The sequence below is a fragment of the Hyperoodon ampullatus genome (genome assembly GCF_949752795.1).
Source record: "Hyperoodon ampullatus genome assembly, chromosome: 5".
In the NCBI taxonomy this organism is placed as follows: domain Eukaryota; kingdom Metazoa; phylum Chordata; class Mammalia; order Artiodactyla; family Ziphiidae; genus Hyperoodon; species Hyperoodon ampullatus.
The window spans coordinates 4273851-4334798 of NC_136918.1; the positions used below are offsets into that span (position 1 = coordinate 4273851).

General features: G+C 37.8%; 1 protein-coding gene across 2 annotated transcripts; it reads left to right on the plus strand.

The window, feature by feature from the left end:
* Window positions 1-26725: 26725 nt before the first annotated feature.
* On the plus strand, window positions 26726-59667 carry NCK1 (NCK adaptor protein 1; the record flags this gene model as incomplete). Of its 2 annotated transcripts, XM_079704920.1 has the most annotated exons (4): window positions 26726-27359; window positions 38317-38560; window positions 56259-56971; window positions 58997-59667. In XM_079704920.1, the coding sequence occupies 3 exons, from the start codon at window positions 38335-38337 to the stop codon at window positions 59189-59191; spliced, it is 1134 nt and encodes a 377-aa protein (XP_079561046.1). In that variant the 3' UTR covers window positions 59192-59667. The 2 variants fall into 2 exon arrangements, with proteins under 2 accessions (XP_079561046.1, XP_079561047.1); XM_079704921.1 differs by lacking the exons at window positions 26726-27359; window positions 38317-38560 and adding an exon at window positions 40741-40774.
* Between the last annotated feature and the right edge of the window lie 1281 nt (window positions 59668-60948).

A 60948-nucleotide genomic window follows, 5' to 3' on the forward strand; every position in this document is an offset into this window, starting at 1 on the left:
CAGCATTACAGGTAAAATAATACTAACAAGGAATAGAACTTTTCCCACTAACCTGTAAGCTCTTCCCAGGACAGCTTTAGCTTTGTAAGCTGGTTCACTCACACTGTGCCTGGAACATAGAAGGACCTCAAAAAAAACCTGGTAAATGTTTACAAGGGAGAGCTTGGTAAAATCAGTGATTTGGTTGTTTATAAGACCCACATAGTGTTCAGTGTTAGCTTTCATTAAACCCTTTCCAAAGTGTACATGTACACGCACACACACACACACACACACACACACACACACACACACACACAGTTATTAAATTTGTAAGTATCTGTACTTGCTGGTATTAGAGTTTCCTTAATCCCTATCTAGCTTTTTATATTGTTGTTTTTGTTCATTTTTCTTCCATCTGAAGTCTTCTTTCTTAGACTGTTCCTTTCTCCTTTAAATTTCATACTCTTTTTTTTTCAGTTTGGTTCCCTGTTATCGTCGTACACACATGTTGGCCCTATTAGTTTATTTTTAACAGAAAGGTAATTTTTTGCTATCTCTGAAATGAAAAATTCAGAGTTAGGTTCTAGATTGAGGAATGATTAGGTTTAGGGGCTCAAAAAATGAAATCTAATCGTTATTTGCCTCTCAGCTTCATTGCCAGGTTCTACATGGTGTACATGTTCTCAGGTTTAAGTCTGTTGGGAAAAGGGTGTCATCCCAGTAACCCCCATAGATATCCCAGGAGTCTTTCTGAATGAACAACTTGAGTTTTAGGCCCATTCTCCAACTAGTCACAAGAATTAAGGGAATTAAAAAAAAAAGAAGGGAATTTAATATTCTGATTTGGCTGCAAGAATTGCAGATACTATATCACAGTTGATGGAACTCCACCTAAAAAATGGTGAAATAGAATTGGGGGTTGGGGGTGGGGATGGAGAGGTTAGGTTCTCAGAAAGAAGTTGAGATACTATCACAAAAAGAAGAGAGACTGGATGCTGGTACAGCTTAAAAGTTAGCTATTCAATATTTTGATTGACTTAATTTTTGATTTTTAAGGGATCATGAGGCTTTCAAAAATTTTTAATCATCAAAGTAGTATATGAGGGCTTCCTTGGTGGCACAGTGGTTAAGAATCTGCCTGCCAGTGCAGGGGACACGGGTTCAAGCCCTGGTCTGGGAAGATCCCGCATTCCACGGAGCAGCTAAGCCCGTGCGCCACAACTACTGAGCCTGCGCTCTAGAGTCTGCGAGCCACAACTACTGAGCCCACGTGCCACAACTACTGATTCCTGTGTGCTTAGAGCCCGTGCTCAGCGACAAGAGAAGCCACCACAATGAGAAGCCCACGCACTGCAATGAAGAGTAGCCCCCGCTCGTCGCAACTAGAGGAAGCCCGTGCACAGCAACAAAGACCCAATGCAGCCAAAAATAAATTTAAAAAAAAAGTATATGAACATAGTTTAAAATGTCAAATAGTGCTAAGAGGCCTGTAACAAAAATAGCAGTCCTTTGCTCTCCCTTTACTTTTCCCACCTCTTTTACTCAAGAAGTAATCACTTTCAACTTTCGGAGCTGTTTCTAATGATAGCAGATGAAGCAAGAAGAAACAGCTAAACAAGTTGAAAGTGATTACCTCTTGAGGCAAAAGGGGGAGGAAAACGGAGCGGGAGAGCAAACAACTGTTACTGTTGTTACAGGTGTCTCAGCACCATATAGCGTTTGAAACCATGTTCATACAGTACTGTGATAAGTAAAAACCAAATAATGCCTGTATCATCTCTTATTCATTAAATTTAGACATCTACTGATTTTCTGTTAAGATAAATGAGGATATTCATTTTCTTAACCTATCTTTCTTGGCCCCATTGTCTTGATAAAATATAATCAGATTCAGTGTTTTCATTATCGTGACCGCATAAACCATGTATGTATTGCTTACAGCTGACCCACCTCCTATGTTTAAATTTCTTTTCTTGTGTAACTTCATATTTTTTTCTTGAAATTTGTAAGATTCTCATTTAAAATTTTCTTTGTTTTCTTTTAATTTGTAGCTAAACCTTCCCACACCCTACAATAGTTCTGTAAAATTCATACTTGGTTAATTTTTCACATAGTCCTGTCAGATAATCTATCAGTTTTTTTTTCTCTTTTTCCAGTAATCCTACTCCAATTTGGACTATTTATTCTAGACCTGTTTCAGAGCTTAATTTGCTTTTGTTGGCATTCTGGAAGTCTCTTTGCCTTTCTCCATTGGTCCCCCTGTTTCCTAGGTCCAGTGTCGTCTTTTATCTTGCTTTATTCCTTTGTTTTGCTGTAGCATGTTTTCCAGTTGTTTCCTGAATAAGGGTACATTGGAATTAAATATTTTGAGAATGCATGTCTGAAAATTATGTTATTCTTCTCTCATACTTAATTGGTAGTTTGGCTGTATATAGGAGAGTCATCATTTAATGGGTATAGAGTTTCAGTTTTGCAAGATGAAAGTTGTTCTGGAGATGGATGGTGGTAATGATTGCATAACACTGTGAATACTTAATGCCATGGAACTGTAGACTTAAAAAAATGGTTCAGATGATAAATTTTATGTGTATTGTATTAGTTTGCGAGGGCTGCCAATACAAAGTATCACAAACTGGGTGACTTAAACAACAGAAATTTATTGTCTCAAAATTCCGGAGGTAGAGTCTGATCTGAGATCAGTTGTCAGCAGGGTTGGTTTCTGGCTTGGTTGATGGTTGTCTTCTCCCACTGTCTTCATATAGTTTTCCCACTGAGTGTGTTTGTTTACTTATCAGCTCTTAAAATGACACTAATCATACTGGATTAGAGCCCACCCTAATGACCTCATTTTACCTTAATTACTTTGTTAAAGACCCTATCTCCAAATGTAGTTACATTCTGAGGTACTAGAGGTTAGGACTTCAGCATCTGAATTTGGAGGAGGGGTGAGAGTACAACCCAAAACATGTATTTTACCACAACTTTAAAAATACATATAAAAATATGATTACAGTCAGTTTTTTACCCATTTATGTTTAGTTGTGAAGCACAATAAGGATTAGATCAGTTAATGTGTTTACATTTGTTGTATTAATTATGACATTAAATTCTTCGTTATGTTACACTTTTGTTATAGATGGTGGATTATACCATAATTGCTCATAATTTAGCAATCTTAGCAAGATTATCATATTGCTTTTACTTTAGCAGTAACATGTAATGACTTCTTTGATTTATATAAAATGCAGTATTCTTCAGATTATAAAACGGCAATTCTTATTGTGATCTTGGTACAGCTTATTGTAATTCAGAGAGTAATAAGTAAAATTTTGTGATACCTGACAAAATAATCATATAGGGAATAATGCCTTGTATATAAAAGTCATTAACTAAACAAGTTGTTGAAGAGATAGAGTTATAGTCTATTTTTTGAGAGCAGGATTTTTGCTTGATACACCTTTCTTTACTCTCAGGCTTTAGCTCAGTGTCCTCCTACTCTGTAATAACTACTCTATAAACGTTTGTTGAGTGAATAAGTGAATAAATTTTGATATGCACAGGACTTTAGCTCTTGTCATTATCTTGTGCTTTCTCATATTGAGGATGTTTTCAAAGTGATATTTTCAAAAGTGGATAGGATAAGATGGCAATTTATTTGACCTGTCCTTTTAAAGAAAACAGGTAAGTAGTCTTTATTTCAGACTAGCCTGTAATTTTTTGTTTTCCTCATGGTGGGATTCTTATCCATGTTGTTTTATTAGTAAGAGTGTCTAGCAGTTAAAATTACTTGATGAGATAGTAGGTTTTAAAACACTGAATAGAATAAAATAATCTTATGAATTGCCTTGTCTTTTTGCATTACAGCATATTGAAGTTAACTATTGGGGGATTTTCACCCCTTCATTGTTTACTGAGAGATCTGTAGCCCAGCCAAACTTCCGGAGCTCCTCACTTGGGTATTGTCACTCTGCTGATTTTTATCAGAAACAGGAAGTTGTCAGGTTATGTGTTGAAGTACAGCAGATTCTAAAATTGCATTTGTATTAGTATGGGAGATTTCCCTTTAGATTTATTTTCTATCACTAGCTGTTTCTTAATTTTTCCTTGGAATATAATAATTGGCTTCCCCAAAATGGTCATATTTATCATGATCTATATATTTATCTAGTAAACAGTGCCCTTCATCATTGTTTACACATCATACACAGTATGGTAAAATGATTTGATAAGATGATTGATAAAGTGACTTAGTGTCATTAATATATGGATACACCAAATGAATTTGTAAATGTAGGTTGGGAAGAACATGTTTTTAGCTGTTTGGCCTAATGTTATTCCCATATTTAGATTAGTAGTTCTCTGAAGATTCCTAAAGTGGGCCTTTTAGGGAGTTTATAAGACCCAAACTGTTTTCATTAGACTGGGATGTCCAGTTTTCATTTCTACTCTGGTGTTTCCAGATACTGCATAAAACACAATGATATAAAGACGTCAACATACGGAAGATATGCAAAAACTCAGTGACTGTATATTGGGTGATGATACAAAGCCATATATGAGTAAAAATAGTTCCATTTAAGGCCGAACAATGAATGTTTTCTGCTATATATTTATTTTAGTTTACATACAACAGGATTCACACTTTTTGGAGTATGAATGGGATTTGACACATTCTTGGAGTTATGTAATCACTACCACAATACAAGTACAGAACAGTTCCTTCACCTTGCTCTCAAAAAAAATATTTCCTCTTGCTTTGTAGTCAGACTCTCTTCCCACCATTAACCTGTGAAAACCACTGATCTATTCTCGTTCCGTATAATTTTTCCTTTTCCAGAATGTCATATGTAGCCTTTTGAATCTGGCTCAGTGAGATTGCTGGGTCGCATGGTAAGTTATTTTTTTTTTATTTTTTTATTTTTATTAGTTTCTGCTTTATAACAAAGTGAATCAGTCATACATATACATCTGTTCCCACATCCCCTCCCTCATGCATCTCCCTCCCTCCCACCCTCCCCATCCCACCCCTCCAGGCGGTCACAAAGCACCGAGCTGATCTCCCTGTGCTCTGCGGCTGCTTCCCACTATCTATCTACCTTACGTTTGGTAGTGTATATATGTCCATGCCTCTCTTTCCCTTTGTCACAGCTTACCCTTCCCCTTCCCCATATCCTCAAGTCCATTCTCAAATAGGTCTGTGTCTTTATTCCCGTTTTACCCCTAGGTTCTTCATGACATTTTTTTTTTTTTTTAAATTCCATATATATGTGTTAGCATACGGTATTTGTCTTTCTCTTTCTGACTTACTTCACTCTGTATGACAGACTCTAGGTCTATCCACCTCATTACAAATAGCTCAGTTTCGTTTCTTTTTATGGCTGAGTAATATTCCATTGTATATATGTGCCACATCTTCTTTATCCATTCATCTGATGATGGACACTTAGGTTGTTTCCAGCTCCGGGCTATTGTGAATAGAGCTGCAATGAACATTTTGGTACATGTCTCTTTGAATTATGGTTTTCTCAGGGTATATGCCTAGTAGTGGGATTGCTGGGTCATATGGTAGTTCTATTTTTAGTTTTTTAAGGAACCTCCATACTGTTCTCCATAGTGGCTGTACCAATTCACATTCCCACCAACAGTGCAAGAGGGTTCCCTTTTCTTCACACCCTCTCCAGCATTTATTGTTTCTAGATTTCTTGATGATGGCCATTCTGACTGGTGTGAGATGATATCTCATTGTGGTTTTGATTTGCATTTCTCTAATGATTAATGATGTTGAGCATTCTTTCATGTGTTTGTTGGCAGTCTGTATATCTTCTTTGGAGAAATGCCTATTTAAGTCTTCTGCCCATTTTTGGATTGGGTTGTTTGTTTTTTTGCTATTGAGCTGCATGAGCTGTTTATAAATTTTGGAGATTAATCCTTTGTCAGTTGCTTCATTTGCAAATATTTTCTCCCATTCTGAGGGTTGTCTTTTGGTCTTGTTTATGGTTTCCTTTGCTGTGCAAAAGCTTTGAAGTTCCATTAGGTCCCATTTGTTTATCTTTGTTTTTATTTCCATTTCTCTAGGAGGTGGGTCCAAAAGGATCTTGCTGTGATTTATGTCATAGAGTGTTCTACCTATGTTTTCCTCTAAGAGTTTGATAGTTTCTGGCCTTACATTTAGGTCTTTAATCCATTTTGAGCTTATTTTTGTGTATGGTGTTAGGGAATGATCTAATCTCATACTTTTACATGTCCCTGTCCAGTTTTCCCAGCACCACTTATTGAAGAGGCTGTCCTTTCTCCACTGTACATTCCTGCCTCCTTTATCAAAGATAAGTTGGCCATATGTGCGTGGGTTTATCTCTGGGCTTTCTATCCTGATCCACTGATCTATCTTTCTGTTTTTATGCCAGTACCACACTGTCTTAATTACTGTAGCTTTGTAGTATAGTCTGAAGTCAGGGAGCCTGATTCCTCCAGCTCCGTTTTTCGTTCTCAAGATTGCTTTGGCTATTCGGGGTCTTTTGTTTTTCCAAACAAATTTTGAAATTTTTTGTTCTACTTCTGTGAAAAATGCCAGTGGTAGTTTGATAGGGATTGCATTGAATCTGTAGATTGCTTTGGGTAGTAGAGTCATTTTCACAATATTGATTCTTCCAATCCAGGAGCATGGTATATCTCTCCATCTATTTGTATCATCTTTAATTTCTTTCATCAGTGTCTTATAATTTTCTGCATACAGGTCTTTTGTCTCCTTAGGTAGGTTTATTCCTAGATATTTTATTCATTTTGTTGCAATGGTAAATGGGAGTGTTTTCTTGATTTCATTTTCAGATTTTTCATCATTAGTGTACAGGAATGCCAGAGATTTCTGTGCATTAATTTTGTATCCTGCTACTTTACCAAATTCATTGATTAGCTCTAGTAGTTTTTCGGTAGCATCTTTAGGATTCTCTATGTATAGTATCATGTCATCTGCAAACAGTGACAGCTTTACTTCTTCTTTTCCAATTTGGATTCCTTTTATTTCCTTTTCTTCTCTGATTGCTGTGGCTAAAACTTCCAAAACTATGTTGAATAAGAGTGGTGAGAGTGGGCAGCCTTGTCTTGTTCCTGATCTTAGTGGAAATGGTTTCAGTTTTTCACCATTGAGGACGATGTTGGCTATGGGTTTGTCATATATGGCCTTTATTATGTTGAGGAAAGTTCCCTCTATGCCTACTTTCTGCAGGGTTTTTATCATAAATGGGTGTTGAATTTTGTCGAAAGCTTTCTCTGCATCTATTGAGATGATCATATGGTTTTTCTCCTTCAACTTGTTAATATGGTGTATCACATTGATTGATTTGCGTATATTGAAGAATCCTTGCATTCCTGGAATAAACCCCACTTGATCATGGTGTATGATCCTTTTAATGTGCTCTTGGATTCTGTTTGCTAGTATTTTGTTGAGGATTTTTGCATCTATGTTCATCAGTGATATTGGCCTGTAGTTTTTTTTCTTTGTGACATCCTTGCCTGGTTTTGGTATCAAGGTGATGGTGGCCTCGTAGAATGAGTTTGGGAGTGTTCCTCCGTCTGCTATATTTTGGAAGAGATTGAGAAGGATAGGTGTTAGCTCTTCTCTAAATGTTTGATAGAATTCGCCTGTGAAGCCATCTGGTCCTGGGCTTTTGTTTGATGGAAGATTTTTAATCACAGTTTCAATTTCAGTGCTTGTGATTGGTCTATTCATATTTTCTATTTCTTCCTGAGTCAGTCTTGGTAGGTTGTGCATTTCTAAGAATTTGTCCATTTCTTCCAGGTTGTCCATTTTATTGGCATAGAGTTGCTTATAGTAATCTCTCATGATCTTTTGTATTTCTGCAGTGTCAGTTGTTACTTCTCCTTTTTCATTTCTAATTCTACTGATTTGAGTCTTCTCCCTTCTTTTCTTGATGAGTCTGGCTAATGGTTTGTCAATTTTGTTTATCTTCTCAAAGAACCAGCTTTTAGTTTGGTTGATCTTTGCTATCGTTTCCTTCATTTCTTTTTCATTTATTTCTGATCTGATCTTTATGATTTCTTTCCTTCTGCTAACTTTGGGGGTTTTTTGTTCTTCTTTCTCTAATTGCTTTAGGTGCAGGGTCAGGTTGTTTACTCGAAATGTTTCCTGTTTCTTAAGGTGGGATTGTATTGCTATAAACTTCCCCCTTAGAACTGCTTTTGCTGCGTCCCATAGGTTTTGGGTCGTCGTGTCTCCATTGTCATTTGTTTCTAAGTATTTCTTAATTTCCTCTTTGATTTCTTCAGTGATCACTTCATTATTGAGTAGTGTATTGTTTAGCCTCCGTGTGTTTGTATTTTTTACAGATCTTTTCCTGTAATTGATGTCTAGTCTCATAGCATTGTGGTCGGAAAAGATACTTGATACAATTTCAATTTTCTTAAATTTACCAAGGCTTGATTTGTGACCCAAGATATGATCTATCCTGGAGAATGTTCCATGAGCACTTGAGAAAAATGTGTATTCTGTTGTTTTTGGGTGGAATGTCCTATAAATATCAATTAAGTCCATCTTGTTTAATGTATCATTTAAAGCTTGTGTTTCCTTATTTATTTTCATTTTGGATGATCTGTCCGTTGGTGAAAGTGGGGTGTTAAAGTCCCCTACTATGATTGTGTTACTGTCGATTTCCCCTTTTATGGCTGTTAGTATTTGCCTTATGTATTGAGGTGCTCCTATGTTGGGTGCATAAATATTTACAATTGTTATATCTTCTTCTTGGATCGATCCCTTTATCGTTATGTAGTGTCCTTCTTTGTCTCTTCTAATAGTCTTTATTTTAAAGTCTATTTTGTCTGATATAAGAATTGCTACTCTAGCTTTCTTTTGATTTCCATTTGCATGGAATATCTTTTTCCATCCCCTTACTTTCAATCTGTATGTGTCTCTAGGTCTGAAGTGGGTCTCTTGTAGACAGCATATATATGGGTCTTGTTTTTGTATCCATTCAGCCACTCTGTGTCTTTTGGTGGGAGCATTTAGTCCATTTACATTCAAGGTAATTATTGATATGTATGTTCCTATTCCCATTTCCTTAATTGCTTTGGGTTCATTATTGTAGGTCTTTTCCTTCTGTTGTGTTTCTTGCCTAGAGAAGTTCCTTTAGCATTTGTTGTAAAGCTGGTTTGGTGGTGCTGAACTCTCTCAGCTTTTGCTTGTCTGTAAACGTTTTAATTTCTCCATCAAATCTGAATGAGATCCTTGCTGGGTAGAGTAATCTTGGTTGCAGGTTTCTCTCCTTCATCACTTTAATTATGTCCTGCCACTCCCTTCTGGCTTGTAGAGTTTCTACTGAGAGATCAGCTGTTAACCTGATGGGGATTCCCTTGTGTGTTATTTGTTGTTTTTCCCTTGCTGCTTTTAATATGATTTCTTTGTGTTTAATTTTTGACAGTTTGATTAATATGTGTCTTGGCGTATTTCTCCTTGGATTTATTCTGTATGGGACTCTCTGTGCCTCCTGGACTTGATTAACTATTTCCTTTCCCATATTAGGGAAGTTTTCAACTATAATCTCTTCAAATATTTTCTCAGTCCCTTTCTTTTTCTCTTCTTCTTCTGGAACCCCTATAATTCGAATGTTGGTGCATTTAATGTTGTCCCAGAGGTCTCTGAGACTGTCCTCTGTTCTTTTCATTCTTTTTTCTTTATTTTTCTCTGCATCAGTTATTTCCACTATTTTATCTTCCACCTCACTTATCCGTTCTTCTGCCTCAGTTATTCTGCTATTGATCCCATCTAGAGTATTTTTCATTTCATTTATTGTGTTTTTAATCGATGCTTGATTCATCTTTAGTTCTTCTAGGTCCTTGTTAACTGTTTCTTGCATATTGTCTATTCTATTTCCAAGATTTTGGATCTGGGAAATAGAATCTTGGATCAGCTTTACTATCATTCTGAATTCTTTTTCAGGTAGACTGCCTATTACCTCTTCATTTGTTAGGTCTGGTAGGTTTTTATCTTGCTCCTTCACCTGCTGTGTGTTTTTCTGCTTTCTCATTTTGCTTATGTTACTGTGTTTGGGGTCTCCTTTTTGCAGGCTGCAGATTCGTAGTTCCCGTCGTTTTTGGTATCTGTCCCCCGTGGCTAAGGTTGTTTCAGTAGGTTGTGTAGGCTTCCTGGTGGGGGGGACTAATGCCTGTGTTCTGGTGGTTGAAGCTCGATCTTGTCTTTCTGGTGGACAGGTCCACGTCTGGTGGTGTGTTTTGGGGTGCCTGTGGCCTTATTATGTTTTTAGGTATCCTCTCTGCTAATGGGTGGGGTTGTGTTCCTGCCTTGCTAGTTGCTTGGCATAGGGTGACCAGCACTGTAGCTTGCTGGTCGTTGACTGAAGCTGGGTGCTGGTGTTGAGATGGAGATCCCTGGGAGATTTTCGCTGCTTGATATTATGTGGAGCTGGGAGGTCTCTTGTGGACCCGTGTCCTGAAGTTGGCTCTCCCACTTCAGAGGCACAGCACTAACTCCTGGCTGCAGCACCAAGAGCCTTTCATCCACCCGGCTCAGAATAACAGTGAGAAAAAGTAGAAAGAAATAATTAGTAGAAGAAAGAAAGAGAGATTGAAAGAAAGGAAGAAGGGAAGTAAGGAAGGAAGGAGGGAAGAAAGAAAGAAAGGAGGGAGGGAGGAAGGATGGAAAGAAAGGAAAGAAAGGAGGGAGGGAGGGAGGAATGAAAGCAAAAGGAAGAGTGAATGGAAGAAGAGAGGGAGGGAGGAAGGAAAGAAAGAAAGAAAGACAGGAGGGAGGGAGGGAGGAAAGAAAAAGAAAGTGGAAAGAAGAAGGGTGGGAGGGAGGGAGGGAGGAAAGAAAAAGAAAGAAGGAAAGGAGGAGCGGAGGGAGGGAGGGAGGAAGGGAAGGGAGGAAAAAAAGAAAGAGCAGGTAAAGTAAAATAGAATAAAGTATGAAATATAGTAGCGTTATTAAAATTAAAAAGTAATTATTGAAAAAAAACACGGACCGAAAGAACCCTGGGACATATGGTGGAAGCAAAGCTATACAGAGAGAATCTTACACAGAAGATTACACATACACATTCACAAAAAGAGAGCAGGGGGAAAAATCAAAAATCTTGCTCTCCAAGTCCACCTCCTCGATTTGGGATAATTCGTTGTAAAAAGAGGAAAAGGGTGAAAAGTCTGAAATCTTGCTAAGTCCACCTCCTTAATTTGGGATAATTCGTTGTAAAAAGAGGAAAAAAAAGGGGGGGAAAGTCTTAAATCTTGTCCTCAAGGTCCACTTCCTCAATTTGGGATGATTCGCTGTCCATTCATGCACTCCACAGACGCAGGGCACATCAAATGGACCGTGGAGCTTTAATCCACTGCCTCCGAGGCTGCACAGAGAGATTTCCCTGTCTCTGCTCTCACAGCTCCCGGGTCTCAGCCTTGGACCTGGCCCCGCCTCTGCGCGTAGGTCGCCGGAGGGCGTCCGTTCTTCGCTCAGACAGGACGGGTTTAAAGGAGCCGCTGATTCGGGGGCTCTGGCTCACTCAGGCAGAGGGGAGGGAGGGGAATGCCCTCTCCTCGCGCAGCAGGCAACAAAAGGGAAAAAAGTCTCTTGCCTCTCCGGTAGCTCCAGACCCTTTCCCCGGACTCCCTCCGGGCTAGCACTAACCCCTTCAGGGTCTCTTCCTGCCGCCAGCCCCAGACCTCTCCCTGCGCTCCGACTGAAAGCCGATACCCGAGCCTCAGCTCCCAGCCCCGCCCGCCCTGGTGGCCGAGCAGACAAGTCTCTCGGGCTGGTGTGTGCCTGAGGGCACCGATCCTCTGTGCCAAAATCTCTCTGCTTTGCCCTCCGCACCCCTGTTGCTGTGCTCTCCTCCGCTACTCCGAAGCTTTCCCCCTCCGCCACCTGCAGTCTCCGCCCTCGAAGGGGCTTGTAGTGTGTAGAAACCTTCCCTCCTTCACGGCTCCCTCCCACTGGTGCAGGTCCCGTCCATATCCTATTGTCTCTGTTTATTCTTTTTTTCTTTTGACCTACCCAGGTATGTGGGGAGTTTCTTGCCTTTTGGGGGGTCTGAGGTCTTCTGTCAGCGTTCAGTAGGTGTTCTGTTGGAGTTGTTCCACGTGTAGATGAATTTCTGATGTATCTGTGGGGAGGAAGGTGATCTCCGCGTCTTACTCTTCCGCCATCTTCCTCCGGCCCCCGTAAGTTATTTTTATAAGAAGCTGCCAGACTGTTTTCCATAGTGGCTGTACTGTTTTGCATTCCAACAAGTAGTGTATGGATTCCAGCTGCTCTGCAGCCTCATTCACACCTAATATTGTCAGTTTGTGTGTTTCCTTCTTTCTCTCTTCCTATTTCACGCACTCGCTTGTTGCTTTCTTCACCCCCTCCCTCCCCTTTCTTTCTTCATCTCCCTTCTCTTTTTAATCCATTTAATAGCTGTGTAGTGATAACATTTTGTGGTTTTAATTTGCATTTCTGTAATGACTAAGGATATTGAAGATCTTTTCATATGCTTATATGCCATCCATATCTTCTTTGGTGAAGTATCTGTTCCACTATTTTGTCCACTTAAAAATATTAAATATTTTAATATTTAATTAAATTATTTATTAATAATAAATTATTATTATTTATTAAATAGCAATTTAGTGTGTGGAATCTCACATAGTAGTGGCTCTACTGGCCTGACCCCCATGGCTTTGGAATGGGAGTCTTGTTTGGCCTGTTGAAACCCAGGTGATAGCCTCCTCCTTGGACACTGGGGAGGCAGCCTTCATGATTTCAGAATAGCCTTTGGGGTCCTTCTTCTTTTGTCATGAAGAATATCCCTAGTTCCCAACTGAATAGCTTTGTGGTCCCATCCTGTAAAACCTAAGAAGGCTGACAATTTTCCTTCATTCTGTCCTATCTCCTTCCAGTTCTGATTGGCTGTTTCCTGCTGGGGTGGCTGATAAAGTCTGATGTTCACACCCATACTAATCTCTTTATCAAGGGGTCCTTGGCCACAACCTTACTATTCTGTTCTGAACATAGTGCTTTCTCATTTTTTTTTAACATCTTTATTGGAGTATAATTGCTTTACAGTGGTGTGTTAGTTTCTGCTTTATAACAAAGTGAATCAGCTATACGTATACATATGTCCCCATATCATTTCCCTCTTGCATCTTCCTCCCTCCCACCCTCCCTATCCCACCCTCCCTATCCCACCCCTCTAAGTGGTCACAAAGCACCGAGCTGACCTCCCTGTGCTATGCGGCTGCTTCCCACTAGCTATCTGTTTTACGTTTGGTACTGTATATATGTCCATGCCACTGTCTCACTTTGTCCCAGCTTACCCTTCCCCCTCCCTGTATCCTCAAGTCCATTCTCTAGTAGGTCTGCATCTTTGTTCCCGTCTTGCCCCTAGATTCTTCTGATCATTTTTTTTTCTTCCTATTTTTTTTTTACATTCCATATATATGTGTTAGCACACGGTATTTGTTTTTCTTTTTCTGACTTCACTCTGTATGACAGTCTCTAGGTCCATCCACCTCACTACAAATAACTCAGTTTCGTTCCTTTTTATGGCTGAGTAATATTCCATTGTATATGTGTGCCACATCTTCTTTATCCATTTATCTGTTTTTTTTTTTACAACTTTATTGGAGTATAATTGCTTTACAATGGTGTATTAGTTTCTGCTTTATAACAAAGTGAATCAGTTATACATATACATCTGTTCCCATATCCCTTCCCTCTTGCATCTCCCTCCCTCCCACCCTCCCTATCACAAAGCACCGAGCTGATCTCCCTGTGCTCTGTGGCTGCTTCCCACTAGCTATCTACCTTACATTTGGTAGTGTATATATGTCCATGCCTCTCTCTTGCTTAGTCACAGCTTACCCTTCCCCCTCCCCATATCCTCAAGTCCATTCTCAAGTAGGTCTGTGTCTTTATTCCTGTTTTACTCCTAGGTTCTTCATGACTTTTTTTTTTTTCTTAAATTCCATATATATGTGTTAGCATACGGTATTTGTCTTTCTCTTTCTGACTTGCTTCACTCTGTATGACAGACACTTGGTCTATCCACCTCATTACAAATAGCTCAATTTCCTTTCTTTTTATGGCTGAGTAATATTCCATTGTATATATGTGCCACATCGTCTTTATCCATTCATCTGTTGATGGACACTTAGGTTGCTTCCATGTCCTGGCTATTGTAAATGCAGCTGCAGTGAACATTTTGGTACATGACTCTTTGAATTGTGGTTTTCTCAGGGTATATGCCCAGTAGTGGGATTGCTGGGTTGTATGGTAGTTCTAGTTTTAGTTTTTTAAGGAACCTCCACACTGTTCTCCATAGTGGCTGTAACAATCTACATTCCCACCAGCAGTGCAAGAGGGTGCCCTTTTCTCCACACCCTCTCCAGAATTTATTGTTTGTAGATGTTTTGATGATGGCCATTCTGACAGGTGTGAGATGATATCTCATTGTAGTTTTGATTTGCGTTTCTCTAATGATTAATGATGTTGAGCATTCTTCCGTGTGTTTGTTGGCCATCTTTATATCTTCTTTGGAGAAACGTCTATTTAGGTCTTCTGCCCATTTTTGGATTGGGTTGTTTGTTTTTTTGATATTGAGCTGCATGAGTTGCTTGCATGTTTTGGAGATTAATCCTTGTCAGTTGCTTCATTTGCAAATATTTTCTCCCATTCTGAGGGTTGTCTTTTGGTCTTGTTTATGGTTTCCTTTGCTGTGCAAAAGCTTTGAAGTTTCATTAGGTCCCATTTGTTTATTTTTGTTTTTATTTCCATTTCGCTAGGAGGTGGGTCAAAAAGGATCTTGCTGTGATTTATGTCATAGAGTGTTCTGCCTATGCTTTCCTGTGAGAGTTTTATAGTGTCTGGCCTTACATTTAGGTCTTGAATCCATTTTGAGTTTATTTTTGTGTATGGTGTTAGGCAGTGTTCTAATTTCATTCTTTTACACGTAGCTGTCCAGTTTCGCAGCACCACTTATTGAAGAGGCTGTCTTTTCTCCATTGTATATTCTTACCTCCTTTATAAAAGATAAGGTGACCATATGTGCGTGGGTTTATCTGGGCTTTCTATCCTGTTCCATTGATCTATATTTCTGTCTTTGTGCCAGTACCATACTGTCTTGATTACTGTAGCTTTGTAGTATAGTCTGAAGTCAGGGAGCCTGATTCCGCCAGCTCCATTTTTCTTTCTCAAGATTGCTTTGGCTATTCGGTGTCTTTTGTGTTTCCATACAAATTGTGAAATTTTTTGTTCTAGTTCTGTGAAAAATGCCACTGGTAGTTTGATAGGGATTGCATTGAATCTGTAGGTTGCTTTGGGTAGTAGAGTCATTTTCACAATGTTGATTCTTCCAATCCAAGAACATGGTATATCTCTCCATCTATTTGTATCATCTTTAATTTCTTTCATCAGTGTCTTGTAATTTTCTGCAGACAGGTCTTTTGTCTCCCTAGGTAGGTTTATTCCTAGATATTTTATTCTTTTGGTTGCAGTGGTAAATGGGAGTGTTTTCTTAATTTCACTTTCAGATTTTTCATCATTAGTGTATAGGAATGCAAGAGATTTCTGTGCATTAATTTTGTATCCTGCTACTTTACCAAATTCATTGATTAGCTCTAGTAGTTTTCTGGTAGCATGTTTAAGATTCTCTATGTATAGTATCATGTCATCTGCAAACAGTGACAGCTTTACTTCTTCTTTTCCGAATTGGATTCCTTTCATTTCTTTTTCTTCTCTGATTGCTGTGGCTAAAACTTCCAAAACTGTGTTGAATAATAGTGGTGACAGTGGGCAGCCCTGTCTTGTTCCTGATCTTAGTGGAAACGGTTTCAGTTTTTCACCATTGAGGACGATGTTGGCTATGGGTTTGTCATATATGGCTTTTATCATGTTGAGGAAAGTTTTCTCTGTGCCTGCTTTTTGCCGGATTTTTATCATAAATGGGTGTTGAATTTTGTCGAAAGCTTTCTCTGCATCTGTTGAGATGATCATATGGTTTTTCTCCTTCAATTTGTTAATATGGTGTATCACGTTGATTGATTTGCGTATATTGAAGAATCCTTGCCTTCCTGGGATAAGCCCCACTTGATCATAGTGTATGATCCTTTTAATGTGCTGTTGGATTCTGTTTGCTAGTATTTTGTTGAGGACTTTTGCATCTATGTTCATCAGTGATATTGGCCTGTAGTTTTCTTTCTTTGTGACATCTTTGGTTTTGGTATCAAGAGTGATGTTGGCCTCATAGAATGAGTTTGGGAGAGTTCCTCCCTCTGCTATATTTTGGAAGAGTTTGAGAAGGATAGGTGTTACCTCTTCCCTAAGTGTTTGATAGAATTGGCTGTGAATCCGTCTGGTCCTGGGCTTTTGTTTGTTGGAAGATTTTTAATCACAGTTTCCATTTCAGTGCTTTTGATTGGTCTGTTCATATTTTCTATTCCTGGTTCAATCTCGGAAGGTTGTGCATTTCTAAGAATTTGTCCATTTCTTCCAGGTTGTCCATTTTATTGGCATAGAGTTGCTTGTAGTAATCTCTCATGATCCTTTGTATTTCTGCAGTGTCAGTTGTTATTTCTCCTCTTTCATTTCTAATTCTATTGATTTGAGTCTTTTCCCTTTTTTCCTTGATAAGTCTGGCTAATGGTGTATCAATTTTGTTTATCTTCTCAAAGAACCAGCTTTTAGTTTTATTGTTCTTTGCTGTCGTTTCCTTCATTTCTTTTTCATTTATTTCTGATCTGATCTTTTTTTTTTTTTTTTTTTTTTTTTTTTTTTTTTTTTTTTTTTTTTTTTTGTGGTATGCGGGCCTCTCACTGTTGTGGCCTCTCCCGTTGCGGAGCACAGGCTCCGGATGCGCAGGCTCAGCAGCCATGGCTCACGGGCCCAGCCGCTCCGCGGCATATGGGATCCTCCCAGACCGGGGCACGAACCCGTATCCCCTGCATCGGCAGGCGGACTCTCAACCACTGCGCCACCAGGGAGGCCCTCTGATCTGATCTTTATGATTTCTTTCCTTTTGCTAACTTTGGGGTTTTTTTGTTCTTCTTTTCCTAACTGCTTTAGGTGTAAGGTTAGGTTGTTTATTTGAGGTGTTTCTTGTTTTTTAAGGTAGGATTGTATAGCTATAAACTTCCCTCTTAGAACTGCTTTTGCTGCATCTCATAGGTTTTGGGTCATTGTGTTTTCATTCTCATTTGTTTCTAGGTATTTTTTGATTTCCTCTTTGATTTCTTCAGTGATCTCTTGGTTATTAAGTAGTGTGTTGCTTAGCCTCCATGTATTTGTATTTCTTACAGATTTTTTCCTGTAATTGATATCTAGCCTCATCGCGTTGTGGTCAGAAAAGATACTTGGTACGATTTCAGTTTTCTTAAATTTACCAAGGCTTGATTGATTTGTGACCCAAGATATGATCTATCCTGGAGAATGTTCCATGAGCACTTGAGAAGAAAGTGTATTCTGTTGTTTTTGCATGGAATGTCTTATAAATATCAATTAAGTCCATCTTGTTTAATGTATCATTTAAAGCTTCTGTTTCCTTATTTATTTTCATTTTGGATGATCTGTCCATTGGTGAACGTGGGGTGTTAAAGTCCCCTACTATGATTGTGTTACTGTCGATTTCCCCTTTTATGAATGTTAGTATTTGCCTTATGTATTGAGGTGCTCCTATGTTGGGTCCATAAATATTTACAATTGTTACATCTTCTTCTTGGATTGATCCCTTGATCATTATGTAGTGTCCTTCTTTGTCTCTTGTAATAGTGTTTGTTTTAAAATCTATTTTGCTACTCCAGCTTTCTTTTGGTTTCCATTTGCATGGAATATCTTTTTCCATCCCCTCACTTTCAGTCTGTATGTGTCCCTAGGTCTGAAGTGGTTCTCTTGTAGACAGCATATATACGGGTCTTGTTTTTGTATCCGTTCAGCCGGTCTATGTCTTTTGGTTGGATCATTTAATCCATTTAAGGTAATTATCAGTATGTATGTTACTATTACCATTTTATTAATTGTTTTGGGTTTATCATTGTATGTCTTTCCCTTCTCTTGTGTTTCCTGCCTAGAGAAGTTCTTTTAGCATTTGTTGTAAAGCTGGTTTGGTGGTGCTGAATTCTCTTAGCTTTTGCTTGTCTGTAAAGCTTTTAATTTCTCCATCAAATCTGAATGAGATTCTTGCTGGGTAGAGTAATCTTGGTTGTAGGTTTTTTTCTTTCATCACTTTAAATATGTCCTGGCACTCCCTTCTGGCTTTGCAGAGTTTCTGCTTAAAGATCAGCTGTTAACCTTATGTGGATTCCCTTATGTGATACTTGTTGTTTTTCCTTTGCTGCTTTTAATATTTCTTCTTTGTATTTAATTTTTGACAGTTTGATTAATATGTGTCTTGGCGTGTTTCTCCTTGGATTTATCCTGTATGGTAGTCTGTGTGCTTCCTGGACTTGATTAACTGTTTCCTTTCTCATATTAGGGAAGTTTTCAACTACAATCTCTTCAGATATTTTCTCAATCCCTTTCTTTTTCTCTTCTTCTTGGACCCCTATAATTCGAATGTTGGTGTGTTTAATGTTGTCCCAGAGGTCTCTGAGACTGTCCTCAATTCTTTTCATTCTTTTTTCTTTATTCTGCTCTGCAACAGTTATTTCCACTATTTTATCTTCCAGGTCACTTATCCTTTCTTCTGCCTCAGTTATTCTGCTATTGATTCCCTCTAGAGAATTTTAAATTTCATTTATTGCATTGTTCATCATTGTTTGTTTGCTCTTTAGTTCTTCTAGGTCCTTGTTAAACGTTTCTTGTATTTTCTCCATTCTGTTTCCAAGATTTTACATCATCTTTACTATCATTATTCTGAATTCTTTTTCAGGTAGACTGCCTATTTCCTCTTCATTTGTTAGGTCTGGTCGCTTTTTCCCTTGCTCCTTCATCTGCTGTATGTTTTTCTGTCTTCTAATTTTGCTTATCTTACTGTGTTTGGGGTCTCCTTTTTGCAGGCTGTCGCTTCGTAGTTCCCGTTGTTTTTGGTGTCTGCCCCAGTGGCTAAGGTTGGTTCAGTGCGTTGTGTAGGCTTCCTGGTGGAGGGGACTGGTGCCTGTGTTCTGGTGGATGAGGCTGGATCTTGTCTTTCTGGTGGACAGGTCCATGTCTGGTGGTGTGTTTTGGGGTGTCTGTGGACTTATTATGATTTTAGGCAGACTCTGTGCTAATGGATGGGATTGTGTTCCTGTCTTTCTAGTTGTTTGGCATAGGGTGTCCTGCACTGTAGCTTGCTGGTCATTGAGTGGAGCTGGGTCTTGGCGTTGAGATGGAGATGTCTGGGAGATTTTCACTGTTTGATATTACGTGGAGCTGGGAGGTCTCTTGTGGACCAGTGTCCTGAACTTGGCTCTCCCACCTCAGTGGCACAGCCCTGATGCCTGGCTGGAGCACTAAGAACCTGTCCTCCACACGGCTCAGAATAAAAGGGAGAAAAGAAAGAAAGAAGATTAAATAAATAAAGTAAAATAAAATAAAGTTATTAAAATAAAATATAATTATTAAGAAAAAAAATTTTTTTAAGTAATAAAAAAAAAATGGACAGACAGAACCCTAGGACAAATGGTAAAAGCAAATCTATACAGACAAATCACACACAGAAGCATACACATACACACTCACAAAGAGAAAAAGGGAGAAAAAAATATATATCATTGCTCCCAAAGTTCACTTCCTCAATTTGGGATGATTTGTTGTCTGTTCAGGTATTCCACAGATGCTGGGTACATCAAGTTGACTGTGGAGATTTAATCCGCTGCTCCTGAGGCAGCTGGGAGAGATTTCCCTTTCTCTTCTTTGTTCGCACAGCTCCCGGGGTTCAGCTTTGGATTTGGCCCCACCTCTGCGTGTAGGTCTCCTGAGGGCGTCTGTTCTTCACTTAGACGGGACGGGGTTAAAGGAGCAGCTGATTCGGGGGCTCTGGCTCACTCAGGCCGGGGGGAGGGAGGGGTACGGATGCGGGGTGAGGCTGGGAGGCAGAGGCTGGCGGGACATTGCACCAGCCTGAGGCGCGCCGTGTGTTCTCCCGAGGAAGTTGTCTGTGCCTCACAGGACCCTGGCAGTGGCGGGCTGCACAGGCTCCCGGGAGGGGAGGTGTGGAGAGTGACTTGTGCTGGCACACAGGCTTCTTGGTGGTGGCAGCAGCAGCCTTAGCATCTCATGCCCGTCTCTGGGGGTCTACGCTGATAGCCGCGGCTCGCGCCCATCTCTGGAGCTCCTTTAAGCGGCGCTCTTAATCCCTTCTCCTCTAGCACCAGGAAGCAAAGAGGCAAGAAAAAGTCTCTTGCCTCTTCAGCAGCTCCAGACTTTTTCCCGGACTCCCTCCCGGCTAGCCGTGGCGCACTAGCCCCTTCAGGCTGTGTTCACGTAGGCAACCCCAGTCCTCTGCCTGGGATCCGATGGAAGCCCGAGCCTCAGCTGCCAGCCCCTTCCCGTCCTGGCCGGTGAGCAGACAAGCATCTCGGGGTGGTGAGTGCTGGTTGGCACCGATCCTCTGTGCGGGGATCTCTCTGCTTTGCCCTCCGTACCCCTGTGGCTGCGGTCTCCTCCGCGCTCCGAAGCTTCCCCCTCTGCCCCCCGCAGTCTCCGCCCGCGAAGGGGCTCCTAGTGTGTGGAAACCTTTCGTCCTTCACGGCTCCCTCCCACTGGTGTAGGTCCCGTCCCTATTCTTTGTCTGTTTTTTTTTTTTCTTCTTCTTTTACCCTACCCAGGTATGGGGGGAATTTCTTGCCTTTGGGGAGGTCTGAGGTCTTCTGCCAGCATTCAGTAGGTGTTCTGTAGGAGTTGTTCCACACGTAGATGTATTTCTGATGTATTTGTGGGGAGGAAGGTGATCTCTACGTCTTACTCTTCCAATATCTTAAAGCTCCTCTCATTTTTTAAAATATGGGTAGGCAGAGAATTTTCCAACTTAATATTTAAATTTCTGCTCCCCTCTTGATTAACAATTCCATCTTTATTTCTCTACTTGTGTTTTAGTATAAGCATTCAAGAGAAGCTAAACGTCACCTTCTGCACTTTGTTTAGAAATAGCTTCAAGCAAATAGTCCAATTTCATCCTCAAAAGTTTTACCTTCCACTGAACACTAACACACGAACAATTTGTCTCCTTGGTCATTCTTACTAGAGAGTTATCAATTTTCTTGATCTTTTCAAAGAACATCCTTTTGTGGACTTCCCTGGTGGTCCAGTGGTTGAGGCTCCATGCTCCCAATGCAGGGGGGCCTGGGTTCAATCCCTGGTCAGGGAACTAGATCCCACATGCCGCAAGTAAGAGTTTGCACGCTGCAGCTGAAGTTTCTGCATGCCACAACTAAAAGATCTGGCGTGCTGCAACTAAGACCCGGCACAGCCCAATAAGTAAATAAATATTAAATATATGTATATTTAGGGGAAAAAAACATCCTTTTGGTTTCAGTAATTTTTCTTTTATGTTCTGTTTAAATCTCATTGATTTCTGATCTTTATTAAGTCCTTCTGCTTCCTTTGGGTTTAATGTGCTCTTCCTTTTCTAGTTTCTTAAGGTGGACGCTTACATTATTGATTTGAGATCTTTTTTCTTTTCTAACATTTTGTTAGTAGCATTTTAATGCTACAGATTTCCTTCTAAGCAGTGTTTTAGCTTCATCCAGCAAATTTTCATATGTTGTGTTTTCATTCAGTTCAAAATATTTTCAAATTTCCATTGAGAAGACTCTTTGGCACATGAATTGTTTAGAAGTGTGTTGTTTAATTTCCAAATATTTATAGAGATTTTCCAGTTTTTTTTCTGTTATTGACATCTAGTTTAAATCTTCATGGTCAGAGAACATATACTGTGTAATTTCAGTTCTTTTACATTTATTAAGGTTGGTTTTATGGTCCAGAATATGGTCTATCTTGGTGAAATTCTGTGTGTACTAGCAAAGATGTGTACATATGTTGCTTCAATCTAATGTTCAATTAGATTCAGTTGGCTGATGTTTAGATCTTCTGTATCTTTCCTGCTTTTCTGTCTACTTGTTCTATGTATTACTGAGAGTGGTTACAGTTCAGAATAATTGTGGATTTCTTTACTTCTTTCAGTTCTAGTAGTTTTTGCTTCATGTATTTTGGAACTCTTGTTAATTACATACATATTTAGGATTGTTGGGTTGTCTTGATGAAGTTACCTTTTTCTCATTAACTCAGGTCTTTATACCTGGTAATTTTCCTTGCTCTGAAATATATTCTCTCAGGTACTAATATAGCCACTCCAGCTTTCTTTTGACTAGTGTGTGCATGATCCTTTTACTTTTAATCTATATAGTATTATATTTAAAATGGGTTTTTGATAACAGTTGGGTCTTACTTGTTAATTTAATCTGATAGTCTTATGTTTTTAAAAATTATTTATTCATTTATTTTAGGCTGTGTTGGGTCTTCACTGTGTGCGCGCTTTCTCTAGTGGTGAGCAGGGGCTACTCTTTGTTGCGGGGCGTTGGGTTCTCATTGTGGTGGCTTCTCTTGTTGTGGAGCATGGGCTCTAGGGGCGGGCTTCAGTAGTCGGCATGCGGGCTCAGTAGTTGTGGCTTGTGGGCTCTATAGCGCAGGCTCAGTAGTTGTGGTGCACAGGCTTAGTTGCTCCGCGGCATGTGGGATCTTCCAGACCAGGGCTCGAACCCGTGTCCCCTGCATTGGCAGGCGGATTCTTAACCATTGCACTGCCAGGGAAGTCCCTTGATAGTATATCTTTTAATTAGTATGTTTAGGTCATTTATTTTATGTAATTATTGATATGTTTGAGTTTTATTATTTGTTACTCTTTGTTTCTTTTGTTCCTGTTTTCCCTTTTCCTTCTTTTCGATTGAGTGTTTTTTTAGTATCCATTTTAATGTATATATTGGTTTTCACGGCTGTATCTCTTTGTCCTTCATTTTAGTAATTGCTCTAAAGATTATAATATACTATATACTATATATACTTAATTTTCCTAGTATATCTAGGGTTTATATTTTACCACTTCAAATAGAACGTAAAGCCTTACAACTGTATATAGGTCCCATTGCCCTCCCCACTTATATGATAATTGTCATATGAATTATACATATAGGTTGAAAGCCCCCCATGAAAATATAATAATATTCTGTTTCAAGAGCTATGTATATTTTAAAGAACTTAAGAGATGAAAATTAATCTTATATTTACCCAGATATTTCCCATTTTTGTTGCTCCTCCTTCATTCCTGAAGTTTCAAGTTTCCCTCTGATACCATTTTTCTTTTAGCCTTAAAACTTCCTTTACATTTCTATTAGAGCCAGCCTGTTGGCAACAAAGTGACTTAGTTTTGATTCATCTGATAATATCTTCATTTCATTTCATTCCTGAAGGATATTTTCACTGAATATAGAATTCTGGGTTGTCAGTTGTTTTCTTCCAACATTTTAAAGATATGGTTCATGGTTTCTAATGAAAAGTCCTGTTGTTCAGATTGCCCCCTGTATCAGGATTTTTCAACCTTAGCACTTTGGACTGGATAATTTTTTGTTGTTGAGGCCTATCCTATTCATTATAGGATGTTTAGCAGTATCCCCATTAGCACCTCCCTCCTTCCCAGCAGTGACAATAAAAAATGACTCCAGACATTGTCACATATCCCTGTGGATGTGAAATAACCCCCAGTTGAGAACCACTGGCCTGTATGTAATATGTTGTTTTTCTCTGGCTGCTTTCAAGATTTTTCTTTTACTTATGTTTTTTAGCAGTTAGATTATGATGTGCTTGGACATGATTTGAATTTATCCTATTTGGAGTTTGCTTAGTTTCTTGAATCTGTAAATTTATGCCTTTTGCAAACTTTTGGAAAGTTTCAAGCACTATTTCTTCCAAGTATTTTTTCTGCACCGGTATCTTTTCTTTAGGGATTCCAAAGACATGAATAGTAGCTCTTTTGATATTGTCCCTGAAGCCCTGTTCTTTCTTTTTCAAAAATATTTTCCCCCTCTCCGTTCTTCAGATTGGATAATTTTTATTGATCTGTCTTCAGGTTTACACAGTGTTTCCTCTGTTGTAGTTTGTTGAATGGCACACTTTAAAAAGATATGTCCATTTCCTAATCCCTGCAATTTGTGAATATTACCGTATGTGACAAAAGGTGTGATTAATTGATTTGAGGATTTTGAGAGGAGGATAAATTCCTAGATTATCAGGTAAGCTCTAATTCCAATGGCAAGTATCCTTATAAGAGTGAGGCAGAGGGAGATTTGCTAGACAGAAGAGGGGGAGACAGTGTAAACACAGGGGCAGAGTTAGAGCGATGCAGTCACAAGGAATGCTGACAGCCACCAAAAGCTGGAAGGGGCAAAGTACACGTTGTTCCCTAGAGCCTTCAGAGGTAGTACAGCCCTGTCAACACCTTGATTTCAGACTTCTTGATTGTATCCTTGATTGAGACCTTCAGATCTCTGACAATAAATTTCTCTTATTTTAAACCACCCAGTTTGTGGTAATTTGTTAGAGCAGCCATAGAAAATTAATACATCTGCCATCTTGATTCTGCTATTCAGCCTCTCCAGTGAAGTTTTTATTTCAAATATTATGATTTTCAGCTCTAAAGTTTCCATTTGATCCTATTTAAATAGCTTCTCCTTCTCAGATGAGGTTTATCTTTCCATTTGTTTAAGAGTGTTCACCTTTACCTCATGGAGCATGGTTATATTAGCCACTTTAAGATTTTTGATAATTCCAATATCTGGGTTATTTATTGGTTCGCATCTATCTGTTGGTTGTTTTTTTCTTCCAATTCTTGCCCAAATTTTCCTACTTCTTGGTATGTTGGGTAAGTTTGAGTTATATACTGGACATTTCTAGTATTAAGTTGTGAGAATTGGGATCCTGTTAAAATCCTTTGGAGAATTTGCTGTTGTTTTAGTAGGCATCAATCTGATTAGATTCAAACCAGTTTTTACTTGGTTTTTATGGGCAGTAGTTCCAATATCAGTTTCATTTTCTAAACCGTTGCTGTACTACTTGAGTCTGTTTGCTGTATGCACCAGTCAGGGATGGTCTGGGCTTGGGCGGTGTTTATTTTCTATTTCAGTTCTCAGTGCCTTTGTCATGCTTCTTCGGAAATTCCATGCATGTCCAACTTGGGGGAGGGGAGTTTAGTACTTAAGTTGGTTCATAACTAGAATTATAGGTATAAAAGATTCACAAGCTCGATACTAATTGAAGTGGCAAGGATAGATTTTATGCAATAAATACTACGATAGGGAAGAGAGTCCAGCGTGAACTGAATTCAACTTTGCCAAAACAAAAGGCAGCAGACTTTTAAGAAGTTGGAGTGTGCTAAGGGAAAGGCACAGAGCCGTGTTGAAGGGGACTGATCAATACGGCTAGGGCAACAGGGTTTGTAATTGGTACTTATCCAGAGGAGAAATAAATTTCTCTTTATAACAGAGGCAGTGGTGCACGTTAGAGCAAGGCGCCCACCAAAGTTGGGCCCTTATCTTCCTACAGGGCCTGGGAACAAGAGTGAGAGTTACCTCGAATGTTTGCATTTTACACAGATGGCTCTTGGGTCCTTGAGAAGACAGTTTTAGGTGGTCGACAGTCTATACCTCAAGGGAGCAGAGGAAGTATTTATAAATTGCAAGCTTTCTAAAGTAACTGCTCTGAGAGGGAGCTCAGGGGCCTGTCTGTCTGTCACCAAGATTTAGCTGGAACAAACACTAAATTCTGGCAGCATTGAGCTTTCTCAGGCAGGAACTTAAGGGGGCTGGAGGGGTTATCCTAGGGATAGAGCCTTAAGCTATTAGAACTATCCTAGTGTTTGTTCAAGTCTGTTAGTGTGAGTAATCATTTATGACAAGTCATTTATGCTGAGAGTCTGCAGTTTTTATAGGTCAGGATTGAGGCCTAGTTAAGAAGAGGGTTCAGAGGAGCCTGGCTAGAGTTTGGTCAAGGAGAGAGTCTTTGTCATAGATTACGTTCTTCTGCTCTTCTTTCATGGGAGTTTTCCAATATTCTCCAGCTCCCAGTGACCCCTTGCTTCCTTTGGCCAGAAAAATTGGGTTCTCTTATTAGAGTTTCAGTCTCGCATGTTGTTGCTCCGTTCTGGGCCTGACTGTGCCTGACTAAAGGGTGAAGAGGCTATAGAGAAAGCATAGGTGTCCTCTTGGGGTCTTTTTTTTTTTTTTTTAATTATTATTATTTTTTTGGCCGCACCGCGCGGCATGTGGGATCCTAGTTCCCCATCCAGGGATCAAACCTGCGTCCCCTACATTGGAAGCATGGAGTCTTAACCCTTGGACCATCAGGGAAGTCCCCTCTTGGGGTTTTAACGTCTGTGCTATCTCCATCATTGTGGCAGCAGTGCAGATCTGCACTGAGGCTGGCCTTGGGACAGGGCTGGGAGAGGGGGAAAAGAAGGGAAAAACCTCAGGGACTTAACCCACCCACTCTGGCTTGCAAGAGCCTTTCCCCCCTGTCCTTTGGCCACATAAACTTCTCTTCCAAATGAGGTTCTTCCTTACTGCACCTTCCGCACAATTTCCCATTCTTCTTGGCTTTGGGTCATAGCTAGGAAATAAAGTGTGTGTGTGGTAGGGTGACCAAAAGGAAATTTATTGTTTGCTCAAATTTCAAAGGAAATTAGTGTATTCAGCAGGATATTTATGTATTGGTCTGTTTTCAAGCTGATTTCCCTCTCCAATCTACCTATTGTATACTTTTCAGGGTCCTTAGGTAGCTGATGCTTCGCATTTTTTTTCTGGAGTTTTTAGTTGTAATCAGTTGGAGAGAAAGTTTGCAGCAGGCTTACACTCATCATTCCTGGAATTTAAAATACTTAGACCAGGAGTTCCCTGGTGGTGCAGTGGTTAAGAATCCACCTGCCGGGCTTTCCTGGTGGCACAGTGGTTGGGAGTCCGCCTGCCGATGCAGGGGACGTGGGTTCGTGCCCCGGTCCGGGAGGATCCCGCATGCTGCGGAGCGGCTGGGCCCGTGAGCCATGGCCGCTGGACCTGCGCGTCCAGAGCCTGTGCTCCGCAGCGGGAGAGGCCACAGCAGTGAGAGGCCCGCGTACCGGGGGAAAAAAAAAAAAAAAAAGAATCCACCTGCCAATTCAGGGGACATGGGTTTAAGCCTTGGTCTGGGAAGATCCCACATGCCATGGAGCAACTTAGCCTGTGTGCCACAATTACTGAGCCTGTGCTCTAGAGCCCATGAGCCACAACTGCTGAGCCCGCATGCCACGACTACTGAAGCCTGCTTACCTAGAGCCTGTGCTCTGCAACAAGAGAGGCCACCGCAATGAGGAGCCTGCGCACTGCAACTAGAGAAAGCCTGCATGCAACAACGAAGACCCAACGCAGCTGAAAATAAATAAGTAAATAAATAAATTTATAAAAAATAAATAAAAACAGAAGGTGAGTGGATAAACAAAAAAAAATACTTAGGCCAATGAGTTTTAATATTTAAAACAGTATGGAAAAGTTCATTGATAAAGTTTTAGATTCCACATTAGAAACTAGTATTTAAGAAACTCTACTGCTTGTCAAGTTTTGGTGTAGTACCAAAAAAGAATCCACAGTTATCTGAAAAGACTCTTAAAATACTCTTCCCCTTTTCCAACCATACATTTGTGTGAGACCAGGTTTTCTTTTCAGCCAAAATGATGTTGTAATACATTAAATGCAGACAGATACGCGAATCCACCTGTCTTCTATTAAGTCAGACATTAAAAAGATTTGCAATAATGTAAAATAATTCTATTCTTTTCATTAATGTTTTGTTTTAGAAAATATAATTTTCATAAAAATATGTTAAAATGTATTGGAGTAAATGTGATTATATTTAATTGAATTGAAAATATCCTAACATTTTCTCACTTTTAATTCCTAATGTGGTAAGTGTAGATAGACCCAACCTAAACAAAAAAGCTCTTCAGTTTTTAAGTATGTAAAGGGGTTTTGAAACCAAATAGTTTGAGAATTGCTGATTTACTAGGTAATTGGTTTCCATGTATGTATAACTTGTGTATTCCTCTTCTGTTCCTTAATAGTCAGCAGTAATAAAAAATATATGAACTCTGGGGGGAGTGAAAAGAACATGCATTTGACTCCCAGTTTCAACCACTTATTTTCCAAGGTTGAAGAGCCATTTAACTTCTTAGTATCTGTATTATACTTGTAAAGTGAGGATAATGCTTTAAATGAGTGTTGTGAGAGAAATGCTAGGATATACCTGAATTACAGACATTTAGTAAACGTTCCTTGGTATAAAGTTACATATTTTTAGCAACTCTCAGCCTTTGTGACAGTGTAAATACCTCTCATCTTAAGCCAGTAGGTGTTCTCCAACTTAGTCTGTTGATCCCTTTCCAATAAGAAAGAATGGTGTAATTTATGAAGATCCCTAGAACAGTAAATTTCATGTTGTCTGTCTTTAGGGACATGTTGAAATGATTGAGTTCTTTAATTCCAACTTGGTTCTGTTCTTGTGGTAACCAGATCAGAAAAGGCCAGAAGTATGATCAGCGACTGTGTGTAGGTCCAGTTTGGGAATGAGATTGGAAGTGAATTTGAAAAACAAACTGAGATCAGGAAATAAGCCCAGGAGAAAAAGGCAAGCAGGGTGTGAGTACTCTAAAGTGGGACTGATGTCAAGTCCAAGGTCCATGATGTTCATAGTATTAGAGGAGGGCAGGTAGTCAGTGAGGATCAAAATAGGTAGTTCAGATTTTATAAAGGAAATCCAACACTTGATGTCAGGGAGGAAATGGACACTGGTCGATGAGGCTCCTGGGTTCAGGTGCTAGGTACAAGGACAGAGAGACAAAAGGATAGGAATCCAATTCCTGGAAGAAGAGTGGGGCCAAGAGCATCCCAGTGCAAATATTGTTAGTGTAGTTGCAAACATGGAGCTGAAGCTTTTGTAGGAGAGTATGGAATATTAATTGACAACCTTTACAGCCAGGCCTCTGAGCTGAATCAAAGTGCAATGAAGTCACTTCATATTTAATTTCTGTTTTTTGAACTAAGGTTTTAGTCTCTAACCAAAAGAGAGCAAGAGAGAAATGGCTATTAAAATAGTGCAAATGTTACTACCCGTAATTCTACTCTGAGCATCTGTTCCAGGGTAAGCATGATATGGGGAGCATTTACTTTGTTTTCTCAGTTGGCCTCAATTGCTGTCCCTCTTGTAGTGTTAACATGTTATTTTACTTTGTTACTTGTTTTTAAAGATGCATAGTTTTCCCTATTATCTGAACTCTAAGGTTAGCTCTTTTATCTGGTACTTAACTGAGGAAATGGTCATCAAAGGAAAGCTGAATTATAAGTGGGTTTTTTTTTTGTTTTTTTTGTTTTTGTTTTAGATTCCAATTGTTTAAAATCTGTGTAATTCTACTGTAAAGCAGATTTAGTTCTATGACAACTTACTACTCTTACATTTCTTTTTTTCTCTTACATGCCCCATGTTTCCTCACCCATACTTTGTGTTCTGGATGCTAGTTCCTATTAGGTAGCTTTCAGTTGTTTTTCTCTTTTTATAGTGCATTTTAAAAAACCAAGTAATACGTACCTATTGAAAAATATTCAAACCACACATATCTATGGAGTAGGGAATGAAGGTCTTACCAGTCTTACCACTCACTGAGGCTACACGGTGCAATTGGATGTGTATCCTCCCTGAACTTTTTAATGCATATACAAGCATATGTAGTAGGATGTTTTCAAAATACAATCATAATAAGCATATTGTTTTGAATTTGCATTTTTTGCTTAATATTTCTTGGACATTTTACCATACCAGTATTTATAATTTAGGCACTCTTGGTGTACGTTTCACTCCTGATTTTTCACATAAGCAGTGCTGCAGCAAACATTTTTACATAAATGACTTTGGGTACTTGAATCATTTTTGCCCATAGTATGTAGATTGCTGGTTCAAAGAAATGTGCATTTACAGTTTTGAGCTGTTCTTCAAAAATTTTCTTCTCAAAAAGTACGATAACCAAATTAAAAAGATAATGACAAAATGGAAAAATTTATACCAAAGACAAAGGGCATATATTCCTACTATACAAAGAGCTTCTAAAAACTGAAAGAAGCCACACCATAGGAAAATGGTCAAAAGATAGGAACAAGTAGTCCACACAGAAAAACAAATGCAAATGTCCTTTAAATTTTGGGAAAGGTGTTCAATCTCACTGTAATAGAGAAACACAAATAAAAACTGCTCTGAAGCAGCATTTCTTATCTATCCAGTTGGCAAAAATCCAAAATATTGACAACATAGTTTCTTGGCAAGGCTCAAGGCTGTGAGGAAATAATCACTGTCATATATTGTTGAGAATATAAAAAGATAAAGAGCCAACAGATAGGAAATTTGGCAGTATTCACAAAATTATATAAACCTTAAGCTTCATCTCAGCATTCTTCTATGACTTGAACCCAGAGGCACAGAAAGCAGGAAAACAAAGTGACATGTATATGAGACTGTTCATTGCAGCACTGTTTAATACCAGAAGACGGAAACAACCCATTGTCCATCAGTAAGGTATAGTTGAGGAAACTGTGATACTTGTATAATGATGAAGTACTATGGTAACATAGGGCAGGAGTGTAGTACAGTATAACAAACAGGGTATTAATGTTGATAGTCAAGATACGGAACACTTCCATTACCAAGAATTCCTCTTGCTTCCCTTTTATAACCACGCATTTCTTTCCCACTCCCACCCTGTCCATAACCCCAGGAAGCCATTAATCTGCTCACCATTTCTATAATTTTATCATTTCAAGAATGTCAGATAAATGGAATTATATAGTGTGTAACCTTTGGGATTGGCTCCCCCGACCCCCAATTCAGCATAATTCCCTGGGGATACATCCAGAGTATTCCATGTATCGATAATTTTTTCCTTTTTATTGCTAAGTAGTATTCCATGGTATGGATATACCACAGTTTGTTTAACCATTTGCCTGTTGAAGGACATCTGGGTGGTTTACATTTTTTGACTTCACAGATAAAGTTGCTGTAAACATTCATGTAAAAGTTTTTGCATGAATATAAATTTTCATGTCTCTGGGATAAAAGCCCAAGAATACAACTGCTCACTTGTATGGTGGTTGCATGTTTAGTTTTACAAGAAGCTGCCAAACTGTTTTCCAGGGGTCTGTACCATTTGAAATTCTCATCAGCAAAGTACGGGTGATTCAGTTTCGACATATCCTTGTCAATATTTGGTATTGTTACTCTTCTGTTTTAGCCATTCTGATAGGTGTGTTGTGATGTCTCAGTGTGGTTTTAATTTGCATTTTCTCAGTAGCTAATGATGATGAGCATCTTTTCATGTGCATGTTTCCCATCTATACATCTTCTTCAGTTAATGTCTCTTTATGTCTTTTGCTTGTTTTCTAATTGGAGTTGTTTTTCTACTGTTGAGTTTTTCCTTTTTGGATCTTACTTTCAGTGTCAAGTTTAAGAACTCTTTGCCTAGCTCTGTAGTCTGAAGATTTTATTCCATATATTATTCTAAAAGTTTCAAGTTTTATATTTAAGATTGTCATCCGGTTTGAGTTAGTTGTGTATAAGGTGTGAGTTTAGGTTAATGTATATTTTTTTTGTTTGCCTATTTTGGTGTCCATTAGCTCTTGCAACATTTGTTGAGAAAGCTATTTTCTTCCATTGAATTATTTTTTGCACCTTTGTCAAAATTCAGTTGGGCATATTTGTGTGGCTCTATTTCTGGGTTTTCTGTCCTGATCCATTAATAATATGTGTCTATCCCTTTGCAAATACAGTAAGTCTTGGCTTACTATAGCTACATAGTAAGTATTTCCCCACTTTATTCTAACTTTTAAAAATTGTTTTTGCTATTCTAGTTATTTTGCCTTTCCATAAAAATTATAGAATAATAATTCTATATATACAAAAGTTTTTGATGGGATTTTAGTAAGAATTACATCACCTGTATATCAGTTTGGAAAAAATTGACACCTTTACTGTGTTGAATCTTCCATTCCATAAACACTTTTATTTAGATCTTCTTTGATTTCTTTCATCTGCATTTGTAGTTTTCAACATATAGTCATCTTGATATTTTGTTAGGTTAGCACTTCTTTCATTTTTTTCCTTTTATTATAAATGGTATTGCTTTTAATTTTGGTGTCCATGTGTTCATTTCTAGTATATAGAAATACAGTTGCTTTTTGCAGGTTGATCTTGTGTCACACAAATTTGGATAGATTTTATTTTCATTTTCACTTCAGTGTAAATGAACTTTCCTTGAGACTTCTTTGACCCATGGATTATTTAGAAGTATGTTCCAAATATTTGGAGGTTCTTCTGTTATCTTTCTATTATTGATTTCTAGTTTGATCCTGTTGTAGTCAGAGAATACACTAAATAATTCCAGTTATTTTAAATTTGTTGAGGTTTATTTTATGGCCCAGGATGTGGTCTATCTTGGTATTTGTTCAGGGGCACTTGAAAAGCATGTATATTTTGCTGTCGTTCATGTGCCCCGTTAGAGCCTCACAAGGGTAGAAAATCTAGATTTCCTTCTTGGTCTTTGCTGGTATGGGTGGGGCCCGTGTTTTCTGCAGTGTTTGACTGGAGTGGAGTTTTTATCGTCTAAAAGTTTTCTGTATTGTGAAGCCGTCCCTTTTTTTATCCATTGTCTGGAGAGCACTGGGTTTTGTTGTTTTTTCTGTGCCTGTTGGTGTGTTTAGCTTGCCAGTCTTCATCTTCAAGTCTAGGATGTACCGGGCAAAAAAGAAAACCTAGGGGATTCACCACTATGTTGTTACTTGGGTCCTGAGTTTCCTAGCTGATTTGCCTTCTCTTTACCTTTCAGAGTTTTCTTTTGTTTGCTTCATATGTAATATCCAGGGTTTTCAGTTCTACTTAGCTGGAGAAATAGAGAAAAGTGCAACTGCTCTGTCTTCCTGGAAGTCAAGGTCGTCTGTCTAATTTACTTTTGTATATAGTGTGAGGTAGGACACTGTTTTTTCCCAAATAGATAGTTAGTAGTCCTAGTATCAGTTATTGAATAACTCGTTCTTCTCCAGTGATTTGAAATGTCACCCCTGCTATATATGAAATTCTCATATATTTGCATATTTGAAGACACATAGTAGAAGTTCGCTGACTTGCCTAATTAACTGACTAAACCCCTTTATTTCCATTATGAAACATATAACCTGATACCCTTGACATATTTCTGCTCTCACCAATTAAGTTGAATCTGCTTACCAAGAATTAGAGGTGTTGTATCGTTCAGGTGTGCTTCTTACTATAATCTTGTATATTATATAAATTAACAAAAATAGTGCTGAAAGAAAATTACTTTTGTGAAAACGAAGTTGATTGCTTTGGAAAGACAAAAGAAGTCACTTAAAAAATTGCTTGCTTGTGAATTAGGCCTTGGCGAGACCACTGTAAATGTTTAGGGGAAAATATATACAAAAATTCATTTTGTATTAAGTGGTTTGAAGTACTCCATCTATTTCAAAAAGACCTAAATTAGAAGAACTCATAGCTAGTATATTAGAGAAGAGGGCTTCTAAAGCCACCTGTATGTAGGTGTATCTGTTTCTGGACCTTAATCTATATTCTACTGGTCTATTTGATGTTCTATACCAATATCATATTCTTTTAAATTGCCTTAATATTTTAGTGCATTTTGATATCTGATAGGGTATGTTTGCCTATAGTGGGAATTTCAGCTGAAAAGAACAAAACCCAGCTAAAACTGTCTTAATGTAATAAAGAAACACATTAGTTCAAGGAACTGGAGGTTTAGGGGGCAGTTTTTAGTACCTGTTTTAGCAGCTCTGGCTCTATTTCCCAGAAGCTCTCCTTTCACTTGTTTGTCAGCTTCATGCTCCAGCTGGTGACACGATGGCTGCAGGCCTCACATCTGTCCATGACAAAATACAGAGACAGTCTTTTACGATGTCTCTCAAGAGCCAGTCATCATTACCCTGAGGATGCTAGCATAGTTTTCCTTGCATCCTATTGGCCTTAAGTGGGTTAATGTGGGCAAAACTAGCAAGGGAGAGATTGTCATGATTGGCTTAGATGAGTTCTCAGTCCTACATGTACATTAGAATCACTTGGGTGGCTTTTAAAAATAGTAATGCCTGAGTGACAATCCACACTGATTAGAATCTCTGAAGTAGGGGCCCCAAGCTCCTGTATTTTTTTAAAAGCTCCGTAGGTGATTCTAAATGGAGGGAAAGCTTTCATTAACCCAAATACATCTTTGAAGCCAGAGTCATTCCCCCAAGTTGCATGGCTAAAATAATAATAATGAGGTGGCAACTATAAGGATAATTGGGATATTATTAGGAAAAGAGAAAATAAATGCTGGATATACAACCTACCAACTGTTATACCAACTCTTATTGTTTTTTTTTTAACCAACTCTTATCATTATACTCTTTTTTTACCAAAATATTTGCCAGTTTTATGTTTTCTTTTCCAGATAAATTTAAAAATCAGTTTGTCAAGTTTCAGAATAAATTCCACAGGGACCTAGAATTAAATTTTATTAAATGTATAGATTAATATGGGGGTGGGGGGACAGGTTCCCACAGGAAGGAATCACAGTTGGTGCCCAAGTATCCCTGACAAAATCTCTCTGCTTTTCAGTGTCTCAAAAAGTCTATCACTTGTGATTTTTTATATCATGCACCAGTTATTATTTAGACTTGGTTGTAACTTTTTTTTTTTCAATTTGGCTGTGCCTGGTCTTAGTTGAATGTAGCACGCCGGTTTTTTTGTTGCGGCATGTGTGATCTTTAGTTGTGGCATGTGAACTTTTAGTTGAGGCATGTGGAATCTAGTTCCCTGACCAGGGATGGAACCTGGGCCCCCTGCGTTGGGAGTGCAGCGTCTTAGCCACTGGACCACCAGGGAAGTCTCGGTTGTAAGTTTTTATTTGCAAGTAATTTCAAACAGAAAAATTGGAAGAATACAAATTAATTTTTCTGGTTTCTCCCTGTTCGTCATTTCTTGAATACCACATCGTCCTCGTTTTTTTTTTTTTTTAACATTATTAATTTTGTTGCTGTATATACTTGAGTCATTATTTTAGAAGACTGTATGGTAGGTTTTGAGACCTTGCAATAACCCCCCAAAAGTATCTACCTTGTAGATGTAAAAGTATCGACACTTGAATGCTAGGGCTTGTTGAATTCTAGATTAAAATGCATTTCCCTGAGTACATTGAAGAACTTGCTTCATCGTTGAGAAAACAGAATCAGTATTTTGGATATTCAGTATCCAAAATCAGAAGCTGATTTTATTTGCTTGCTAAACCGGGATGGCTCTTTATGTAAAATAGTCTCTCTGAAGAAAGCAGAGAGCTATTCTAGGTTCAGAAGTGACTTAGGTTTGTAACATTTCCTTTCTTTGGTCTAAAAGAGTTTGCATAAATTGGAATGATTTGTTCTTTGAATTTTAATAGAACTTGCCTGTGAAACCATCTGGCCCTGGTGTTTTCATTATGGGAAGATTTCTTAATGACTAATTCAATTTTATTACTTTTGTTATTTTAATTTTTCTATAAATTTGTACATTTTACTTTTTCTCAGATTTATTGATGAAGTTTTTAATATTGCCATGTCTTTTGAATGTCTATAGCACCTATAATTATGACTCCCTTTTTATTCCTGGTAATTTGGTGTGCTTTTTTTCATTTTTAAAAAAATGTATTGAAGTATAGTTGATTTACAATGTGTTAATTTCTACTGTACAGCAAAGTGATTCAGTTATATATATGTTCTTTTTCATATTCTTGTCCATTATGGTTTATCACAGGATATTGAATACAGTTCCCTGTGCTATACAGTAGGACCTTGTTTATCCATGCTATATATAATAGTTTGCATCTGCTAATCCCAAACTCCAGTCCATCCCTCCCACACCCCCTGCCCTTGGCAACCAAAAGTCTGTTCTCTATGTCTGTGAGTCTGTTTTGTAGATAAGTTCATTTGTGTCATATATATTGTATTTGTCTTTCTCTTTCTGACTTACTTCACTTACTATGATAATCTGTAGGTCCATCCATGTTACTGCAAATGGCATTATTTCATTCTTTTTTATGGCTGAGTAGAATTCCATTGTATATATATACCACATCTTCTTTATCCATTCCTCTGTTGATGGACATTTAGATTGTTCCATGTCTTGACAATTGTAAATAGTGCTGCAATGAACAGTGGGGGTACGTGTGTCTTTTCAAATTATAGTTTGTCTGGATATATGCCCAAGAGTGGAATTGCAGGATCATATGGCAACTCTATTTTTAGTTTTTTGAGGGACCTCCATACTGGTTTTTATAGTGGCTGCACCAGTTTACATCCCCACCAACAGTATAAGAGGGTTTCCTTTTCTCCACACTCTTTGCAGCATTTTTTATTTGTAGACTTTTTAATGATTGCCATTCTGACCAGTGTGAGGTGGTACCTCATTGTAGCTTTGATTTGCATACCTTTAATAGTTAGCAGTGTTGAGCATCTTTTCATGTGCCTGTTGGCCATCTATATATCTTCTTTGGAGAGATGTCTATTTAGGTCTTCTGCCCATTTTTTGATTGGGTTGTTTGTTTTTTTGTTACTGAGTTGTTAGAGCTGGTTGTATATTTTGGAAATTAAGCCCTTGTCAGTCACATCATTTGCAAATATTTTCTCCCAGTCCATAGTTTGTCTTTTCGTTTTGTTTGTGGTTTCTTTTGCTGTACAAAAGCTTTTAAGTTTGTTTAGGTCCTATTTGTTTATATTTGCTTTTATTTCTGTTGCCTTGGTACGATTTATGTCAGAGAATGTCTTGCATATATTCTCTTCTCAGAGTTTTATGGTGTCATGTCTTATATTTAAGTCTTTAAGCCATTTTAAGTTTATTTTTGTGTATGGTGTGAGGGTGTGTTCTAACTTCATTGATTTACATGTGGCTCTCCAGCTTTCCCAACACCACTTGCTGAAGAGACTGTCTTTTCCCCATTGTATTTTCTTGCCTCTTTTGTTGAAGATTAATTGACCATAGGTATGTGGGTTTATTTCTGGGCTCTCTTTTCCTTTTTTCATTGATTAGTCTTGCCAGACTCTGTCCATTTTTTAGTCATGACAAAGAACTACCTTTTGTTTTGTTGAGCCTTTCTTCTATATCTTTGTTTTCTGTTTCATGAAATTCTGCTTTTATTTGTATTATTTCCTTTTATCTGCTTTTCTTTCTTTCTTTTTTTTTTTTTTTGCGGTATGCGGGCCTCTCACTGTTGTGGCGTCTCCCGTTGCGGAGCACAGGCTCTGGATGCGCAGGCTCAGCGGCCATGGCTCACGGGCCCAGCCACTCCGCGGCATGTGGGATCATCCCAGACCGGGGCACGAACCTGTGTCCCCTGCATCGGCAGGCGGACTCCCAACCACTGCCCCACCAGGGAAACCCCTACTTTTCTTTATGTTCTTCTTTTCTAACTGAAGACAGATGATCAGTTCATTAATTTATTTTTAACTTTTCTTATTTTTCTGATGTAACTATTTACAACTACGAATCTCCTTTTTATATACTCCTTTTGCTGCGTCCCACAAAGTTAGCTATATAGTCTTTGTTTGGAAGTTATATTTGTATATGTTTATTACATCAAACTTAGTGGTTATGATGTCAGTTCTTCTTTAGCCTTACTAATTTTTTGTCTCCTTAATTTATTACTGAGATAAACATGTTAAAAGTTGTCCTCTATGACAATGATTTTGTCAATTTTTCCTTGTGGTTCTATTTTGGAGCTATATTAATAGGTACATATAAGTTTAGCTGTTACATATATTGAATAAAACCTTTTATCGTGGGCTTCCCTGGTGGCGCAGTGGTTGAGAGTCCGCCTGCCGATGGAGAGGACACAGGTTCATGCCCCGGTCCTGGAAGATCCCACATGCCGCGGAGCAGCTAGCTTATTTATTCATTCATTTGTTTATCAACATTTTTATTGAGAGCCTACCCACTGCAAGCCATACTTGTGAGCTATGGCCGCTGAGCCTGTGCTCTGCAACGGGAGAGGCCACAACAGTGAGAGGCCCACATACAGAAAAAAAAAACAAACAAAAACCTTTTATCATGATGTAGTTAATTTCCTTATCACTAGTAATAGTTTTGCCTTAAAGTTATTAATACAGCTACACCAGTTTTGTATTGACTAGCATATGCCTGGTATTTTAATTTTTTCATATTTTTATTTTCAATCATTCAGTGCTCTTTGGTTCTTAGGTGTGTTTCTTTGGAAAAGCATGTAGACTACTACTAGTTAAACCTTATGTAAAATATTTTCTGTGTGGTTACAGTGCAGAAGCTGCTGAAAAATGGCAGAAGAAGTGGTGGTAGTAGCCAAATTTGATTATGTGGCCCAACAAGAACAAGAGCTGGACATCAAGAAGAATGAGAGATTGTGGCTTCTGGATGATTCTAAATCCTGGTGGCGAGTTCGAAATTCCATGAATAAAACGGGTTTTGTGCCTTCTAACTACGTGGAAAGGAAAAACAGTGCTCGGAAAGCATCGATTGTAAAAAACCTAAAGGATACGTTAGGTAAGTTATTTTTATATTAAAACAAGAATGACAGTACTTTCTTCTAAATGAACGCTAGAGCTTGGTTCTCTGTACTGAATTTTGGCAGCAGTGGGCAGAATCGACTAGAACATCCCAGGGCTGGGATTTCAGCTAGGCAAGGTGAATTTGGCTCATAGCAGGGGTATTCAAGTCAGGTGTGTTCAGGGAGACCAGTGAAGGTCAGTTTCTGTAAATCTAGCTGGTGGATCTGGCCAGAGTTCAAGAGTCAAGCCAGAGTGATGCCGACAGTGGAACTTAACTCTGATCTTCTGTCAGGGGCTCCTTGAACCATGAGTGCCTGTTGGAGTTTAGACAGATTCTACATCTAATTGAGATAGGGATAAAATGAGTGAGATGCAGAATATCCTCCTTGTCATCAAGGCAACTTATTTTACAGGATTGCTTCATTGCTTCATTTTACATCTAATGGCTTATATTTTGAACTGTGCTTTTAAAAACAAACCATCATTTTATTCTTATATTTGATAAAAGAGTTTTAAATTGTGCATTCTGTATATTAGCATCTACAAAGCTTGTCTCTTTCTTATTTTGTTTCTCTTTTTTCCTCTTCTTTCTTCCCCTAACTGTAAAGTTTGTTTGTTTTCACTGGCCTTCCGTTAGGGCCAGAGATAGGGGAACCTACTTCACATTGGGCTTGGCCAAGCTGTGATAGGAAGGAAATACGTGCAAATGAGGCCTAGGCTGTCTCTCTCTCTCTCTCTCTCTTAATTCTCCTTGGCTGACAGGAAGGAATTGGGAGGGACAGAATTTCCCTCAGGTATTCAGGCAAGCATGCTGTTACTTAATAGTTTCTGGTATATATGTAGGAGAAGAAGTAAAATTTCTCCTTGAAAAAAGATAGTTTGAGAGTAATGTGGCATGATTGATGAATATGGAATATTATTGACTAACTGCTTTATATTAGTTTTTATTTCTTATTCAGCATTATTGTTACTCTGTTATTCTATTCTGAAGGTCATTTAATAAATGGAGTTACTAATCTGAATTTTCACCATGATACTTAACTGCTTTAACTAGGTTTACCTTTTTTTGAGATTTTAAGGTTTTGCAAATAAGGCCATTATTATTAGTTTTTAAATAGAAGACAATTCACATATGAATGAAAGACAGTTGGAAAGAGATTGTCCTTGAATAGCTGAAGAGACCAAAGTTAGAACCAGGAATACTTTTGATTTTGTAAATACTGGACATTTATTTAAAGCGTGTTGATTAGGTGTATTAGGGAAAATTAAGGTAACTTCTATCAAGAAAGTATGCCTCATAGTGATGAAGGCACAAAAAAGGACTAGGGCCACACCTAGATAAACTTTTATGTTCCTTTTAAAAAGGATAGTGGTATCCTGAGAGGTATAGCAGACGTGACAGTTAATTAACAAAAGATAGTGAAAAAACTAATATAGAGCAAAGAGGAAAAACACCCCAGTTTTAGATATGACTGCATATGAATTTTAAAAGCCTTATTAGATACAGTTTTTATTATTAATACTCCTGGGAAACCTTCCATACTATTTTCTGATATTATTGAGACAGTTTTAGCAAGACTATATCTATTTAAGTTCTAGGCTATCGCTGTTAATTTTATTAGTATATTACAGTTATTGCTGTCTATTCCAGAGGACTAGTGATCTATAGTTAGCCTGTATAATGATGTAAATCCAGCTTTTGCATCGGACAGCCTTCTTTCCTTTCTCAGAATTTCTGAATCCCTTTTTGGTAACTTTAATGTCCCATATAACTAATGGATTTTTTTCACAATGATTGATTGTGCTGATGGAGACACTGTTTGAAGGTTAAGAAAGAAAAGGAGAAAACAAAGGAAAGAATGAATACATGAATATATTTTCAACTGTTGAAAAAAAAATACACACTTTAAAGCTTCTTCCAAAATAAATATGAATAGTAAGGTCATATTTGTGGCCATCATGATATACTTGTTTTATAGGTTCTGTTGGAGTTCAGGGGAAAAATGTTTTGGAAAGAGAGAAGCCTCAGGAAACCTTTCTATTGCCTGGGTGTGGGCCAAGTCACATGAATTGGGTGTGGGGAATTTCAATGTTGCAGAACCAGGAAGTTCACCAAGAATTATCCTGAGCTGTGTTAACAAACTGACGAAAGAGAACACGGGATTTTTTTTCAGAATGGATTGGTTAAAGGTCTTTAAAGATTTTTTCAGTAAGTTAATCTGTTTATTAAATCTGTAGTTTTCTTGTAGTTTTTGAAGTAGAGTTTTCACTTTGTGAATTTAAAGGAAAACTATGGATAGAACATGGTGGGTTTATATCAGCTGGTGCTTTATATTGTTTATGAAACATAAGCTAAGTGATTGGTGATACATCAAATATTAATAGCTTTGACTTGATAAGTAATTTAATAAAATTTTTAATATCAATGTTTAAATAACAGACAGGAAAAGGATATAAATGATTTGAGTTTGATGCAGTTAGTTCTTTGAACTTAGCATAGACATTTGAAGTGAATTAAATAAATTGTAAACATATTAAAAACAGGAGGAGAAAAAGGCTTTAAGTAAGCAAGTTCCTTCATCCTCAACATTTGAAGTAACATATTCTGGTGCTTTTTACTTAGATTTCAGCGGACTGATATGGAAGATAATGTTTAATAAAATCATCAATAAAGAGAATGTCTTGACTTAATGTCGGATTGCTAGAAATTGCTATTTTGGTTAATGTGAGACTTGATATTTTGAAATGAATTGTGAGAGCAGCTGCATACAAAGAATATGAAAACATTGACAGAAGATAGTGAATTCTTAGATTGTTTGTGAGTTCAGGTCATAAAGTAATTCTAATACTAACAAGAACCTCATCTGTGTATCTGCTGATAGCCTTTTTATACTCTTATGATAGTGAACTTGATTTGGTCTCTTTGAACAATTGCTTGGTGGTTCTAGGAAAATGAACAGAGGGATTGTTGTAGAAGTCTCTTATGTGTAAGGAGTCTAAGGAAACAAAGAGTAACCTGTCAAAAGATTTCGGGGCAAAGGGCAAAATGGAAAGGGAGTAAAAGTACTTTGTTGAAAAAAAAGTTGTAATATTAAGACTCATTCATTTCTTTAAGTTTGGTGGCCAAGTAAATCCTTTTAGAATATATCTCTTTTGTTTACTTTTTGGGGAATTGTTAAAATTTTAGATCCATTTTTGGGGGTTAGTTTTCCTTTTAAAGAGCTTATTTATTCATTTGTTTATCAACATTTTTATTGAGAGCCTACCCACTGCAAGCCACACAAAAATTATAGAATGAAAAACTAACACTAACTGTCACAGAACTTACATTCTGGTGAGGAGGTAGGTGGTGGTTGTTATTTATTATTAATATTTCATATCTGAGTTTGATATCTAAGTGATGTTGACCATAAATCAACTAGAAGTGGTATAAAAAGAATATATTGTATCATTGATACAGTGATTTAATATATACCATCAATACAGTATAAAATTATCTTTCTCTCTACAGAGTCTTAGAAAGTTGATAGTTATTCTTAAATACATGTGTAGACTGAGAGTCAGGATTTGAGATTTATAACCAAAATATTCCTTTCCTCACTGCCTGCAGTAAGCCAGAATTTATATTTATTTAGCTCTGTAGCTGTTCACCAATCTTTTCCCTGAATAGCCTTGAAAAGTAAGAGGAAACAATATGTGTGCTCCTTGTGTGGTAGCCAGAATACCATTGAGAACAAAAAGGGCACATTGTTTTAGAGAAAGCAGAGAATAATAAAAAGCAGTAATTTATCTTACTTCATATAAATCAAGTGAGCAGATAAAATACAAAAAAATTAAATAAAAACCTGTACTGGAAAGAACATCATTTATATGTATTTAGAATTCCTTTGTTCTGCTCCCAGATATATCACTTATTGGCCATGTGGCCAAGGGTATATAACTTTCCTAATTTCCTGCTCCTTATTTGTAAAGGCGAGAGTTGGGCAAGACCAGATGATCCTGGAAAGTCCCTTCTGACTCTGAAAGTCTTTAGTCCTGGTAAACAACTGATCAGTCTTACATGTGGTATAGAAATCAGGGGAAAGTCCATAAGGGAGAAACTGGTTTTGAAGAAGGAGGAACATAACAGAATTATAGTTCCCTAGAGAATTAGCAGGAATCAGTAATACTTTCTTAGGTCTCATTCTACTGAACACTTGTTTACTCTGATTTAGATGGAAGAGAAATGACATGCTTAAGGTAAAGACCTAATGATGGAAGTATAAGTAGTACATTGAGTTCAGAAATTTATTTGAAAGCTAAAAACTGAGAAATAAACAAGATGAATAGAAACAGACATTAATGTAAAATTCTACATTAAGTTTTTAAAAGGAATTGAAAAAGTTGCTGAGAATCTGTCCTGGCTGCAATTTACATGAGTGAAAGACTTAGTAGGAGCTGCTGTGATAATGTAGGTGCTAAAAAAAAATCTCAACACACTGTATGATGGCATTGATTCAAATCTACGAGGCACTCAGGTGAAGGGATGCAGTAGTTCCCTTGTGTGTGTGCTGGCCAAATAAAACATGACATCGTCTATTCACTTTGGATAAATATACTTTAACAGTGATATTGAGAAACTCAGATGCTTCCAAATACTAGCATCAAGTATATCAAAGGATTTGGAAACCAGGTTACATAAAGAATAGTTTTATTTTATTTGCCTTAGGGAGAGGACAACTATTGTGTGAAGATGGAATACTTACAGTGTTTAACCAGATTCTTAAAAACTTTTGAGGAGTTAATAGTACATTGTTTTGGTCAAGAAACAGTGCTATAGGAAGAAAGAAGTAAGACTAATGGATTGGAGTGAGGGGAAAATTGAAAGCTATACTAATGCTTTTGGTTTTTTAAACAAAGCTAATGATAAAAATGACCGCCTCAGAGTTATGCACATCCTCAGTGCATATACCTGAGTATTTCCCTCCCAACTCTGAAAAAGTAAATGCCAGAAGCACTAGGAGGTAGGAAAGTAATAACCACCATTGACTGAGTGCCTGCTAGGTGCTATGCACTGTGCTGAGTGCTTTACATATAAACTTTTAAAAATTCTACAAAAATTTTCTGAGATAGGTACTTACTACACACCACCATTTCACAAACAAGGAAACTGGAGTTTAAAGAATATTAAATAACTTGACCAAGATCAGATTAACCAGTAAGTAACAGCACTAAAGTTTAAACTTAGGGTCTCTTTTGTTAACAGTTTCCCTAGTGCACACATTGTGACTATAGAGTAGAGGAAAGACTAGAGTCAGATAAGTAATGGATTGAAAAAATTTGATGTAAAAGGGACTGATTAAAATTAGGAGGATTGTGGTGAATTAACCGTGAAGCTGGGAAAAATTTAGAAAAGATAATACATTGATCTGAGGGAGCCTGCTTGTTGTGGAATGATCTAATTGTTGCTGATTATAACGTACTTGAGAAATTAAGAGATACTGATACTTTACATTTGTATAATTTTGTAAAGTACTTTTGCATCTACTCTCTCATTGATAGCATGAGATTGGAAGGACTATTTTTAAGCAGTGGAAACAAAGGGCAATAAACAGGCCCTTCTGGAAGATTTGTAAGCAGGGGAAAAAGCAAGCTATTGATTATGCATGCATTTGTCAGTCATTCACATGATAAACAGGACTTTGTGTTGCACAGAAAACAAATATTCTAAGCTTATATTCTTTCTCTGAACTATTTCTGGCCTCTAAGATTAAAATAGGTTGTTTTGGTGTTTTCCCACTTAGGGCTTTAATTGTTGGGTCTGTCCAAAAATTCTTCACAGGTTTTTTGGACAAGGTTAATTAGTCTTCGACATTATCTTTTTCAGAATCAAAAGAAAAATATTTTAGAACTAGCCGTTATTTTCAGGTTTAGAATTTTATATTTGCTTATATCAGTATTCAGTTTAATCAGTTTAATAAACAGATTGATCATCTGCTGTATATACAGTTCTAAATAGTATAGGAAATGCAAAAGATCAGTGAGACATTAAAAATGCTCCTCTCTGGAAGCTTATGCTCTAGTAGATGGGCTTAAAAGACAAACACAGGAAATGCTAGCATACAAGTACCTCAGAAGTACAAGGTGCTGGGGTACTTCAAAAAGGAGAGCTTACATATCACTGAGGGTGACGATGGGGAATGAGGATGTTGAAAAACATGAACAGAAAGATAAATAAAATAATAAAGTTGTGATTTGAAATGGCACTTCTTGAATGGGTAGATTTTTGAAAGGCAGAAGTTTTAATGAGGTTTTGCTAAGAAGCTAACAAGGTAAACTAAGTCATGAAGGTAGAAACATCTAATTCAGGGGATTTAAGTCGGCCATTCTTACTAAAATTTAGAGTAGTTTTAGTGCAGGGCGTTATAGAAAGATGCTTTTGTTTAACATTTACTCTGTGTACTGTACTATTACTTTACATTATTTTATTCAGTTCTCACAACACTCATGGTAAGTGCTGTTTCCTCCATTTCTGAGCTCAGAAAAGTGAAATAGCTTGCTCAGGTTTCCACAGTTAGTAAGAAGCATACCTGGGATTTGAACTCAAAGGCTGTTTCAAGGTCTACACTCTTTTCTGTAGTCTGTACCAGGGGTGCCCAACCCCTGGGCTGTGGACTGATACTGGTCCGCGGCCTGTTAGGAACCGGGCAGCACAGCAGGAGATGAGTGATGGGCCAGTGAGTGAAGCTTCATCTGCTGCTCCCCATTGCCTGAACCATCATCATCCCATCCACGCCCCCGCCCCATCCTTGGAAAAATAAAATTGTCTTCCATGAAACTGGTCCCTGGTGCCAAAAAGGTTGGGGGCCGCTGGTCTATACCATAAGCCTGGAAAGGAAGGCTTGAGGACATTCTAGAGAGGGCTGTAGATTCCAGGCAGAGTATTTCTCTTAATTTGTTAGGCAGGAGAGCCACTGTTGGCTTTTGAGCAATAGGGTCATGTGATGGTAGCTGTAATATAAGATTAGACTGAATGATGTGGATGATGGGTTGAAGTGGGATAGATTGGATTAGTAAAAAAAAAAAAAAAAAAAACTAGTTAGTGCGTAGTGAAGGCTCAAGCACAACAACATAAGCCTGCACTAGCACATGAATAGTGGAAATGGAAAGTGTTGGCATAAAGGACATATGGTGACTTTAAGGATTTGATCTGTGAATCTTTTAAGAAAACAATTTTTATGATATAAAATTCATGAAGTTAACTGTTTTAAAGTGTACAGTTCAGTGGTATTTAGTACATTAACAATGTTGGGCAACCATCACATCTGTCTTATTCCAAACTATTTTCATCACCCAAAAGGAAACCTCATTCCCATTAAACAGTTGCTCCCATTACCCCTTCCCTTTAGCTCCTGGCAACCACTAATCTGCTTTCTGTCTATATGGATTTACCTGTTCTGGCTATGTCATATAAATGGAATCATACAATATGTAACCTTTTGTGTCTGGTTTCTTTCACTCAGCATACTGCTTTTGAGGTTCATTCATGTTGTACCATGTATCACTACTTCATCCCTTTTATGGCTGAATAATATTGAATTATATGGGTATACCACATTTTGTTTATCCATTCATCTGTGGATGGACATTTGGGTCATTTCCATCTTTTGGTTATTGTGAATAGTGAAGCTATGAACACTTCTTTACAAGTATTTATTTGAATACCTGTTTCCAGTTCTTTTGGGTATATACCTAGGGGTAGAATTACGGTAGTTCTGTGTTCAACATTTTGAGGAACCATCAGCTGTTTCCCACAGCAGTAGCACCATTTTACATTTTGACCAGAGGGGTTCCAGTTTCTCCATATCCTCATCAACACTATTTTCCTTTTTTTTTTCGTTTGGTTTAATTTGGTTTTATTATAGCCATCCTAGTAGGATGTGAAGTGGTATCAGTATTTCACTGTCGGAGTTCCCTGGTGCCGCAGTGGTTAAGAATCTGCCTGCCAATGCAGGGGACATGGGTTCAAGCTCTGGTCCGGGAAGATCCCACATGCCATGGAGCAACTAAGCCTGTGTGCTACAACTACTGAGCCTGTGCTCTAGAGCCTGTGAGCCACAACTACTGAGCCTTTGTGCCACAACTACTGAAGCCCGCATGCCTAGAGCCCATGCTCCACAACAAGAGAAGCCACAGCATGAGAAGCCTACGCACCTCAATGAAGAGTAGCCCCTGCTTGCCACAACTAGAGAAAACCTTCACGCAGCAACGAAGACCCAGCGCAACCAAAAATAAATAAAATTGATTCTTTAAAAAAAAAAAAAAGTTCATGTGGTTTTGACTTGCATTTCCCTAATGACTCATGATGTTGAGCATCTTTTCGTGTGCTTTTGGGTATTTGTACATCTTCCTTGAAGAATTATTTATTCAAGTCCTTTGTCCATTTTTGAGATAGGTTGTTTTTCGTTTTGTTCTTGGGTTCTGAGAGTTCTTTATATATGTTCTGGACAGAGATCCTTATCAGCATTATGATTTGCAAATATTCTTTTCTAATTCTGTAGGTTGTCTTTTCACTTTCTTGGTAGAGTCCTTTGCACTAGTGTTTTTATTTTAATGAAGTACAGTTTATCTTTTTTTTTTCTTTTTTTTTTTTGGTGTCAAATCTAAGAATCTGTTGCTAAATCCAAGGTCATGAGGCTTTTCCCTATGTTATCTTCTGAGTGTTTTAAAACTTTAACTCTTATATTTGGGTCATCTATCCATTTTGAGTTAATATTTGTATGTGGTATGAAATAGGAATCCAACTTCGTTCTTTTGCCTGTGGATATGCAGTTGTCCCGGCATCATTTGTTGAAGAGACTATTCTTTCTTCCATTAAATGGTCTTGGCACCCTTCTCAAGGTCAAAGTCAAAAAATACGGAGCAACTGGAATAGAATTTGAGAGTTATTTCAGAACTCTCAATTCTTTTCCATTAGTCTATTCACCATTCCTTTTATGCCAGTACTACACTGTTTTGAGTACTGTGGCTTTGTAGTAAGTTTTGAAATTGGGAAGTGTGAGTCCGTCAACTTTGTTTTCCATTTTCAAGTTTGTTTTGGCTATTTGGGATAACTTGTGATTCCATATGAATTTTAGGATCAGCTTTTTCCATTTCTGCAAAAAATAGGGTGTTGGTACTTTGATAAGGATTACGTTGAATCTGTGGATCACTTTGGATAGTATAGTCATCCCTTGGTATCTGCAGGGGTTTGGTTCCAGTACCCCCTGCAGATAACCAAAACTCAAGGATGCTCAAGTTTCTTGTATAAAATGGCATAGTATTTGCATTAACCTACACACATCCTCCTCTATACTTTAAATCATCTCTCAATTACTTGTAATACCTAATACAATGTAAATTCTATGTAAATAGTTTCTGGTGCGTGGCACATTCACATTTTCCTTTTTGGAATTTTCTGGAGTTTTTTTTCCCAAATATTTTTGATCTGAGGTTGTTTGAATCCACAGATACGGAACCCATGGATACCGAGGGCCAACTGTATTGCCATCTAAAAATACTAAGTTTTCAAGTGCATAAACACAGAATGGGGGCTTCCCTGGTGGCGCAGTGGTTGAGAGTCCGCCTGCCGATGCAGGGGACACGGGTTTGTGCCCCGGTCTGGGAGGATCCCATATACCGCGGAGCGGCTGGGCCCGTGAGCCATGGCCGCTGAGCCTGCGCGTCCGGAGCCTGTGCTCCGCAATGGGAGAGACCACAACAGTGAGAGGCCCGTGTACCACACACACACAAAAAAACACAGAATGTCTTTCCATTTATTTAGGTCTTCTTTAATTTCACTCAACAATGTTTTGTAGTGTTTAGCGTACAAGTCTTGTACCTCCTTGATTAAATTTATTTCTGTGTATTTTATTCTTAATGCTATTAAAAATTAAATTTTAAAAATTTCCTGGGACTTCCCTGGTGGCACAGTGGTTAAGAATCCACCTGCCAATGCAGGGGACACGGGTTCGAGCCCTGGTCTGGTAAGATCCCACATGCTGCGGAGCAACTAAGCCTGTGTGCCATGGCTACTGAGCCTACACTCTAGAGCCTGCGAGCCACAACTCCTGAGCCTGCGTGCCATGACTACTGAAGCCTGTTTGCCTAGAGCCTGTGTTCCACAACAAAGAGAAGCCACCGCAATGATAATCCCATGCACAACGAAGAGTAGCCCCGCTTGCCACAACTAGAGAAAGCCTGTGTGCAGCAATGAAGACCCAATGCAGCCAGCCTGAATGAATGGAAGGAAGGAAGGAGCCCAATAAGGTTTGGGGGGTTAAGAGCACAGGAAAAAAAAATTTCCTCTTCAGAGTGTTCATTGCTAGTATATAGAAATACACTGATTTTTTTGTGTTTTTGTATCTTTCAACTTTGCTAAGTTATTGGTTCTAGCTTTTTTGTGTGTGAATTCTTTAGGATTTTCTATATAAGATCATGTCATCTGTGAATAAAAATTATTTTACTTCTTCCTTTCCAGTTTGGCTATCTCTTATTTCTTTATTTTGCCTAATTGCTCTGGCTAGCACCTCTCGTACAGTGTTGAATAGAAGTGGTGAAAGAGGGCGTTTATGTGTTGTTCTTGATCTTAGGGGAAAAGCTTTCCATCTTTCACTACTGAGTGCGATAGTAACCATGTTTTTTTCATAAATGCCCTTTATTTTGTTGAGGAAATTCCCTTCTCTTCCTAGTTTGCTGACCATTTTTATCATGAAAGGGTGTTTTATAACTTTTATCATGAAAATCCCAAATTGCTACTTGCAGTACTTCTGTGGACATTTGCCAAGGGCAAAAAATTTGAGTTGCTAGCAGAGGTCAAACAAGGTGACCTCTCATTTCAGCTCTCATACTGCAAATCAGTGTCCTTTTTGCAGTTTAATGCCACGTGTGTGTGTGTGTGTATGTATGTGTGTGTGTGTTTACTGTTTAAAATGGTGCCCAAGCATAGTGCTAAAGTATTGTCTAGTGTACCTAAGTGTAAGAAAGCTTTGATTTGCTTTATGGAAAAAAATATATGTGCTAGGTAAGCTTCATTCAGGCATGAGTTTATAGCGTTGTTGGCTGTGAGTTCAGTGTCAGTGAGTCAATAATTTATATTAAATAAAGTGTCTTTAAAGAGAAACATACATAACAAAAATGTTGTGAACAGAGTATCCCCTAGAACAGTGGTTCAGTATGCTAATTAAGTATTCATGGTCACTTTATAGAACAGAACCACCATGAATAACAAAAATCGACGGTTGAATATATTTATATCTATATTCATAAAGGAAAGGATATTGGTCAGTAGTTTTCTTGTGATATCTTTATGTCTTTGGTATCTAGGTAATGCTGGCCTCATTGAATGAGTTATGAAATGTTTCCTTCTCTTTTGGTAGAAGTTTGAGAGAAAAATGTTTGGTAGAATTCACCAGTTAAGTTACCTGGTTCTGGGCTTTTCCTTGTTGAGAGGTGTTGATTACTGATTCAGTCTTTTACTTTTTATGAGCCTATCCACATTTTCTGTTTCTTCTTGAGTCATTTTTGGTAGTTTGTGTGTTTTTAGCAATTTTTTCTTTTCATGTAGGTTTTCTAATTTTTTTTTTTTTTTTTTTTTTTTTTGTGGTACGCGGGCCTCTCACTGTTGTGGCCTCTCCCGTTGCGGAGCACAGGCTCCGGATGCGCAGGCTCAGCAGCCATGGCCCACGGGCCCAGCCGCTCCGCGGCATATGGGATCCTCCCAGACCGGGGCACGAACCCGTATCCCCCGCATCGGCAGGCGGACTCTCAACCAGGGAGGCCCTAGGTTTTCTAATTTATTGGCATATAGTTTGTAGTATTCTTTTATATCTGTAACGTTTCTAGTCCCCACTTCAGTTCTGATTTTAGTAATTTAAGTCTTTTCTCTTTTTTTTCTTGGTCAGTCTCGCTAAAGATTTGTCCGTTTTGATACTTTCAAAGGTTTCATTGTTTCTTTGTTTTTCTGTACTCTTTGGGTTTACCTCTGCTCTAATCTTTATTATTTCCTTCCTTCTGCTAGCTTCTGCTTGATCTTTTTTTAGTTCTTTAAGGAGTAAAGTTAGGTTATTGATTTGAGATTGATTTTCTTTTTTAATGTAAGCTGGTAGAGCTATAAATTTCCCTGTGAGCACTGCTTTTCCCGTAGCCTGTAGGTTTTAGTATGTTGTGTTTTCGTTTTCATTTATCTCAATGTATTTTCTAATCTCACCTGTAATTTTTTCTTTGACCTACTAGTTGTTTGGGTGTGTTGATTAATTTCCATATATTTGTAAATTTTCCAGTTTTCCTTTCTGTTATTGATTCTGAATGTCATTCCACTGTGGTCAGAGAAGATATTTTATATGATTTCAGTTTCATGGTCCTTTGTTCTATCCATTATTGAAAGTGAGGTATTGGGGCTTCCCTGGTGGCACTAGTGGTTGAGAGTCCGCCTGCCAATGCAGGGGACACGGGTTCCGGCCCTGGTCTGGGAAGATCCCACATGCCGCGGAGCAACTGAGCCCGTGCGCCACAACTACTGAGCCTGTGTGCTGCAACTAATGAAGCCCATGTGTCTAGAGCCCGTGCTCCACAACGAGAGAAGCCACCACAATGAGAAGCCTGAGCACCGCAACAAAGAGTAGCCCCTGCTTGCTGCAACTAGAGAAAGCCCGCACGCAGCAACGAAGACCCAACGGCAGCCAAAATAAATAAATAAATAAATAAAGTTTTTAAAAAAAAAAAAAAAAAAAAAGAAAGTGAGGTATTGAAGTCTCCAACTATATCATAGAACTGTCAATTTCTCCGTTTAATTCTGTTAGTTTTTGCTTTATTATATGTCTAGCGGCTCTGTTGTTAGGTGTATATATATCTATAATTGTTAAATCTTCTTCATGGATTGACTTGTTATCAACATATAATGTCCTTTGTCTCCTGTAACAATTTTTGTCTTAAAATCTGTGCTCTCTTTTACCATTTTCATGGAATGTCTTTTTGCATCCTTTCACTTTCAAGCCTGTTTGCATCTTTGGATCTGAAGTTAGTGTCTTATAGATAGCATAGTGTTGGATCATATTTTAAAAATCCATTCTGCCACTCTTTACCTGTTAATCCAACATTTCAAGAAATTACTGGTAGGGAAGGCCTTCTGATACTTTGCTGTTTGTTTTTCTATATGTCTTATACCTTTTTCCCCTCAATTCTTTTATTACTGCCTTTTATAATTGATTTTTTTTCATATCTTAATTGGAGTATAACTGCTTTACAATGTTGTGTTAGTTTCTGCTGTACAACAAAGTGAATCAGCTGTATGTATACATATATCCTCATATCCCCTCTGTCTTGAGCCTCCCTCCCACCCTCCCTAACCCACCCCTTAGGTCATCACAAAGCATCAAGCTGATCTCCCTCTGCTATGCAGCAGCTTCCCACTAGCCATCCATTTTACATTTGGTAGTGTATATATGTCAGTGCTACTCTGTCACTTTATCCCAGCTTCCCCTTCCCCTGCTGTGTCCTCGGGTCCATTCTCTACATCTGCGTCTTTATTCCTGCCCTGCCTGCCACTAGCTTCATCAGTACTATTTTTTTTTGATTCCATGTAAGTGCGTTAGCATATGGTATTTGTTTTTCTCTTTCTGACTTACTTCACTCTGTATGACAGACAGAGTCCATCCACCTCATTACAGATAACTCAATTTCGTTCCTTTTAATGGCTGAGTAATATTCCATTGTATGTATGAGCGACATCATCTTTATCCATTCATCTGTCGATGGGCATTTAGGTTGCTTCCATGTCCTAGCTATGGTAAATAGTGCTGCAATGAACATTGTGGTGCATGTATCTTTTTTAGTTATGGTTTTCTCAGGGTATATGCCCAGTAGTGGTCTGGCTGGGTCATATGGTAGTTCTATTTTTAGTTTTTTAAGGAACCTCCATACTGTTTTCCATAGTGGCTGTATCAATTTACATTCCCACCAGCAGTGCAGGAGGATTCCCTTTTCTCCACACCCTCTTCAGCATTTATTGTTTGCAGATTTTTTTGATGATGGCCGTTCTGACCGGTGTGAGGTGATACCTCATTGTGGTTTTGATTTACATTTCTCTAGTGATTAGTGATGTTGAGCATCTTTTTGTGTGTTGGTTGGCAATCTGTATGTCTTCTTTGGAGAAATGTCTATTTAGGTCTTCTGCCCATTTTTGGATTGGGTTGTTTGTTTTTTTGATATTGAGCTGCATGAGCTGCTTGTATATTTTGGAGATTAATCCTTTGTCAGTTGCTTCGTTTGCATATAATTGATTTTTTTATGATGCACATTTTGTTTCCCTTCTCATTTCTTTTTCAGTGTGTTTAGTTTTTTCTTAGTGATTACCCTGTGGATTACAATTAGCATCTTAACTTTTTAACAATCAAGTTTGAAGTAATGCAAATTTAGCTTCAATAGTATACAAAAGTCTGCTCTTTTATAGTTTTGTCTTTATACATTGTGTGCCCATTAACCTAGATTTGAAATTACCGTTTTATATGTTTGCATCTTAAATCATATAGGAATAAAAGAGGACTTACAAGCTAAAAATGTAACTGGTTTTCATAATTACAGTGTAGCTACCTTTACTACTGTTCTTCATATGACTTCAGTGACCTTTCATCTCAGCCTGCAGGACTCTCTGTAGTGTTTTTTGTAGCACGGGTGTAGTGTGACAGACTCCTTCAGTTTTTGTTTACCTTGGGAGTATCTTAACTTCTTCAGTTTTAAAGGACACTTGCTGGACATGGAATTTTTTTTTTTAACTTTAATAGAGTATAATTGCTTTACAATGGTGTGTTAGTTTCTGCTTTATAACAAAGTGAATCAGTTATACATATACATCTGTTCCCATATCTCTTCCCTCTTGCGTCTCCCTCCCTCCCACCCTCCCTATCCCACCCCTCTAGGTGGTCACAAAGCACCGAGCTGATCTCCCTGTGCTATGTGGCTGCTTCCCACTAGCTATCTATTTTACGTTTGATAGTGTATTATATATGGACATGGAATTCTTGATTGATACTTTTTTCTTTCAGCATCAGATTCTATCTTGTCCCTAGGGTTTGTTGTTGCTCCTTATTGTGGTTGTTTTGTTTGCTTGTTTAGTGACTTTTCTAAACTATTTTTTTAAAGTCTGTGTCATTGTGTGACCACTGAAATCTGTTCTTTTGCTTAGTTGTCAGCCAGTGTTTTGAAAGAGTTTCCTTAAACACATGAAACCAAAAGAAAAAGAAAAAAAACCTCTTTCAACACTTAGCCAGGCCATTTGCAACTCTTCCTTAGCCTTTACTTACTGCTTCTTCAGAGCTTGAAGGTCAGCAATAGGTGAAAGCTCAGGGTCTTCTCAGGCCTTTGCTGAACAAGTGCTGGTTCTGGCTATGTATGTGGCTTTCTTGATTTTCTGGTATACACAGGGGCTTTTCGAAGCCCTTATTACCCCACGTGTGTCCTTACTGAAACTTTTCCTTCCTAGGATTTTTGATCTGTTTCTTATCCTAGTTGTTGTTTCTTATACCAGTCTGCTGCATCAATTAAATGATTTCAGCAGAAAACATCCTAGCCCTGGGAATGCTCCAAGTCAGGTGAAACCAAGGCAAGCCATTGTGACGGTCCTTCAGGTAGCTTCCAGATAGGTTGAAGCGCACAATTACAATTCTTTGTGAATAAGTTCTGTATTGTTCTGTCTGGCATTAGGAGTTCGGTTTGCTATCCTCACAGCCACCTCTGATTTCGGATTTAAGAGATATTAGGCAGGCAGCTTAAAATGCTACAGTGCTCTCTTAACTACAAAGTAGCAGCTTCTTTATTCACTAAGCCTAGCTAGTTTTTATAAGTTTTTTACTAGATTCTGGAGTTCCGCAAAAGTTGATTTTGACAGTATTCACCAGCTCATTAATTACTCTCTTGGAAGGATGGAACCCTAGAGTTCCCCGCTGGGCCAGAAATCCCTGATGTATGAATTTTTCATGATGATGATATATCATTAACCAGAAGGAAGGAAATTGGGAGGGAGGGAGTTAGTTGATTTATGGATCTTGGAGAGGTTATTTTTATTTGGACATGGAGATTGTATTTGAGGTGCTGATGGTACATTCATTCTGTAGATGTCTAGTGACAGTTGGAATTGTAATGCTTGAATTCCAGCTTAGAGCTACAAAGAGACCTTCTATACAGAAGTTATAGAAAGTGAAAGTGTATGATTTCCTTGAAGCAGAGGCGAAGTCCAAGCATGGCGTCTTGGGAAACACTTTCACCAAAGGAATCATTCACTTGTTCTTTCAGCAAACATTCACTTTGTTCCTGCTACTAGTATGGTTACTGCTAAGTGCTGGAGATACAAGGTAATAAGATCCAGTTTACTGCCCCCAGGAAACTCACTCTTATTACATGGACAAGTAAGCAAGTACAATGCAATTTTATAACAAGGTTTAGAGGAGCCCAGACAGAGGAACACAAGAGTATTTAAACAGGTCAGTAGGGAAAACAGGAGACTCTCAGGGAAATTAAAGAAGGAGAATATGTTGTACAGAGTTATCTGTGACCTTGGTTGCTGTATAGAGAGTTTGAAAAGACCGAGGGCTCTAAAAGGGACTAGTTTGGCAGTGAAGAGATGACAGTTCTAACTGAGTAGTTTTGGTGGAGATAGAGAACCAGATTATAAGGCGTTAGAAGTGAGTGATTGGTGAAAAAGTTGAAGGAAAAAGGGAAGACAGTTTTATAAAGAATGATGTAGTTAAAAAACAATAGCAGAGGTGAAGTAACTTTATTTTGGAATAAAAGCGATCTAAATGTGTTTTTAGACAATAGAAGGGAGTGAGTGGGAGGGAAACAAGGATGGCCAAGAGTCCCAGAAAGAGGCAGGAAAGATGGTAGGTATTAAGAACCCAGAAGGATCAGAGGTTGGGAACTTGGGAGAAGAAAAAGAGTAAGGGTAATGAGAAAGAATTTTGAGATAGTGAGAAAGTACTTGAGAAATTTTACCTAGGAATGCCTAGTTTTCTCAGTAAAAGTAGAACACAAAATCATGTGCTAATAAGTGAGCAGCGGTGAAAATGCCTGACTAAAGTTGCTGTAGCATACATTTGTGATGATAGTACCATTTGGTTATTTTTTTCATTCTTTTAACAAATATATATTAAGCATCTCCTGTGTACTAAGCACTGTCTGAGATCCTTGGGATTATATCCATGAACAAAGTCAGCAAAAGCCTCTGCTGTTGTGGAGACTCTGTGTGAATTTGGTGAAGGCAGACAAGCAAGTAAATAGTATATTATTTTAAAATAAACATGAGGTAAAATAAATAGAGCAACCTGGGTCTTGGGAACTAAGAAAGCAAATGGGAGGATTACCTAGACATAACTACAACTTTATATTGCATATCAAATTGTAATTTAAGTTACTCTTCTATTTCTATACAGCAAGTTAATAGAATCTCAGTTAATAAAGTAAGACAAGAAGAAAACGGGTTTGCTGGAGCCTTTATGTGTAAGTCGTGAGGATGTAAAGAAAGAAAGAAAGAGTGAGAGGGAGGAAGGAAGGATGGAATTTGTTATCTTAGTTAAAAGGCTTGAAAGAATTACAGAATTGAAGATACTTTCTTAATAATGAATAAATTGGTGTTTTTGAGTATCATTGTTTTATATTCTCATTACCCTTTTTTATTTAAACAGGCATTGGAAAAGTGAAAAGAAAACCTAGTGTGCCAGATTCTGCATCTCCTGCTGATGATAGCTTTGTTGACCCAGGGGAACGTCTGTATGACCTCAACATGCCTGCTTATGTAAAATTTAACTACATGGCAGAGAGAGAGGATGAATTGTCATTGATAAAAGGGACAAAGGTGATCGTCATGGAGAAATGCAGTGATGGGTGGTGGCGGGGTAGCTACAATGGACATGTTGGATGGTTCCCTTCAAACTATGTGACTGAGGAAGGCGACAGTCCTTTGGGTGACCATGTGGGTTCTTTGTCAGAGAAATTAGCAGCAGTCGTCAGTAACCTAAATACTGGGCAAGTGTTACATGTGGTACAGGCTCTTTACCCATTCAGCTCGTCCAATGATGAAGAACTTAATTTTGAGAAAGGCGATGTAATGGATGTTATTGAAAAACCTGAAAATGACCCTGAGTGGTGGAAATGCAGGAAGATCAATGGAATGGTTGGTCTGGTGCCAAAAAACTATGTTACCATTATGCAGAATAATCCATTAACCTCAGGTTTGGAACCATCGCCTCCACAGTGTGATTACATTAGGCCTTCACTCACTGGAAAGTTTGCTGGCAATCCATGGTATTATGGGAAAGTCACCAGGCACCAAGCAGAAATGGCATTAAATGAAAGAGGGCATGAAGGTGATTTCCTCATTCGTGATAGTGAATCTTCGGTAAGTTGGTTTTCAAAGGTAAATGGAAATAGAACTCTGAGTATTAAAAAAATAAATAGAAGATTAGAGAAGTTAAGTGGCTTCCCTAAAATTAACCAGGTAGGATATTTGTTAAAATATGTAAAGTTTCTTAGTGAAAGTCAGTGTTCTTTCCAAGTGTATTTATTTTTAGTAATATATAGCCCTACACTGGATTATTTAGCCTTGTCTAGTTCTGTTGGTTTTGCCTTCCTGAAATACTTTCTTTTGCATTAAACTGAAAAATGCAGAAAATTGAACACTGGTTTCGTCACTGAGAGTAGAACAATGCAGTAGACTAAACTGGGAAAACACTTCTTAAATTGCATAATGGATACACTGTCATCCTTACAATAAAGGAAATCCCTGAATTTAAAAAACTGATATTTGCTTTTTTTATAAATTGCTTGTTTGGAAGTTGGAATACACTATTACATACCTCAGAAACCCATTTGAACATGCACTGTATTTGAAGTGCATTTGCAATAAAAGATAAATTCTGTTCCAATACTAGTAAAACAATAAAACTGTGAAACATAAAAATTGAATAAGAAAATAGTTATGTGGGCTCTTTTGGGTACTATCTAGGATTTTAGAATTTGACAATACTCATTTCCCTTAAAAATGGCCTTTATTTTTCCTTGATAAAGGATATCACTACTTTTCCATGACTAGTATTGGCTTTTTTTGTGTATATGTATTTGTACAAAAGTTAATGTATGATTGTACAGAAGGTTGAAAGAAAGAAAACCTATCTGAGTGGTGTGTGTGTGTGTGTAAGGGGTGAGGGGTGGGAAAGATGAGAGGGCGAGATTGAAATTAATTGAACTGCCTGATGTGAAGTTCAGGAAATGGGGTCCTGTACATAACCCCTCTGAAAGAGAAGGTGATTGATGATAGGGAAGAGTGGTGGGATTTGTTTTCTGTTAGATGCCTGACCTGGCCCTACTTTCTAGGACAAGCAGTGGGCAGAAGGATTAGATGGGAGTGACCCTGAAGTGGGTGGTAAATAACCATAAGATGTTTCCAAGAAACCCACTGTTTGAAACTTTGGCAGTAACTGTATAACAGGTTGATATAGACTATTCAAAAGAGTGTTAGGTTAAAAAAAAAAAAAACCTAAAAAAGCTTGATCGCAAAATACTGTGTAAATTCTTGTGGGTAATTGAGCATAGATATTATCCAAAATATACCATTACTTTTAATAGTAGAATTTTTAAAGTAGAGGTCTCAAATAGGCATATTTCATTTGACCTGCACAGTGTTTTTAAACATTTGAATTCATTGTCAGTTTTTAAATATTGGGAGATTTAGTATAAGAATTTAGACATCAGATTTCCCTTTTAAAATTGGAAGGCCTGTCAATGTTGAGCTGTATTCCTACAAGGCAACAATTGCAGCTAAGTGCCCGCCTCCTTTAGATTGGCCATGTGCTGCTGTTCCCCCTATATAGCCCCTGGCCATTGTTTACATTTCTTTTTTGCCCCTTATAGGCATTTGAGTTTATGACCTCTTATTAGAGTTTAAATTAGTTCTCATTTTTGTGTCCTTCATCTTTGTGATTTCAGAGTATTACATCAGCTACTCTGTAAGACAGCTACTGTTAGCTACTAATTGAAAAGGGGTGGATATCTTGGATTTTCTCCTATGTTTCTCCAGTAGTTTGAATGGAGAGAAGATAGTTTTTATGCTTCAGATGTTAAACCAAAGGATTTGCCCTGGTGTTAGGTAGAGCATATTAGTTAAGAGACTTAAGAGTCTGGCTGCTTCGATTTGAATCCTGGCTCTTTTGTTAACTAGATGGATGATCTTAGGCAACTTAGCTTCTCTTCAGCCTTGATTTTTTATTTTTCATCTGTAAAATGGGTTCGTTTTGAGGCATAAAGGCGATAATTCATGTAAGTAATTTAGTATTGTGCCTAGTACTTAAAGTGCTCACATTTTAGCTGTTACTAGTTTAATGTAAAAATGCTAATAGGTGTCTTTCAAAATTTTTTTCTCTTTTAGCCAAATGATTTTTCAGTATCACTAAAAGCACAAGGGAAAAACAAGCATTTTAAAGTCCAACTAAAAGAGACTGTCTACTGCATTGGGCAGCGTAAATTCAGCACCATGGAAGAACTTGTAGAACATTACAAAAAGGCACCAATTTTTACAAGTGAACAAGGAGAAAAATTGTATCTTATCAAGCATTTATCATGATACTGCTGACCAGAAGTGACTGCTATACAGTTGTAATTCATCATGTGAAGACTGAGAAAATATCAGTCCAGTCATGCTTGATTGGAAATTGCTGTTTCTAACTCTATATGAAAATTGACTATAATACATAAGTATTTTTATTATAACTCAGTTCATACATATATACTACATATGCCAAACATCTGCATAGAGCAATTCCTTATCCTTGGTCTTCTGTTTTATTGTTTTTTTTGCTCTTTTTCTCTTCGCTTCTAATATTAAGGTTTTATATTTTGAAAAAATGATGCAGATCGGAAGTCTTTATATGGAAGAATTTCTTTATTGCCTTTCCTTTATTTCCTTGTAAGGGCACCACCTTAGTTACTTCTGCAATGGTTCTCTTCATATAAAATTATTATATCAATTATATCAATATATGGCATATGCTAAAATAAATTTCTCGGAGAGTTGTTAATCTTTTCTGTGACTAAATAGCAATAATAAATGGAAAATTAGAAATTATTTTCAGGTATTATATTTGTCACAAGCCATTGTAAATATCAAGTATGTTGTGTCTGTCATTATTTTTCAAAATTCGTTTGTTGTCTTCAGTGTAAAGCAAAACATACGGGACATAGGTTAGAAAACATATCTTGTACAATTTAAATTTACAGCTGTTAGAAACAAAAATCTCTAAATTCCTAAGGTTTTTTTTTTCTTTTTTTTTTGGTGCTTCTCTCTCATCTGGTTATTCAAGAGAACAAAACAGTCTTTGAGATATTTAGCTTTTCAAACTGTAAATGGATGCTCTAGTGTTATTTTTTCCCCCTAGTGTTATTTTACCAAAGCATCTTGTTTTTGAATATGTTGTATCTGTGTCAATGTGAAAAAAGGTATGACCAAATTTTGAAGAAGTAAGAGGCAATGAGATACTTGGTTCTCCCCAACCTCACCAAAAAAAAAATCAGTAATTATCAGGCATAGTATTTCTACTATTCTCATTTTCTTCTTTCAGCTTTGAATTTTATTGACTGGGACACTAAAATTGATGTGTACCTGAGGAAAAGATGTGATGTGCTAATGGTAAGGGAAAATTATTTTTAGAATCTTATTTTTGCAGATGCTTCTATTAAGTTTTTGTTTATCAAGCAGAAGTTTGGGTGTATGGGTGAGAGGATACTGTAGCATATTTAATCTATTTCTGTACATCACAGAAGAAAACCAGTTATATTTTATGGTCACAGCTTTTCCCCCCACTATAAATTCTGGAGATTTAATTTAAGCAAAGAACTTTCAATATTTTAATAGAAAATACTTACTAAAACCACATAACTTAGTAAATAGTAGAATGTCATGAGATTTTAAAATATTTCCCCAGTGCTGCCTATGCAAATGAGTGTTTCCATTCTTTAATATGAACAGACATTTAAGACACCAGAATTACTGATTCTAAAATTGAAGTTGTCTAATTCATGAGGTTTTTGATTTTGGTTTTTTTTAATTTGTTTTATTTTAAATTTTTTTTAATTCTCTAAATCTTCAAATCATTTAAAGACTTACATTGCCACTGGGTGGCAGCCCTGACTTCTCCCACTAAGCAATAGGAGTTAGCAAATACAGACATTGTACAATTTTCTATCTTCATTACATCTGCTTTTAAAGCCTTTTAATTCATATTTCATTATCTTCTTCAGCCCCCTTTGTTTATTAAGATTATTAGTAGGCAAGTTTAATGGAAACAAAAGTCATGTATTCTTACCTTTTTTGCTGTAAAATCA